We start from the raw sequence: 72,089 nt of genomic DNA on the forward strand, positions 1-72,089 counted from the left end.
ATTTTAGGGTAATTCCTCATTGCAAGTTGACTTCTTTGCCCTCAATTGTGGGTAATCCGTCCCAGCTATCCGTCTTCTCCATCTCAAGCCGTTTCAGCACGAATACTGATCAGTATAAGATCATGCTGGAACCCTTTTTCACCTGAACATTCCGAAACTTCCCTACTGGCTAGAACACTTAACCTGCACACTTTGAGCAACTGTTTTGCAGATATAATCAATTTTGCACATCATACAGACCAGTAACCAAGTAGTTGTGGCCAGTCGCAGGGGAATTCCTTATTCCGAGGTGTTGGGCTGTGCCTTAGATGTGGAGGAAGCACTGCCCAAGAATGAGAGGACAACAAACCCTACCCCATCTGCACCCCCGGCGAACTTTAGAGACAAAAGGAAGTGGGAGGGAAACCGAGCTCCTTTTGACAATAAGAGGCGCTTCTCCACTTTTCGGCAACCGCAGAATCATGGGCGCCAAATCGTGCCACAGCAGAGGGGAAACCCGCAGAGAACACCCTACTGTAATTGGTGCTCCAAGCATCATGTTGGAGAGTGCTGAGTTGGAGGCATCCGGTGTTACGCCTGCGGTGGAAACGGGCACATGTCTCGAGAGTGCCCAAACAACAACAAAGGTGGAGTGAAGAATGGGCAAGTACAGAGACCACCACAATAGCCTCAACCAATCCGACAAGTGGCCCCACATCAAGCAAGGGCATAGGCACTCAAAGGGAATCAAGGGCAGGAACCCTAAGCCAACAAGGGCAAGGAGAATTTGGCAGGTATGGGAAAGCTCCAACAACTGCCTATTATTGTGCTGTTTGATACGGGTGCTTCGCATTCTTTTATTTCCGTGTCATGTGTGAATGCCTTAGAACTTCCTACTGCTAAGCTTGAATCGAATTTGAATGTGTCTTCACCGGTTGGAGGATTGATTGACATTGTGAGAACTTGCTCGAACATAGAGTTTGTGTTATGAGAACTAGGAGTAGTGGCCCAACTTTTGCACGTTATACCTTTGGAAAATGTAGACATAATCTTGGGAATGGATTGGCTTACCGAGAACCACGCAACGATTCACTGTAAAGAGAGACAGATTTCTTTTCAAGCCCCGGGCAAAGAACCGACTATCTTGAACGGGATCTCCATGAATCGACGAACCTCCATAATCTCCGCTTTGCAAGCAACTACGATGATAAGAAAAGGGCGTCCGGTGTATCTTGTGTACTTAAATGGAGAGGAAAAGAAGGAGTTGAAAGTGGAAGACGTGGCAGTGGTGCGAGATTTTCCCGATGTGTTTCCTGAAGCTTTGCCAGGACCGCCGCCCGACAGACAAGTGGAGTTCGCCATTGACTTGGAACCAGACAGATGAGAAGATGACGTTTCTCTTTGGGCAATACCCTTTGTCACTGTCTAGCATTTACACTTGCAAATATACTAGCTCCCACTGAGTGACAAGGCTAGGCAGTATTGAATATCCAAATGAACCAACAATATATTATAGTTAAAGGGATTATGTTCAAGTTAATCTAAGACTGAGTCTTGCGACACTCTTAGACCCATGAACTTGTTATGTTCCTAGGAACGCTCCCACTACGACATAGTTCTTACAATCATAGGTGTTGAAGTTGATTTTATTAGTGCAAAAGTTTCTAATGGTATGATTCCTTGGTAATGTGGAAAATTCGATATCTCTCTCTGTTCTGAGAGTTATCACGTTGTTAGGCTTTTAGTTCCTCTCTTGATCTTCATACAAGAATTCTATCTTTGAATATTACAGAACTTATAATCTTACATCATTTGGGACAACCTTAAAACAGGCCTGATCAGTACTCAACTCCAATTACTTGGATACCTTTCCAACATGTGTTGGAACAACATTACACCTTGAGATGTGCTACTCTAGTCCACAACTCGTATTTTGTAGAAGGTACTGATGTTGGTAGTTTCTTTAAGGTGTATCTTGTTGTATCTAATGTTTATCCCATCAATGATAAGATTTTCATGAGTACAACTCATCACTTAATCAAACTTGTCTTAGAAAGACTTCGATTCCTTCTTACATAACTATCTCATTCTTTTAGAAGAATGCTTGGATTCGTCAATAGAGATTAGACTCCCACTACTGATCATAACACTTTGCTTGTCTCCTTATTGGTGTAAACCATTGAGACTTGCTAGTCTTTCTATGTTGCACTTCTGTAAGCGATCTGAATCGAATGATTCTCACTTACAGTGCATCAAACAGACATTCTCGACTTTCAAGCTATTTAACAAGTAAATTGTTAAAATCTTGATAGTCTAGATCAGTTTGAACAATAGCTAAGTATTTTCTTGGCCTTAATACTAAGAGCCATAAATACTTTATCATTCATTGTTTAAGAAGTTGATGTGTTGTTTAAACATCAACCTTGTTGCATTTATATTGTTTCAATATTGTGATGCCTTAAACATCAACCATAAAACAATAATTGAGCATTAATAACCCCCACTACAACAATAGCGTAATTGGATCAAGATCTCTTACTTAGAAGTTGCATTGTCATGTAAGTCATTGTCCTGCATTAAAAAAGAGGTCAATCCAACTTACAAAGCATCTTCACTCGCTTTTAAACAAACTTTGATGACAATTCAGGCTCTTCCATTTCCATATCTAGTCTTTTGTTCAAATGAACTAGGACATAGGAAAACTGCAGCCTTGATGAATTCGTCATCAATCATGCTACTTACCTCTAACATTAATATAACGACTAATGTTCTGAAGGTTTTCTACTTTTCAGTTAAACCTTCTTCTAGTCATTTCTTATTATTTTAGGCCATGACTTGAGTCAGAAAACTATTTGAGTGATCAAAAGATTCCTCAAAACATTCTGTCCCTCTAGGATATTCCAATCGAGTCATCTTGATAGATTCTATTGATATCCATCTTTCATCGTCACTAACCAAGACTTGTCGTGCTACTTAAAAGAAAATAGCTTGACCTTACTCCTCAAAGAACTTGTCAAGTACATGAAAAATGCATTCTCGAACAATCTTCGTGGAATTATGTCGAGGAGATGGAGGACATGATCAGTGAGTATAAACTCCAAGTTTTAGCGATGAGAATCTTATCCATTTACGTTTCCAGTCAACATAATTTTGGCATTCGAGTTTATTTCTTTAAGGATCGCAGACAAGATATTGAATGACATAATGAAGATTTGGCAAATAAACTTATTATCACATACTTATGCTTAATACATAATCGCAAATAACCACAAAACAATTATGTATCTTGCAACTGTAAAATTAAAATTTTGTACCGTCCAGAGGAAGTCAATAAGCATTAAAATCTTACAATTTTACTGGTCACAACACCGACGAATAGTCCAGAGACCACAGAGTGGCATGGCCGACTAATGTTGCCTAAGCAAGACCACCGAATTTAGCATTACAGAGTCTCATTTCTACAATACACTCCCATAACAATGTTCATGTGCTGCTAACAAGATCAAGCTATCTCATAAATCCTGTGTCAACTTCTGAATCTCGCAGTTTCTTAGGATTATTGTCCCCACAGAGCAGGTGACGATAATATTGGAAACCACATTCTAGTTCATACTATTTATTTTTGAGAAGTCCGCCCTCAAGAACTCGCTATATCTTAGGATTATTGTCCCCACAGAGCGGGTGGCGATAATATTAGAAAAAAAACTTCATAAATTGCAAACCAATTGATGGAGACCATATACAACGCACTTGATGTAATTATCGCTTAGATATTTTATATGGTTTTTGCATAATTATCACATAAGCAGATAAGGCAGATAATCCACTTATAAAGATAAATACCAAATAAACAGATAAATTCATTTAATGCATGACATTTAAACACATTAGATAATTAACACCAATTATTTAATCTAGTCAATGGAGATTCAATTAAATAATTAAGTTTTATCTTGGATAATGATTGTCCAAATTCATTTAGGATTTATCAAGATAGTGTTAACTATCTAAATCCATTTAGGATTATTCTAGATTTTATTTCGATAAAATCAAATCCTTCAATTCAAGATAACGTTGATATAGGATTATCATTATTTAAATCGTTCTAGGATATTACTAGATAGAAACGATTACATCACAATCCATACGATAAATAAAATCTAATCAACCAAGATTTATACAAATCTTAATTCTATTTAGAATAGACATCTAGAATATATCAAACATTACTTGGGATTTCTTCGATAAATTAATTTATCTAAATCCAGTTAAATAAGGATTTTCTTATATATTATCTTTATCCTAATCTATCTAGAATATAAATCCAAAAAATAAGGATAACTTGGATTAATGTTTATTCTAATCCATCTAGGATATGTCTCAATAGAATTAAATCTATTCAAATCCATAGGATAAGAATAAATCAATATTAATATTAATCATAATTCATCTACGATTTATTCTTGGAGTAAATCCATATAAATCAATAGATTTAGATAATATTATATTATAATTGTTCAAATCTATCTAAGATTTATCTAGGAACAAATCCATACAAATCTATAAGATAAGAATAAAATATTATATTTATCGTTATCCAAATCCATCTAGAATTTATCAATGAATAAATTCATATAAATTTATAGGATAAGAATAAAAAAATATTATCATTATCTAAATCCAACTGGGATTCATCTAGGAATAAATCCATATAAACCCATAAGATATAGATAAAAAAAATTAGATTATTATTTTTCAAATATAACTAGGATTTATCTAGGAATAAAATCCATATAAATCCATTAAATAAGGAAAGAATCTAATTAATCCATGATTTGATACCAAATCAAATCTTACATAATATATAAAATCCTCAAGATATATTCAAAACTTATTTCCATATTTATCTTGAATTATTTCCAAAATTGAATCCAAGAATTTGTAAACCCTAATCAAATTTGAAAAGCGAAGTTACGAGACGAGCCTATGCGACGTCCTAATTCAACGCCACTGCACTCCCACTGAGCCTGCAGCCACTGCTGCTCGTCTCCGTCGTTGTTACTGTCCGTCGACGACACAGCTGCTGTCCGGCGCTGCTGTCCGAAGACGAAGCAGTTGCTGCCGGATCTGCTGTCCGTCGCCAACTCTCTCGTCACCTTCACGGTGCTGCTGCGCCTCCGGCAGCCACAGGCGCTGCTCAAGGAAAACCACCGTCCTTGGCCACCGGACTGCGACGAAGATTCCTTGCGGCCGATTGTACCGTGCCTGGTCCGACGGCGATGACGAATAGCTGCAATGTGCGATTTGAACCACGCACAAACAAATTGAATTCGATTTGGGTGATCATCGCAATTCAATCCATGACAAGTAACATGCATTAATTGATTCTTGAGTAATAACCCATGCAATCATATAATAACGCTACGTAATCACAACATATATTATTGCAAAGATTACATGCATTAGGAGAATCAATTCACCCAAAACAATTGTCACGAAATCAAGCAACAATAGGAGTTCAAACTTCTTTGTTCTTACATTATGATAATTTAATCGAAAATTAACAACCACGCAACGAAGAAAAACCTGCATTCAAGCAATTCACATAACATGAAATTAATCCACATAATCAGAGCAAAAAATTAGCTCTGATACCAATTATTGGGATTTGGAGCCCCTTGCACAGCAGAAGACATGTACAAAACAAATAAATCAGACGTAAGATCTATTTGACAGATTATGAGATTAATCTATTCACATGTTAACATAGAATTGCATGCTATAACGCAAATAACTCATGCTCATAGAATGTAAATCCTAACCATGAATACTACGGTTTAGAGTTACCGATTTGATTCTCCAAAGAATCATCGAGTGCTCGCGCCTCTCCACGATGATCTTCAATACTAAACCACGGATCTTCTGACTGGTGTCCTGAACTGTATCTCGACATCAGGGTGGGCTGATCTTATCGAAATACTAGAACTCGAATAAAGAAGACACAAATTCGTCACGGAGGAAGATAGAGAATTTTCAGTGTGGAAAATCATCTTCTTGTCTCTCCTTTATTCTCCTATTTATAATAGTTCATATTGGGCCCAGTCAGGGATCTATGGAAGGTTTTGGATATGGGCTCCCCCAATTAGCTTTTTACTATTTAAATTGAACCCACAATTTAATACAAGCTTATATTGGAATATTACGAGCAGCCACTACAGACATAATATTGACCTCCCCATCCAAATCCGAAATTACAAGTAATCTGGGTTTCTATTTTGTTTATTATTTATTTATTTCCTACGCTTAAGATATAAATGTCCATTAATTAATTAAAGTCTGCTATGGACTTAATTAATTAACATCTTATTAATTCCAAGAGTGGACTTAACAAGAAACACTTATTTATTATTCATGGAATAATTAAATTCCAACTGGCCAGTTTCCGAATAATAAAACCTTGTTCAAGCTCCTCTTAAGGACATTATCAATCTGATAAGGCTCATTTCATGCATAGGTTTAGGGGTAAAATGTACGCTACTTGATCGGTTTTATCGCCCAAAATAAGTGTTAAATGTGCAGAAATGCCGCTTGACCAAGGCAACAAGGCCAAACTGATCAAGCTAGTACAATAGGTGAAAAAGGCCAGATATCGGGGGAAGTTGATCAAGGGGAGTAACCAAGCAGTTAAGGAGGGGACCACTGGATTTCAGAAGAAGGACACGCAAGGCTATGAGCTGGATGGTGCGCAACATTCTGTTAGCAAGGAGAACGTTCTAGAAGGGGACATGTGCTGATATATGAGACGCAAGGACGGAGCTGAGTCACGAATTTGTAACTGAAAAGCGTCATCGTTCTAGAAGAAGAGCACGTAGCAATCAATGAGTCGCTCACTCTCAGCATAAGCGAATATTCCCTGCCAAGATCGTTATCCAGCTGGAGGTTATGCCGAGTCTATAAATAGAGGATGTGCCACCACATGAAAAATATCTGATCCTTTACTTTCCTTCTTAGTTTAGCTTAGTTCTCTAGCTTAGTTCAGTTCTCTAGAATAGCTTAGCTTAGCTTAGCTTAGATAAAGTAATACTTAGTTAGAAAGGGCGATCGAAGGAGTGCTGCAGAATACTTGATATCTGTCGGCGTTTTCTTAAGTTTTCCGCCGAGGATCTCCTCGGTTTTACTTGCTTTCGTATTTTCCGAAGTGTTAGCTTAGTTTAGATTTCACGTTGTACTGTTCTAAGTTTAGTTTTAATCGAAGTTGTTTCGTTTTCATCATGGTGTTTACTGCTTACATAGTTAAATTTTCATTCTTGTCTGAAATTCACTTGACCCAGTAGTTAAATTTCCCTTGAGCAAGTAGATAGTTACTTTTCTGTCTAAGTTAAAATCAGTAGTTAAAAGCTCCCAAAGTTAAAGCGTGGCAGCAGCCAACCCCCCCTGTTCACTACTCATACACTCCATACACTAGCTTCTCTGTGGGATCGACCCCGAACTTGCCGCTTTAGTGTTAAAGTAGTGCAAAATTGGGAGTTATAAATTACTTTGGTAGGAATCGAGTGAGAGCGAGATTGCATTGATCAAGTGGCAACGACATTTGCTAACTGATCCAACCGGTTCGGTTATCTTCCATATAACTTGATCCATTCACGCAACCTCCTGTTCGAGGCCTTCCATAATCCTAGCACCGCTATATAATGATCACCACTACCCAATATACCTGGATCGTTGGGAGACGAAAAACACACACCTTTGGTAAGTCAAAATAGTAGATACTCAATATCGTATGCTCAATGCTAAAGTACATTGATTAAGAAATGGATATTTATCAAGACCTAGTCTTTCAGTAGATAGCAAAAAGATACGTCTTGCTGTTAGATCCATTCAGTGCTATACCACACCAACGTCATCTTATTTCAATAAGGCTTAGAAATAATCGGACTAACATTGCAACCTTTCGCGATAGGTAGCCAAAGCCTATCTAGGTTGTGAAATTCTTCTTTTTATTTTGCAAAGCATTGCATAGAACCGACTGTAGTTACCTTAAATTGGACACGGTCCACAACCAGTCTACTAAGCAAAAGACTTAGGCTTTGTTTACTTCTTATGCATTTAAATGTTTATAAAACATCTTATAAACACACAAGCAAACACAATGTAATAATATACTGATTCTATTCGTGCAAACTACTCAAATAATACTGAATCAGGTTAAAAGTGGATTGTAGAGTTTTTCGTATACAAGCAAGATTCTACTCGCGCGAACTCGCTCGAAACATGCTTTTCAGTATACTAAACCTAACAACTGTGAGATTAGGTTTTTTATTGTTTTTATCATGTTTTTCTTAGTTACATTTTTTATTTTTTTTGTTGTTTCTTTAAAAAAACCTGAGGTGAATTGTGTCATGAGCATAACATGGAGAACTTTAGAAACAAGCATGTGTAGGGACATATTAGACCAAGTTTCCAATGATATAATTCTCTTTTCATCTTTGATTAAGTATGACCTGATGCCTTAATTTGGTTGTTTGGTGAAAATGTGCATAATTAGTGAATCGACTGTTCGCCTTGAATCATGCTTATACCTTGTGAGATTTGAGCCTTAATCATTTCTTGTGTGATTTCTCTGCACGCATGTATATGTTTCTAGAACTTGCTTCTCGCTTGCCTAAGTTTACATAGTGTTAACGTTGATTAGGGACAATTCCTTGGATTAGTTGTTTAGAATTTTTATATCTTTTGTAAATGAAATGGAGAGATAAGTAGGAAATAATATAAAGTGGAAAAGTAGTGTGCTTAAATGAAGAAAAAAAGTGCATGTTGTGAAATAGAGAAATTCAAAGTGTGCTTGCTTTAGAAAGGATGCCTATAGTATAAAAAAATAAAAATAAATTAAAAGAAAGGAAGGTTGTGTATAAACGAAAGAAAATCAAAGGATTAGGAAAGTGAATTGAAGTGAAATAATTGTCAATATTGTCTTGGGTTTGAAAGAAAAGTGGAGTCTATTTTACTCTACTTGGGATTTTTATTCTTAGTCACTATTTAGCCAAAAAAAACTCTTCACATACCAAAGAGCCTATATTACAGCCAAAATAAAGATCTTTCGGACTCTTGATGCTTAATCACATCTAGTAGAGGAGGGATTAGACTTTGAGCAAATCTATGGTAAACTTTGCATGACATATGATTTTAGTGCTTTTACACTTTGAGAGTGAGAAATAAACACACTTCCAATCTTTGGAAGTTTAACCACGTGTGAGTGCATGATTCTGTTAGAGTTTGTATACAAGAAATCACCTTTCGAGTGATAGAATACTGTAAAAACTCTTATTTTATTTTCCAAGTAATAAAACAGATTATTTTTGTCATAATGTTATAATGTTTTAAATTTAATGGTTGATTTATTACATATTTAAATGTATAAGAAACTTAACAAAGTCTAAGTCTTTGTTTTAGTAGACCGGTTGTAAGCGTCGTCCACTTTAAGGTAATACAGCCAATTCTGAACAAAGAAAAAGATGAATTTCACAACCCAATAATCCTGAAATAAGATGACATTGGTGTGGTATAGCATTGAATGGATCTAATAGCATGACATGTCTTTATGCTATCTACTGAAAGACGAGGTCATTATAAATAACTATTTCTTAATCTACATACGTTAGCATTGAGCATACGGTATTGATTGTGCGCTACTTTGACTTATCAAATGGTGTGGGTTTTTCGCAACCCAATAATCCTGATATCTTGGGTAGTGGTGATTAATATTTAGTGGTGCTAGAATTGCTATTATGTTGAATCGTGTGCGAGCCGAGTCTCGTTTGATAATGTCCTCAAGATGAGCTCGAAACAAGGTTTTATTATTCGGAACCTAGCTAGTTGGAGTTTGATTACTCTATGAATAATAAATAAGGTTTTCTTACTGAGTCCACTCTTGAAATTAATAAGATGTTAATTAATTAAGTCCATAGCAGACACTAATTAATTAATGAACATTTATATCTTAAGTGCGGGAAATAAATATTTAAATAAAATGGAAACTCGGATTACTTGTAATTTCGGATTAGGATGGGCAGTGCAATATTGTTACTGTAGTGGCTGATAATGATATTCCAATATAAGCTTGGAGTTCAATTTAATTAGTAAGCTAATTGGGTGAGGCCACATCCAAACCTCCATAGATCCTTGACTGGGCCCAAATATGAACTTATTATTAATACGAGAATAAAGGAGAGACAGAAATAAAATTAATTTTAATTTGAAATTTTCGTCCCTCTCTAGTTGACGAATTTTTCTCCCTTTTCCTACTCCGTGAGGAACCTCTGTCTTCTTTATTTAAGTCTCAGTATCCTGATAAGATCAGCCCACATTGATATCGGAATACAGTTCGAGAAACAGTCAGAAGATCCGTGGTCGAGCATCGAAGATCGTCACGTGGAGAAGTAGCCAGCCATCAACGATTCTTTGGAGAATCAAGAAGGTATAACTTCTATTCCGTATAAAATCATGTTTTAGGTTTCAATTAATCAAAAGCATGTTTTAATTTAAGTTATGAGCATGATACATGTTATAATTAAGCATATTGGGCCCAGTTAATTCATCTTCTTTATTTCTTATATCTTGGATTAATGTTTATTCTAATCCATGTACAATCCATCCAGTTAAATAAGGATTTTCTTATATATTATCTTAATCACATTTCTTATTAGTGGTAAGGAGGTTTGTATTAAAATCCCACCAAAGTAGTAATTAATTTTTGTTGAGGTTTGCCTTAAAACTAACTAAGAAACATCTGTGGTTTAACAAAAACTTAGCATAAACTCTCTCCATTTTCCATCCTATTTATTCATGCATGAAGATACTAGTAGTATAAAGTTATGCATTGGCCATTGCTTGTCTGATACTCTAATTTAGAGGAGAAGAGGATAATAATATCTTCATGGTAGAGTTGAATGACTATAGCATTAGTTATTTCATTTCACGAGATATTTCAGTTTTTTAATGCATGAATCTCTTCGTTAGATTTAGATTTAGATTTAGATGGCCAAGAATTAAAAAGTCTCCTGCAATCTTTCGGATTCACGTGTTGCATTTCACTCGTGTTATTATGATTTAGTAACATTGAATGTTGTGTAGCTCTTGAGATATTTGAGTTTTTATATAACATTAGTTATTTGAATTGAATGTTGAATGACTATAACATTAGTTATTTCATTTCACGAGATATTTGAGTTTTTTTATGCATGCATCTCTTCGTTAGATTTAGACTTAAATAGCTAGGGAGTATTATATTGCTAACTCAATATTTAATTCCTAACTACAATTAAATAATAGTCATTAGATATTCAAATTAAGGGCGTAGATCATTAGTTCGGAATGTCAATACGATCAACAAAAAACGTCAATAAGGGTATTAAGGTCAATTTACAACAAATTAGTTGTAACTAACTTTTGAAAAATAACTTTAAAACGCATATAGCTTTCTCGATTTAAATTATTTTTTCGCACAACATATATCAAAGTAAAGATAATTTCATAAGGATTCTAAGAGATCTCACTTGCATATGTTCCGATGTCAAAATTTGAAAAAAATTTCAAAAATTTTCAATTTTTCGTACAGCAACAAATGCCAAAATGATATATAAAATATGTCAATGTAATACAATGTAGAATGTCAATATAAGCAATGTGTCAACATTCTCAAAGCATTGTGTTGAAAGACGAGGTCTCGATAAATAATCATTTCTTAATCAATATATTTAGCATTAAGCATACGTTATTGACTGTACATTACTTCGATTCCGTGTTATTGATATCTAGCGGTGCTAGGATTGCTATTATTTTGGAACGCGCGCCTGGTGAGTCTCGTTTGATAATGTCCTCAAGAGGAGCTCGAAACAAGGTTTAATATTCGGAACCAAACTAGTTGGAATTTAATTATTCTATGAATAATAAATAAGTGTTTCTTGCTAAGTCCACTTTTGGAATTAAAAAGATATTAGTTAATTAAGTCTATAGAAGACAATAATTAATTAATGGACATTTATATCTTAAGAATGGGAAATAACCTTTTAAAAGTGGAAATCTGGATTACTTGTAATTTCGGATTTGGATGGGTAATTCAATATCATTACTGTAGTGACTAATAATAATATTCGAATATAAGCTTGTATTAAATTGTGAGTTCAATTTATTAGAAGTGCTACTTGGGTGAGGCCACATTCAAACCTCCATACATCCCTAAGTGGGCCCAATATGTAACTTAATATAAATAGGAGAATAAAGAAGAGACAGAGACACTTTTTTCCATGCAATTTTCGTCCCCCTCTCTTCAAAGTAGGGGTGAGCATTCGGGTTTCAGTTCGGTTTTTTGCCCAAACCGAACCAAAACTGAAAAATCGAATTTAGTTCAAAACCCAAACAGAACCGAACCGAACCGAACCCGAAAAACTGAAAATCGAACTTCAAAAACCGAATAAACCGAAAAACCAATATATATATATATATATATATATATATATATATATATATATATATGTATATATATATATGTGTGTGTGTGTGTGTGTGTGTGTGTGTGTGTGTGTGTGTGTGTGTGTGTGTGTGTGTGTGTGTGTGTGTGTGTGTGTATATATGTAATTTATTTATTTTATATATACTAATAGAATGTAGGGGTGCGTTAAAATGCAAATTTTTTCTTAAATTGCTAACTCGTCAACGTAGTGTATTAAAAAATGCAACACGATCATATTAAAATGTCAACACATATTTGTGTTGTTATTTAAATATCAATGTCAACACAATGTATTAAAATATCAACTTAAGTTTATATTGACATTTTTGTATCATCATGTTGACATTTTTAATACACTGCATTGATGAGTTAGCAAGTTAGCAACTTAAGAAAAGTTAGCAACGGATCACACCCATAGAATATCTATATTTATAATATAAAACTAATAATATATATTATATAGTACAACATATTAAAAGAATATATAGATATATATATATATATATATATATATGGTCTTGTTAGGTTGAGATTTTTTAGCTTAATTGAGAATTGAGATGCATTTTCAGCCACTCATCCACAACATTTTCGAAATGTCAACTACAAGTAGATTATGTCAACTCGGGGGTATTATCGTCAATAGCCTGCTCACCAAATGTCAATAGCCTGCACATATAATGTCAACAACTTATAGTTGACATTATATGTGTATAGTTGACATGAATCGTATATGTTGTTGACATTATATATTGACTTGAATTGTATATGTAGTTGACATTATATGTGTGTATGTATATGACAAAAAAAATTCAAAAAAATTCAAAAAAAATAAAAAAAATTAAAATTAAAAAAAGTATTTATTGAATAAAATGTACCATGAAATTACTATTCTTCCCTTTCATAATTAATTAATCTAAAAATATTTTCCATGTGGCAAATTTTGGACCACTCATTTAATAATAATGAGTGGCTGATAATGCATCTCAATTCTCAATTAGGCTAAAAAATCTCAATTGATCACAACCGTATATATATATAGGGGTGCGTTATAATGCTAACTTTTTCTTAAATTGCTAACTTGCTAACTCATCAACGTAGTGTATTAAAAATGTCAACATGATTACATTAAAATGTCAACAAATATTTGTGTTGACATTTTAATAAACTGTGTTGACATTAATATTTTAATGTCAACACAATGTATTAAAATAGCAACGTAAATTTATGTTGACATTTCAGTATCATCGTGTTGACATTTTTAATACACTACGTTAATGAGTTAGCAAGTGAGCAATTTAAGAAAAGTTAGAACGGATCACAACCCAATATATATATATATGGGAACGTTATTCTCCTATTAATCCCTTAGATCCTTTATTCTTCTTAATATGGGCCGTTAGATCTCATTCATCAACGATCCAGATGATCTGCATTATTACACTATAATGGTGCATTATTAGTCGGTGTGCATTATTCAACTGAAAATCTGCATTATTACACTATAATGGTGCATTATTAGTCGGTGTGCATTATTCAACTGAAAATCTGCATTATTAAATGACACGTGGCACCAATCTAACGGTCGGATGACAAAATTGTGAGGCTGAGATTAAAAAGAACAAAGAACAAAAGATACAAAAAGGAAATGAATACATCCATATATATATATATATATATATATATATATATATATATATATATATATATATATATATATATATATATTAATATTATATGTAAAATATAGTAATTCGGTTTTTCAGTTTTTTAGTTTTTTTCGGCCCGAACCGAAGCGAAAAACTGAATTCTTTGCATTTTCAAAACCGAATCGAACCGAAAAACTGAAAAAAATCAAACCAAATTTCAAATTTTCGATTTGGTTCGGTTTGGATTTTCGGTTTCTGGGTTTTTTGCTCACCCCTACTCCGAAGGAGTCGAAAATTTCTCCTTTTTCCTGCTTTGTGTGGGAGTTTTGTCTTCTATATTTAAGTCCTACTCCCTTCGTCCGCCATTAGGAGTCTCATTTGAGTTCGACACGGGTTTTAAGAAATATAAAGAAAAGTGGGTGAAAAAAGATAGTAGAATATGGGGCCTATTTTTATATATTAGTTTTATAATAGAATGTGAGTGGAATGAGTTAGTGGAAAGTGAGGTGTACCTACCATTTATAGTAAAAGTGAATCGAGACTCCTAATGGCGGATGAACTAAAATGGTAAACCGGAACTCCTAATGTCGGAGAAGGAGTAGTATTTTGATAAGATCAGCCCACCCTGATATCGAAATACAGTTCGGGAACCAATCAGAAGATTTGTGGTCAAGTATTGAAGATCATCACGTGGAGAAGTAGCGTGCCATCTACGATTCTTTGGAGAATCAAGTGTTAGAGTTTGTATACTAGAAATCACCTTTTGAGTGATTGAATACTGTAAAAACTCTTATTTTATTTTCCAAGGAATAAAACAAATTATTTTTGTCATAATGTTGTTATGTTTTACATTTAATGGATGTTTATTGCATGTTTAAATGTATAAGTAACTTAACAAAGTCTAAGTCTTTGGTTTAGTAGACCGGTTGTGGGAATCGACCACTTTAAGGTAACACGGTCAGTTCTGAACAAAGAAAAATAAGAATTTCACAACTCAGATAGGCCCAGACTACCTATTGTGAAAGGTTGCAATGTCAGTCCGCATATTTCTAAGCCTTACTGAAATAAGATGACATTGGTGTGGTAGAGCACTGAATTAGATCTAACAACAAGACAAGCTTTTATGCTATCTACTGAAACACGAGGTCTTGATAATTATTTATTTGTTAATCAATGTACGTAAGTATTGAGCATACGGTATTGATTATGCACTACTTTGACTTACAAAATGGTGCGGGTTTTTCGCAACCCAATAATCCTGGTATATTGGGTAGTGGTGATTAATATCTAGCGGTGCTAGGATTTCAATTAATAAGATGTTAATTAATTAATTCTATAGCAGACATTAATTAATTAATGGATGTTTATCTTAAGCGCGGGAATTAAATGACAAACAATGGAAACCCGGATTACTTATAATTTCGAATTTGGATGTGCAGTGCAATATTACTTCTGTAGTGGTTGCTCGTAATATTCTAATATAAGCTTATATTAAATTGTGGGTTCAATTTAATTAGTAAAAATCTAATTGGGGGAGGTCATATCCAAAACCTTCCATAGATCCCTGTCTAGGAAGGACTCTTGGAAGAAGATTGGAGATTCAAGCTTCAATACCTCCGCTAATTGTAATCCGTATCATGAATTCCGTTGTTTCCCTTAGTTTTTGTTTGTTTTCTATCTTGAACATGAGTAGCTAAGCCTTTCATGTAGAATTCTTGGTGAAGATGCATTGATTCATAGTTTTAATCCAATTGATTTCGTTTTATCTTGTTCTTATAATTGTTTGAATTATTCTTGTGCTTTTCCCTATCAATTGCTTGATCACCAATTGGGAGTGTAGGGTTTCTTAGAGTAATCGGGAGATGAAATAATTAATCTTGAAAGAGGAATAATTCACACCTTTATTCAATAAAACTCGGGAGAGTTAAGATTCTGAGTGGGATCATTAATCTAATCAAACTGTTAGGAGTTAGGTCTAAGAATTAGAAGGGGACTTCAATTATTACACCTAATCTACGGATTTCTCACCTCGGGAAGGGGTTTAATCTACACTTGTGATTGATTCAACAATTCTGGAGACTTTAAATGGTAAATCGGTTTGAATTGGGTTAGGCTATGAGTTGTGCATCAGATCCTTGAATTCTGCATATTTCTCCATCATCTTACACAACTTGCTTAATTGCTTTCTTGTTTAAGTGTTCTATTTTAATCTCTGCATTTACATGTTTTTAGTAGTTGTTAGTTTTAAAACCAAAATTTCTGATCGTCTGGATAGTAGTTGAAATTAGTTCGTGGTATTTAGGTTGACACTTAATTGTCTCTGTGGGATACGATATACCCTTGCTTGCTATTTGCTACGATAACCCCGTACACTTGGGGGTATTAATTGGGTAAAATAAAGTTGAGTCAAGTTTTTGGCGCCGCTGTCGGGGACAATTTTGTGTTATATAGCTTGATATCGTGATAATAATCAAGATTACAACTTCATATTTTACTGCTTTATTTTTCTTTTAATTTTTCTTTTAATTTTTCGAGTTTCACATTTGTGTTTCGTGTTCAGGTGTATGCACACACGTTCTAAAGGCTTGCCTCTAGAACCTTTCGACTCTGAGATCGAAGCATCGAACCGGAAGAGGAACGCATATAGGCAGCTCACGCAGAAAATTCGCACTTCTTCACCTACCCGCGCAGGAGCATCTTCAGATCAGAGGGATCTTTCACCCATTCGATCACCAGTTCAGGATCATATTCAGTTTGATCCCGTTTTTCATAGTCTGATGGAGAACGAAGAGGGTAACAACGACCCACCACCCCCTCCTCCCACTAATGCTGAGCTTCTACGACAGCTGGAGGAGTTGCGCCAACAGGTCAATCGTGGACCACCTGTGCCAGTGCAAAATCAGTATGTATACCAAGGAGTAGCAAACCCAACTATCTATAACAACATCGCGGCCAACACTTTTAAGCTGAAAAGAGGACTGATCCAAATGGCGTAGAACATTGCTTTTAGGGGTAAATCCACAAATGACCCTAACAAGCATATCACCAAGTTCATTCAGATCTGCAACACAACGAAGTTGAATGGAGTGACAGATGAGCAGATTCGACTGAGGTTGTTTCCCTTCTCCCTAGAGGACTCAGCAAAGGACTGGTTGGAGAGTTTGGAGCCGGGTTCTATTAGAACATGGGATGCTATGGTGGAAAAGTTTTTGGAAAAGTTCTATCCCCCGAGTGAGGCTATTAAGAGGCATCATGAGATCATTGCCTTTCAGATGAACCCTGCAGAGAATATTAGAGAAGCATGGGGGAGGTTCAAAGCCTTGATGAAGCGGTGTCCCAACCATGGGTTAACCCCGACAGTGCAAGTCATTACATTCTTCAAAGGGTGTGTACCTGAAGCACAACGGGAGTTGAATTTGAGCTCAGGTGGAAATCTTCTCAAGAAAGGAGTGAATGAAGCTATGGAAGTGATTGAGGAGCTCGCTTATAATGATGAAGGATGGAGTAATGAGAGGAGTAAGGTGCATAGGGTGGCTTCCACTACAAATCATGATCCAATAAGCACCTTATCCGACAAGTTGGATGCTCTTACAATGAAATTTGACTGCATGGCGATGGGGCAGCCCTCTCAAGGACCCCAGAGAGGTGTGGAAAGCGTGTACTACGTGCAACAAGGGGGAAACAACAGGTACTATAATAACCAATGCCCTAACTATCAGGGTGGAGGTTATAATTGAAGGGGTTGGCAGCGGAAGCGTGCATGAAATCCGATCACATAAATTTGATCTATTTAGCAGATTATTTAGACAAATTCTATTCGCGTAAGTATCACATGTATCATGCTCATAACTTGAATTAAAACATGCTTTAGCATATAAAATCCCTAAAACATGCTCACTACGGAATTAGCCAATTTACCTCGTTGATTCAATCAAGAATCGATGATGGCTTGCTCCGTCTCCACGTGAAGATCTTCAGTACTCGACCTCTGATCTTCTGACTGGTGTTCCGGACTGTATACTGGTATTTGTGTGGGCAAATCTCACCAGAATACTAGGACTCGAATAATGAAGACAGAACTCAGCTCACAGAGGGAGCAATTTTTGAATTCTCTCTCTTTCTCTAGAGGGGGACGAAAATTCTAGCACTAATAATTATTTTTTCTGTCTCCTTTATTCTACTATTTATATTAAGTCACATATTGGGCCCAGTCAGGGATCTAAGGAAGAATTTGGACATGGTCGCACCCAATTAGCTTTTTACTATTAATATAAGCTTATATTGGAATATTACAAGCAGCCACTACAGAAGTAATATTGCACTGCCTTTCCAAATCCGAAATTACAAGTGTTCTGGGTTTCCATTTGTTTGTTTAATTCATTTCCCGCGCTTAAGATAGAAACATCCATTAATTAATTAATGTCTGCTATGGACTTAATTAATTAACATATTTTATTCTCCAAGAGTGAACTTAGCAAGAAACTCTTATTTATTATTCAGAGAGTAATTAAACTCCAACTAGCTAGGTTCCGAATAATAAAACCTTGTTTCGAGCTCCTCTTGTGTATGTTATCAAACGAGACTCTCCTCGCGCACGATTCAACATAATAGCAATCCTAGCACCGCTAGATAATGATCACCACTACCCAATATACCTGGATCGTTGGGTGACGAAAAACCCACACCTTTGGTAAGTCAAAGTAGTATATACTCAATATCATATGCTCAATTCTAATGTACATTGATTAAGAAATTAATTATCAAGACCTCGTCTTTCAGTAGATGGCATAAATACTCGTCTTGCTGTTAGATCCATTCAGTGCTATACCACACCAACGTCATCATATTTCAATAAGGCTTAGAAATAATCGGACTGACATTGCAAACTTTCACGATAGGTAGTCTAGGTCTATCTGGGTTGTGAAATTCTTATTTTTTCTTTGTTCAGAACTAACCGCGTACCTTAAATTGAGCGCAGCCCACAACCGGTCTACTAGAACAAAGACTTAGACTTATGTTATGTTCGCTTATACATTTAAATATGCAATAAACATCCATTAAATGTAAAACATAACAACATTATGATAAAAATAATCTGTAGCATTCATTGAAAAATAATTATTATTAGAGTTTTATAGTATTCAATCACTCAAAATGTGATTTCTAGTATACAAACCCTAACAATAATCAGTATGGGAACATGGGGCATCCCAACCTCTCTTATGGGAACCCCAATAATGCTCTGCAACTACCTCAGGGGTTCACTGTCACTGATGGAATAGTTAATGATCAAAAGAAGATGACCACAGAGGACATACTCAAGTCCTTCATGATTCAAACTAACAAGGTCATGGAACAGAACAACCAAAGGATGGAGAAAGTTGAATTAGACGTGCAAGGAATGGCCACTCATCTGAAGAATATTGACATACAGATCAGCCAGATTTCCCAAACTGTGAGTGCTAATATTCAACCGGGAAAGTTTCCTTCAAATACTATCATCAATCCCAAGGACTGCAAAGCTATAAATCTGAGGAGTGGAACAAGCTATGAGGGACCTCCAATGACATCCGAAAATGAGGATAGAGTAGCAGAAAAGAGAGTTGAAGAGAAGGAATTGGTCGAAGAAAATGAGACTGTGCAAATTTCTACTCCACCTAAGGAGAACATGACTATACATTCACCTACACCACCTACTGCTCATCGTCCAGCTGAAGTGAGGATCCCTTATCCTCAACGTGTTCAGAAGAAGAAGACAGATGCTCAGTTTTCAAGGTTCTTAGACATCTTTAGGAAGGTTAACTTGAATATCCCATTGGTGGAGGCACTTCAAGAAATGCCTACATATGCAAAGTTCCTAAAATATGTGCTCTCCAAGAAGAAGAGGTGGACTGACTATGAGACAGTGAACATATCTGAAAACTGTAGTGCCATAATTCAGAAAAAGCTATCGGCCAAGCTTAAAGATCCTGCAGTTTCAACATCTCATGCGTCATTGGTAATGACAGACAGACAAAGGCACTTTGTGATCTGGGGGCGAGCATAAATTTGATGCCATTATCGTTTTTCAGAAAGATGAAGATCGGCACTCTCAAGCCGACAACAATCACACTGCAGATGGCAGATAGAATCGTCACCTATCCTAAAGGAATTGTTGAGGATGTTCTTGTGATGGTACACGACTTCATATTTCCCATCGATTTTGTTGTGTTGGATATGGAAGAAGACGTGAATGTACCGCTTATCTTGGGGCGTCCATTCCTTGCAATGGGAAAAGCATTGATAGATATAGCAAAGGGAGAGCTCTCTCTTCATATGGGCAACAAACGCCACATCTTATCAATCTACAATGCTATGAAGAGTCGTGAGGAAGATGAACTTGTTATGAAGAAGGAGTGCAAAGTTGTGCATGTTGTAGAGGTCCAAAAGGCACAAGAAATTGAGTCCACATTTGAGGATTTTTCTTTGCCGCAGTGGATGTTTGGTTCATGTGGTGGATCAAGTTCTAAATAAGAGACTGCATTAAATCCTAGAGTGAAGGAGAAGAAAACAAAAGCTGAAAATTCACCCAAAGTGGAAACTAAAATTTCTGATGGAGCTCTGAAAAATACTTGGTGGAAGAAGAGATTGGCTAGATCATATGCTTCCAAGATTGACAGAAAGTCTAACACCACCAGTTATGGCGTGACATGATGCAGCTCATGGAGGACGTCGAGCCAATGACGATAACCAAAGGCACTGTAGGAGAGGTAACCCCTAGTAGGTAACTTTTAATTTTATCCTTTTAGTTTGTTTTTGGTGTGTTTTGTGTTGCTTGCATACCATATAAGTCTCCCTTCTCCACCAACTTTTCAAACTTATTCTTTGCATAGCTTTGAATAAGTTTGGGGGGATGATATGGTGGATAGGGACACTAATGAGGTACTTATCTTATTGCTTTATTTTTGCTTTAGATTGATTAGTTGTCTTTTGATGTTTTTTTATTTTGTTGTAGGATAGAATTGCTTTGTCTTGAATTGAAAAAAAAATTTGGTAGTAATTGGGGTAAAGACTAGTCGCCTATGATAAAAGAACCATCCATTTTGAGCTATCACTTGACCATTGACTTGAGAGTTTGAGTAATAGGGTGCATAAGCAACGAATTGCTTGTTTGCCTTGATTCATGCTATTTACCCAAGTGAGATTTTTTAGCCTTCAATTCTTTCATGTGTGTTTTATCATCAATTGTGCATATGTTTCTAGAACTTGCTCCTGGTCTTCTTTAGTCTACATAGTGACCTTAAAGATAGAGGAAGATGTTAGGCCATCATTGTTAGCCTCATTTTTACCTAAACACTAACCTTAATATATAACATCCTTGATAGCCAAGTTTGAGCCTTAAGCCTTTTCTTTTGTCAAGCTAATCAAGTGGGTTGGGAATCCTAGACTCTAAATTTATTGAGATATGAAAAAAAGAGTTGGGAGAGTATAATTGAAAAAAAATTGGTTGAGTTTGTACTTAAAAAAGCGTGAGCGGAAAAAAAGAGAAAAAGAAAAAGAAAAAAAAAGAAAGAAAAAAAATTGTATATAGAGAATAATTTGAGATCTTTGGAAGTTGGGAAGAAATTAGACAAAGTCTAGTTATTATCGAGAAATGTTTTGAGAATGGTTGAAGTTAAAAGTTGATTGTTGTGATTTCTTGGGATTTTACGTTTTGGGAATTTCAGTCACTTTAGCCAAATATTTCCTCACCTTACCAAATAGCCTATATTATAACCTAAATAAAAGACCTTTCGGACTCTTGATTTATTGTCACACGAGGTAGAGGAGAGGTTAGACATTGAGCAAGCTTATGGTAAACCATGCATTTTTGCTTAATTTGAGTGACTACTTGATATCTTATACACTTTTTAGTGAGGTGAATATACACACATATACACATCCTGAGTGAAGCATGAATCCAAGGTGATATACGAGTTAGTAGTAAAAGTGCATTCGACAGCTTAACTTGATGGAATTTGTATTGTGATATGTTTTTTTTATTCCGTATTCTTTGAGACAATGATGATGTCTAAAACCCCTTTAAATCCAAGTCTTCTTTTAGTTCTTTTTCTTCATTGCTCGAGGACTAGCAATTATGTAAATTTGGGGGAGTTGACATACTTGTATTTTACATGATTTTAGAAGGTGGTTTTGTATGAATTTGATCATATATCGTCTATCATTAGGCGTGTATATATCTACTTCTCTATTATGTTGGTATGTTGACCATTTTGTTAAGAATGTGTAGAAAAAGGTGCAAAATAGGTGGATATGCAGCAGCCTTGGTTTGAGACAATTTTACTGGAGATTTTGAAATCCAATCAACCCCCAATGTATATCATTCTCTTTGTCTTCGAAAGATCTTCGCGTGGGTATCTTAAACACCTCAATCGGAGCTCTGTAGAAGAAGTTATGGTCGTTTTACAAGCACTGCGCTGTCCAAAAAATCTCACGCGGCCAGGTGAATTTTTACCATTTATAATTCCACCCGGCCGGGTGACACTTTTATAACGTGAGGACTCCAGAGACTTCTACCCGACCGGGTGATTTCATGTTGAATAATTCCACCCGACCGGGTACGTTGTTTTGGCGTATTTTTATGCCAAAAACACGATTTTTGATGGGGATTAAAAGGAGAAAAAGCCTAGGGTTCATTCTATACTACTCTTTCCTAGCCGCAAAAACACACTCTCTCTCTAAGAAGGACTCTTGGAAGAAGATTGGAGATTCAAGCTTCAATTCCTCCGCCAATTGTAATCTGTATCATGAATTCTGTTGTTTCCCTTAGTTTTTGTTTGTTTTCTATCTTGAACATGAGTAGCTAAACCTTTCATGTAGAATTCTTGGTGAAGATTCATTGATTCATAGTTATAATCCAATTGATTTCGTTTTATCTTGCTCTTGTAATTGTTTGAATTATTCTTGTGCTTTTTCCTATCAATTACTTGATCACCAATTAGGAGTGTAGGGTTTCTTTTAGAGTGATCGGGAGATGAAATAATTAATACTGAAAGAGGAATAATTCACACCTTTATTCAATAAAACTCGTGAGAGTTGAGATTCTGAGTGGGATCATTAATCTAATCAAACTGTTAGAAGTTAGGTCTAAGAATTAGAAGGGGACTTCAATTATTACACCTAATCTATGGATTTCTCACCTCGGGAGGGGGTTTAATCTACAATTGTGATTGATTCAACAATTCTGGAGACTTTAAATGGTAAATCGGTTTTAATTGGGTTAGGCTATGAGTTGTGCATTGGATCCTTGAATTCTGCATATTTTTCTCGTCATCTTACACAACTTGCTTAATTTCTTTCTTGTTTAAGTGTTCTATTTTAATCTCTGCATTTACATGTTTTCAGTAGTTGTTAGTTTCAAAACCTAAATTTATGATCGTCTGGATAGTGGTTGAAATTAGTTCGTGGTACTTAGGTTGACACTTAATTGTCTCTGTGGGATACGATATACTCTTACTTGCTATTTGCTACGATAACCCCGTACACTTGCAGATATTAATTGGGTAAAATAAAGTTGAGTCGGCTGGGGTGGGCTTTTTTTAATTTCTTGGCCCGGCCCGGTGCTAAATAAATTATATTCAAAAAATAAAACGTACAACTTAGTATTAACATCTCATTTACACTCAATCTAAATTTAAATAATGTGTTTGAGTTCATTTACATACTTTATATAAATATAATTTTTCATCTTCGTTATTGTATTTAAAAGTAAGTGCATAACTAAAGGAAGAACCAATATTGTTAGTTTTGTTAGTAGATAATGGGATATGAGTTGATGTTGTATTTTTAGAATTATAAGTGTATGAACTAACTAACAAATTTAAGAAATTCTATAATTATTCATCAAATATTAATGTTTGAATAAGTTATTTCCTTAAACATAAACTTCAGAACCATCTTTTTTACGTCCTAGATAAAAAAATATAAGAAAAAAATTTGATGTAGTCAAGATTGAATGTTGCATTCATGATTTGGATGGAAACTTGTGTTGATATTAGACTATTACTGTTTGAGTCCATTCAGAGACATCCAAAAAATTGGAACGATACAGACAAAATTAACATGTCTCATGCACAAAATGACATGCATAAATAGTGAAATATACTATTATTAGTGATTAGTCACCTAATTACATTAAAAAAATAATTATAGAAGGTAGGCCTCTGATGGGCTTGGGCTGGGCTTAAGATGGTCCAGGGCCTGGGTTTACATGCTGGGGTTTGAATCCCCTTGCACAATGAAAGATTTGTACAAAACAAATAAATCAGACGTAGGATCTATTTGACGGATTATGGGATTAATCTATTCACATGTATTTTGTTTAAAAAAAATTAACTCTTATACGAAGGAGAAAATTACAAATAAACTCCTATACTATAGAAAGGAGGAAATTACAACTGATGTCAAGAGGGCTCGAACTCGGCACCTCATACAATAATGTCTAAGCTCCTTGCCTCTAGGACAAAGGCTAACACAGAATTGCATGCTAGAACACAAATAATTCATGCTTAAAGAGTGTAAATCCTAAAACATGATTCTACGGTTTAGAGTTACCGATTTGATTCTCCGAAGAATCGTCGATTGCTCGCACCTTCTCCACATGATGATATTCAATACTAGACCACGGATCTTCTAACTGGTTCCCGAATTGTATTTCGAAATCAGTGTGGGCTGATCATATCAAAATACTAGGACTCGAATAAAGAAGACAGAAATTTCTTACGGAGGAGGAGAGCTGAAAATTTTCATCTCCTACTGTCTCAGGGACAGAGGGACGAAAATTTTCTGAAAATAAAAGTGTATTTTCTGTCTCACTCATTCTCCTATTTATATTAAGCTACATATTGGGCCAGTCAGGAATCTGTGGAAGGTTTTGGATATGGCCTCCCTCAATTGGCTTTTTACTAATTAAATTGGACCCACAATTTAATATAAGCTTATATTGGAATATTATTATCAGCCACTACAGTAATAATATTGCACTTACTATCCAAATCCGAAATTACAAGTAATCCGGGTTTCCGTTATGTTTATTGTTTATTTCCCGTGCTTAAGATATAAATGTCCATTAATTACTTAATGTCTGCTATGGACTTAATTAATTAACATCTTATTTATTTCAAGAGTAGACTCAGCAAGAAACGCTTATTTATTATTCATGGAATAATTAAATTCCAACTGGACAGTTTTCCGAATAATAATACCTTGTTTCGAGCTTCTCTTGAGGACATTATCAAACTAGACTTACCGGGCGCGCGATTCAACATAATAGCAATCCTAGCTCCGCTAGATATTAATTACCACTACCCAAGATATCAGGATTATTGGGTTGTGAAAAACTCGCACCATTTGATAAGTCCTTATGTATAATCAATAATGTATGCTCAATGCTAACGTATGTTAATTAAGAAATGGTAGTTTATCAAGACCTAGTCTTTTAGTAGATAGCATAAAGACTTATCATGTTGTTAGATTCATTCAGTGCTATATCAGACCAATGTCATCTTATTCCAACAAGGTTTAAAAATAATCGGACTGACATTGCAACCTTTCGCGATAGGTAGCCAAAGCCTATCTAGGTTGTGAAATTCTTATTTTTCTTTTGCAAAGCATTGCATAGAACCTACTGTAGTTACCTTAAAGTGGACGTCGCTTACAACCAGTCTACTAAGCAAAAGACTTAGACTTTGTTTGCTTCTTATGCATTTAAATGTTTAAACAACACCCTTTGGGTGGTAGTGTCTTTTATGGCTAAAGGGTCTTGCCTACATCTCATGAAGATGTCATATTAATAAGGATTCAAAGAATCTGTCAATGGATCTATCCTGAAACAAACTTTGAAGGCTTTGGAGTACCTTCATCATCATGGTCATATTCATCATGATGTTAATGTTAATTGACTTTGCAAGTTTGCATCTAGGCAGATCACAAACACTGGACTTGTTCAACCGACAGTATGCATTGTGAAAATTACTCTGTATTCTGCTTATCATCTCTTTACAAGATGGAAATATATTGATGGATAGTGATGGTGAGGTGAAGTTTACTGATTTTGGTGTTTCAGCCTGCGTGTTTGACATTGGTGATTAGCAGAGTTCGAGGAATATCTTTGTAGGCACACCATGCTTGTGTGTCTCTTTGTCTCACACATACACACACATGTTGCGTTAAAGAGTTAAGGATTCAAGCTTGGCAGCATAGCTCCATGAATCAGGGAGACATGAAGTGAGATTATTGTGCTGAAGAGCGAGAGAGGATGAGAGAGAAAGACACTCTGGGATCGAACCAAGTTAGGAATTAAAGCTCGGACTAAAAATGATATTTTGGTCCAAAAAATCTTAAAAGTGCCAAACTCCTTCCAAAGATATTATATCAATGTCAGAACGTCTTGTGATATCTTTAAATGAACCACGGATAATATTAATGCAATGTCCAAGGACTAAAATATACTCCCTCGGCCCTCCGTCCCCCATTATGTGTCACAGTTTTCCATTTCGTTATGTCCCTTATTAATTGTCACAATTTATTACCTCACATTTCACTAACTTTTTCACACTCACATTTTATTACAATACTAATATATAAAAGTAGGACTCGCATTCATTAATTTTTTCAATCCACTTTCCATTACAGTTCTTATAACTCATGTTGGGTGAAGTGAGAACGTATTGGAGACGAAGAGAGTAATTTTTTATTAATAAAACTATGATATTTTATATTTGTAAACAAATAGTACTCCCTGTTGGGGTTTGCAGCGGAAGGACAAATAAATTAGAGAAATAGATCTATTTAGCATATTATTTAGACAAATTATATTTGCGCAATTATCACATATATCATGCTCATAACTTGAATTAAAACATGGTTTTGATTAATTGAAACCTAAAACTTGTTTTTCTACGGAGCAGAATAATACCTTCTTGATTATCCAAAGAATCGTAGATGACTTGCTACTTCTCCACGTGAAGATCAGGAGTACTAGCCCACAAATCATCGAACTGGTTCCAGAACTGTATTCCGAAATCAGTGTGGGCTGATCTTATCAGAACACTATGACTTAAATAAAGAAGACAGAAATTCCCCACGAAGTTCACCTTTATTGCTTTCCAAGAATTTCAGAAATCGTTCTCTAGTTCTCAACATACTAGCTAACTTTAGTTTTGAGAAAGACACTAGCTTGATGCCATGCATTCTATTCTTTTGCTACATTTTGTTTTACTTTTATGTTGATTAAATCGGAGCTGTAAATTAATCTTGGGAACAAGGTCGAGTTAAGGGATTTCTCCTTCTCCCAATCTTTTCTTTCTTGACTTGAGGGTTCGATCTCGACTAGTTATATCAAAGGAAATAATTGACAACGAATTATTTTATTGTTGTCAGGGTTCTCTCTTAGTTAGAGCATCCACAACCGAGCTCTTGCCAGCGGCACGATTGTGGGCCCGGGCGGTACTATTTATGTCTGCTCTCTGGCAAGAGCACAACACCCACAACTGTGCTCTTCCGCAAGGACGAGCACAATTAATATAATATTCAATTAAACATAAACATTTCCATAATACTAAAATTCATTAAAAAATAACAATAAATATTACAAAATACAAATAAAATAAAAAAGACATAATTAAAATCCTAAAAATTAAAAATTACATAATTAAAATACTAAAAATTAAAAATTACATAATTATTGGCTAATATTACCCGAGGAAGACTACTCATCCGGCGGCAACAACCCCAATTGTTTTTGGAGACCTTTTATCATGGTCTCGTGTGTTTCAAGTTGCGTGGGGGTCATAGATGACCTATCGGCCATATTGAGTTGGCTTAAGAGCATCCACAATGAGTTGTTCGGGGGTGGAGGTGGCACATAGGGAGCGGGAGCGGCTTCGGGAGTGGCTTCGGGAGTCTAGCCGCGACGACGGTTGGCCGCCGCCTTCTTCCTTCCTTGGGGGCGGCGTTGGGAACCGCTCGGTCCGGCGTCGGGGCTACCCAAGTTAGCTCCGGCGAGTTGGCTAGCCACTTCTTCCGAGCCGGAGTCGGATAGGGCTACCGACCTTGATCGTTTGGAGGAGCCGCTAGAGGAGGATGTTATGCCTCCCTTATACTTTGGGTGCGTCCGCGTCTCCTGCCAAACGTTAAGATATTTGAACGACTTACCGTTCATGGATTGGTAGGTGCTCAGCGCGGCGGTGATGATGTCGACCTCGCTTCGGCCGCTCCCGGCATTCCGGGACTCCTGGATGAAATAGCCGTTGAACTTGTCAATTTCTTCGTTGGCTCGGCCGATGCAGTTGCGCACCATACTCTCGTTGCGCTCGATCGTTCCGGGCGGCCGGTTTGCATTGTACCGGCTAGAGACGCGCCACCAAAAGTGATCGCCGGATTGGTTCGTTCCAACCACCGCATCTTCGGAGATTTCCAAGTACGCCTTGAACAATCTTTCCATCTCCGCCGGTGAGTACGGTGTGTGGACACCGGCGCGAGATGGAGGAATCGGCATCTGGGAAGGGGCGCGATGCCTAGGCTCCGGTGTCCACCCATAGCGCCCTTCGGAGGCACCTTGGTCGTCGATTGGGTATGGACGGTAGCCACCCGGAACGGCCGAATCTTGGGTTTGAGGAGGGGCCGAATATTCCGTTTCCGGACTAGGAAACGGTTGTGAACCGAACCATTCGGGGTTCCAACCGTGGGAGCCCGAAGGGTTATCGTCTTGGCCGGACATAGTGATGTTGTAGGGTATGACAGAATGAAGATGAAAATGGATATGAGAGAATGGAGATGAGAATGGATATTGGAGAATGATGATGAGAGTTGTGTAGTTTGATGTGAATTTTTGGGGTGAAATTGGGGGTATTTATAGATGAAAGTGTGTATTTTTGGGGTAAAAAAAATGAAAAAAAAAAATAAAAAGGTGTAAAAAACGGTTATAAACGGATATATTTTTTTGGGGAAGTGAAATTTTTTTTTATTTTTTATCAGTTTTTTTAATAAAAAATCGATTTTTTAAAAAAAATAAATTTTTTTTAAACACAACGGTCGAGCCGTTGACGAATGGGAGGCCGCCACGTGTGCGTCCGCTGGCACGGACGTACTCGATACATCGAGCAGCGCCGTGCCAGCGGCGCGAGCGCAGCGGCGGCGGATGGCGTCCGTGCCAGTGGCGCGGACGGCGGTGGCGACGGACGCCACCGCTGCGCATGCTCTTAGCTCGAACTTCACATTTTATTTTCACATAATTCGAAATTCAGTCATGAAGAATTATAATTATCCGAGCTTAACGATTGAAATTTAAACTAGCCCACGTAATTAATTATTAAGATTAAAACCAGAACAACAACTTCATTCTTTTGGTCCGTACCATACTTAAAACACGGGAGAAATGCGGCGAAGGCAGCTAAAGGGAGGAGGGGCCGAGCCGAATCAAGCCAGACGGGCTCGGGCTCGGGCTCGGGGGCACTCTCGAACTCCCTAATGTCCATGTACATGACCGCCACAATGACAGACACTTCCCGCATGGCGTCTCCCAATACCAAGCCTATCTTGCTGGAATTGAGTTTATGGCAAGACAACTTGGTATTCCGCCTCCAGGTGGCTTCAGTGCACCTCCACCGCCTTCGGAGGATGATTCGCCGGCGGAGTAGTTTTTTATTTTATATAAAATTGTATTTTAAATTATGTAATTTTTAGTTTTTTAAGATTTTAATTATGTGTTTTTTTTAATTTTTTAAATTTTAAGTTGTATTTTTATTTTATGTTGCAATTTTATTTTATTTAATGAAGTGTGTTTTTATTAATTGAATTTGATTGGAAATAAAAAAAAATGAAATTGAATAAATAGTAATTTATGAGACGATTAAGGGACGGATAAGAGATGGATGATTGCAGGTTTCGACCCTTAGTTAAGAGTTGGAGTAAAAAAGTACAGTATGACCCATTAATATTAATTTAAGGGACGGTTAAGGGACATGAAACGACCTCAAACTTTCTCTCTCTCAATAATTTCTTTCTCCCCAAACAAGGCAATTCAGCACCGCTTCACTCGGCGGCGCCGACACCACCAGTCACCGCCCTTGAAATTCTTTCCGGAGGTGAGCTCGACGAAGTCAGCTCCTTCCCCTTCGCCTACTCTCTCTCGGTTTCTCCTTTTCAGACACCCAAATCGAGGACCTCCGCCGTCGATTCGCGCTGTTTCTCCGCCACCGTGCTGCATCGCCGCTCGGCAGCAATCGGCCCTCTCGGCTTCAACTAAGTCTTAACTTTCGTTGCTATTCTTAAATTTCAGTTATTGAAATCGAGTCTATCGAGTCATTTCGTTGCCATTCGAATTATTCTTAAATTGTTGAATTTCTTGCTTGAAAAACAGCTTATGCAACTTATGCAAAATTTTTATGTGAACATGCCGAAGGAGAAGAGATTTTGAAGCAGGATGGACTGTACCTTTCTTGAGGCCGGGGAGTTGTTTGAAGAAACTCTCATCTCTATTCTCAGTTTTATTTGCGAGAGTGAACTACATGCGCTTTCATTTGTTTCACTCCAGACCCCTGATAAAAAATAATATCGCCACACATCTCTGGTGTTTAATATAATCATATATCAGATTTTTTTAGACTAAAAGACCCTTCAGCCCTATAAAGGGCATTATGGTCATATCCAATGGAAATCTGCTATGGTAGGCTGCTGCACTGCATGTACCTGCCTACTTATTGTTCACTGCAGAGTTTTGTTCATTAAACGCAGAAATATGTGATATACTATTCATTTAACCCTACCGTCCACACAGCTTTATTCATTAATCCATTTACATGTTATTTATATAGTATACTTTGAAGATGCTTTAAATCCCTTTATTCTTTATTAGGATTTCTAATTGTTTCTTTGCCGGTCCTTTTAGTAATGAGTTAATTACTTTAACAATATAAATTTATGAATTTTATTATTAAAAATATAACATATATTCTATAGAAATATTAAAAGAAAAAAGTGTGCGATGTTTAATAAAAATTTACTTATTTTCTTTAATATTATTTTTTTTATGTAATAAATGTTAGAAATAGTGGGAAGAAATTCTCAAGCCGTGTACAGGCGGTACTCTAACTATTACAATCGAAAAGAAACTTGTAACAAAAAGAGGAATGAAAATTACAACGGAAATAAAGCAAACCAAATTTATAAGTCGAGTCGAGGAAAGCCCTCTTTCCGCAAGACAAATTACGCCCCGGCTAGTGCTCACGGAATGGCGTATTGCCCCCAAAGATAAAACGACTTCCTCCTAGCGTGTAGAAGCACCTCAAACCCGCTAGGCACCGGCGAACTTGATAGAGTTCCGAGAATCGAGCTAGACAATGCTCCTAGATGCACACTATGATGTAGAGACCTTGAGAGAAAAGAGAGAATGTTTGTTGTTGGTGTTCCTTCCATCTACAAATCCATGCCTTATATAGGCTAGGAGTGACCATATGAGAGGTCTTGGCATTAGGGATCCCATAATGCATTTGGAGGTTACACCATATGAAAAGCCAAAGGCCTAGCCTTTTGTTAATTCCTTGAGATCTACTCCCTTGAGAATTGTGTTTATCGTTTGTCATTTGACAAACAAAACCAATTTAGACTTGGTAGTAGTAATTGAGATGCATGGGTTGTTGAATATACCAATGCACATATGGTTCAATATAATTGTGTACTTATTGGTGGAGACAATATTGTGCAAATTATTTGAACGTGTTGTTATAAACTACAATGATCACGAGGTGGTCGCAATGGTCTCCGATGTGAACCATGGTAACAATCCAAATGAATGGTTTGTTGATACATGTGCCACATGTCATGTGTGCTCTGAAAGAAGCGTTTTTTCTACCTACAAATCTGTTGGAGGTAGAAAAGTACGTATGGGAAACCAAGCCTATTCTAAGATGGTTGGTGTGGGTAATGTGTTCCTAAAATTAGTGTACTCTTCTAAGACAGGGTTATATCAATCGAAGTTGGAGAAAACATGAGCTTAAAAGCTGGGAGGAAAGAAACCTTCATATGCATACCTTAAAGTATGGGGGTGTTTAGCGAAGGTACAAGTGTCGCCTCCAAAACAAGTTAATGAAGCCGAAAATCAACTTTATTGTCGAATTAAGTGTGTTCGAAGTGATAGAGGTGGTGAGTATGTAGCGCCGTTTGCAGAATTATGTCATACAAGTGGTATAATTCACCAAACCACAGCTCCATATTCTCCCCAATCAAATGGTGTTGCTGAACGCAAAAATCGAACACTAAAAGAGATGATGAATGCTCTGTTGATTAATTCAGGATTACCCCAGAACATGTGGGGGGGCTGTGTTAACAGCGAATCATATCTTGAACAGAATTCCACTCAAAAAAAGGGATGTGACTCCTTATGAGTTGTGGAAAGGAAAGAAACCTTCATATGCATACCTTAAAGTGTGGGGGTGTTTAGCGAAGGTACAAGTGCCGCCTCCAAAACAAGTTACAATTGGTCCTAAAAAAGTGGATTGTATCTTTGTTGGATATAACAGCAACGCCTGTCGTTTTTTAGTTCATAAGTCAGCTATACCTGATGTAGCTGAAGGAACGATAATTGAATCAAGGAATGTTGTATTCTTTGAGAATGTGTTTCCTTGCAAGAAACAAGATGATCGTTCTAGTGATAGAATGGTGTATGAAGCCACTAGTTCTAATTCTCCAAAAAGGACGAGGTCAAATCCTGAGGATATAGAACCAAGACGTGGTAAAAGGGTTAAAGTTGCAAAGACATTTGGTCCCGACTTCATAACTTTTATGTTGGATGACGAACCAAAGTCAGTGGCGGAAGCTTTGTCTGGCCCAGATGCAGCGTGGTGGCATGAAGCTATCAACAGTGAAATTGAATCCATCATGAGAAATAACACTTGGGTATTAGTAGACTTGCCTGAAGGCCGTAAGGCTTTAGGGTGCAAGTGGATTCTGAAAAGGAAATATAAGTCCGATGGTACTATAGATAAGTACAAAGCTCGCCTAGTTGTCCAAGGCTTTAAGCATAAAAAATGACTTTTTTGATACCTATTCACCTGTTACGAGAATCACTTCCATTCGGGTGCTTCTTGCGATTGCTGCTTTGCACAATCTTGAGATTCACCAAATGGATGTGAAAACTGCGTTTCTGAATGGTGATCTGGAAGAAGAAATATATATGGAACAACCCGAAGGGTTTGTTGTGCCTGGGCAAGAGCGTAAAGTATGCAAACTGGTAAAATCATTATATGGGTTGAAGCAAGCGTCGTTACAATGGCACTTGAAGTTTGACAATGTGATGTTGTCAAACGGGTTCACTATCAATGAGTGTGATAAGTGTGTTTACATTAAGAACACAGATAACGGTTTTGTTATTGTGTGTCTTTATATAGATGATATGTTGATTATGGGCAGCAATAGTGTCATTATCAACGAAACCAAAAATATGTTGAAGAGAAATTTCGACATGAAAGATATGGGTTTAGCTGATGTAATTCTCGGAATTAAAATTAAAAGGAATCATGAGGGAATTGCTATGACACAATCTCATTATATTGAGAAAGTGCTAAAGAAATTTCACTCGTTCGATTGTGAGCCAGCTAAGACTCCATTGGAACCCAACGTGCATTTGAGTAAGCACACGGGTGAGCCTGTAGCTCAAGAAGAATATGCAAGGATCATAGGGAGTTTGATGTTTATCACAAACTGCACCCGACTAGATCTTGCGTGTACGGTGAATAAGCTGAGCCGATTTACGAGCAACCCAAGCAAGGAACATTGGAAAGCTCTGCGTAGGGTTTTGAGATACTTGAAGTATACTCTTAACTTTGAGCTGCAGTACACAAGATATCCCCAAATACTTGAAGGGTACTATGATGCAAATTGGATCTCTGATTCAAAAGACTCATTTTCGACAAGTGGGTATGTGTTCACTGTGAGGGGGTGGTGTTGTCTCGTGGAAATCAACGAAACAGACGTGTATTGCTCGTTCCACCATGGAATCTGAGTTTATCGCATTGGATAAAGCAGGGGAAGAAGCCGAGTGGCTCAGAAATTTCCTAGAATGTATTTCATGTTGGAAGAAGCCAGTGCCGACAGTAGTGATATACTGTGATAGCCAAGCAGCTATAGGCAGAGCACATAGTGGCTTATACAACGGTAAGTCTCGACATATTCGTCGGTGACATAATACCGTCAGACAATTAATCACAAGTGGTGTTATCACAGTTGACTATGTAAGGTCAGTTGATAACTTAGCGGATCCGTTAACAAAAGGTTTAAACCATGATCAAATGCATAAATTGCTAAAAGGAATGGGACTGAAAACCGCATCTTAAAAGATGATTATAGTGGTAACCCAACCATACGATTGGAGATCCCATGGGCTTGGTTCAATGGGAAAACGAAGCTATATGAATCTAGTTGTAACACTCGGAAGATTTTTAATCTTCGCTCATTCTTTAGAAAGCATTGAGTGTTGTAACTTGCATGTGGTAAGAGGCTAAGTTTTGACTTTTAATGATTCTTAGAAACCTCGAGGAGGTGGGTATTGCAGGATACCTGGAAAAGAATCACCTATGTAAGTGAATAAGTGTGGGCCGCTTCAACATGTGAATCACTTATGAATCCAAAGTGGTGTTCCATGGCCAGTAATGGACACAAACGTGAGAACTGATGAGTTTGTAAATAATATTGTGTCAATATTATTGTCTCGGTATACACCAAGGAGGAATGGTTCAAGGCATCACGTCCACCAGGCTGCCGGTATGCCCGATAGTGTTCACTATGGAAAGTTCAAAGCCCCAAGCTACTATTCCAAATGCAATATTATTTCTCGAGAATTGAGCAAAAGAGTCTGCATACATGCATTTGTGTCTGGTGTTGGTTTGAGCTTGCAGCGCTCTAACCAATGTGGGGGATTGTAGGAAAAACATGTGGGAAATTAGAAGGGTCTCAAAACCTTTCCTTTTCCTAAGTCTTTTGGCTTTTCAACCTCCAAGTGTTTATGAGGTGCCTTAATGCCGAGACCTCTCATGTGGCCACTCATATCCTATAAATAGGTGTGGATTTGAGAGATAGATATACAAACACCAATAATCATTCTCCCTTTTTCTAGTCTCAAGTATTCTAGTGTGCATCTTAGGAGCATTGTCTAGCTCGATTCTCGGAACTCCATCAAGTTCGCCTGTGCCTAGCGGGTTTGAGGTACTTATACACGCTAGGAGGAAGTCGTTTTATCTTTGGGGGCAATACGTCATTCCGTGAGCACTAGCCGGGGCGTAATTTGTCTTGCGGAAAGAGGGCTTTCCTCGACTCGACTTATAAATTTGGTTTGCTTTATTTCCGTTGTAATTTTCATTCCTCTTTTTGTTGCAAGTTTCCTTTTGATTGTAATAGTTAGAGTACCGCTTGTACACGGCTTGGGAATTTCTTCCCACTATTTCTAACAGTAAAAACACTTTTTATTCAACTATAAAAATAAGTTATAATTGAAATGACTAGCCAAACCATTGAATTTAAGGTGTTTTTACTAAATAAAATAAAATAAAATATATCATAAAAAAGAATAAAAATATTAACGAAACACACTTTTTTTTCTTGTAGTAGTAGTAATATTTTTCATGGAACAACTTTTATATTTTTAATAATAAAATCTATAAATTTAATTAATAAAATAACTAACTAAAAGGATTAGCAAAAATATTTTAATATACGGAGGAAAATATAACGAAGGAAATCGTATGAATTATACCGTACGCATCTTTATCTTTATGCATGTAAAATCAAAATGTATATCTATGAATTAAAGAATAAATTTGCGTCAGCGGTGGAGAATTAAATACTTAGTAGTGAATCTAATGGATTAACTGTTAGGAGTATAATACATTTTTTTGTGCTGGTTTATTATATTTATTTATAATATCTATTGATTAAATTGTGTATCAAATTCAAAGTCTTAACAAATTTTTTATGGCATTTTTTATGGCATCTATGAAAACAAATAAATCAACTCAAACAATTATACTATGATTTGACAAAAGCACAGCCATGTGCAGAGCTAATGTCTGCAAATATGCAGCCATGTGCAGAGTAAAAATGACTGAAATGCCATGCAAGGCATAAGAGTATTTTAGTCCGAAAAATGGCTACAAATATATGATATGTGATTATGTTAAACGCCAGAGATGTGTGGCGATATTATTTTTTGTCAGGGGTCTGGAGTGAAACAAATAGAAACGTCAGGTATAGTTTATGTAGTTCACTCTATTTGCGAATTAGTTGGAAAAATTGTGGGTGAGAGTTGCGACGTGTGACAAAAAGAACGGGGATGCGTGGAGTAGGGAAGAAAAGCCACGCCTAGGATGTGAAGGAATTGGTCTCATTTCTTACTTTGGTAAAACTGAATTGACTTTACAATTGGACTCCAAAAAGATACGGAGTATAAAATTTATTAACTTAAGAGCATCCACGTTGCTGCTTTTAAGGACGGACGGTGCTCGTGCTACTGGCGCAGCGGAGTGCTGTCCACCGTTGTGCTCTTGCTGCTGGCACGGTGCTACGTCTGTGCCGCTGAGCAACTAACGTGGCGGCACCGAATTGGCCAATGGCAAACTTATTGGCATTTTCATTTTTTCTTTTTTTTTTAAAAAAATCCTAATTAAATTAAAAAAATATTTTCCCACTTCCCAATAAATTATATCCGTTTTCTCCTCACTTTTAATTTATTTTTCATTTTTTCCCCCCAAAATTCACATTTTCATCTATAAATACCCCCACTTCCACACAAAAAATTTCACACCACATTACACAATTCTCATATAAATTCTCTCATCTTCTCTTATCAATTCTCAATCTTTCACTCTTACAAAAAAAAATGTCCAGCTCCGGCGATCACCCCTCCGACTCCTGCGGTTGGAACCTCGAATGGTTCGGCTCACAACCATTCCCTAGTCCGGAAACGCAATTCTCGGCCCCTCCTCAAACCCAAGGGTCTCAAGTTCCGGGTGGCTACCGGCCATACCCGGTGGACGATCAAGATGCCCCCGATGTGCGATACAGGTGGCCACCCGAACCCAGATTGGAAGGAAGTGGCGGCTCTCAAACTCCTCCTCTTCCTACTTCTACTCCTACTCCTACTCCTCGTGGTGTCCGCACCCCGTACACTCCGACAGAGATGGATCAATCATTCAAAGCCTATTTGATTATCTCCGAAGATCCGGAAGTTGGCACGAACCAAAGCGGGGATAGGTTTTGGTGACGCGTCTCTCGCCGGTACAATGAAAACCGTCCGACTGGAACCATCGAGCGCAATGAGAGTATGGTGCGCAATGCCATATTCAGAGCCAACGAAGAAATCCAAAAGTTCCAGGGTTTTTACCTCCAGGAAGAGCGGTCGGTGGGGAGAGGCAGGAGCGAGCTCGACATCATCAGTGCCGTCTTGGCGACCTACCAATCCCTAAATTACAAACCATTCAAGTACCTCAGCGCTTGGCAGGAGGTGCGTGTGCATCTGAAGTATAGGGGAGGATTATCATCCTCCTCCAGCTCTTCCAGCAAACGGTCGAGGTCGGTATCCCTATCCGACGTCAGCGAGGATGAGGTGGCTAGCCAGCTCGCCGGAGCTAACTTGGGTAGCCCCGACGCCAGCCCGAGCAGTTCCCGACGCCTGCCGCAAGGAAGGAAGAACGCGACGGCCAACTGCCGTCGCGCCGCGACTCCATATTTATGATTCCTCTTGATCGACTCAGTATGTAAAAATTTAAAAAAAAATCAAAATTTATTAAAAAAATTTATTTTCCCACTTCCCAATAAAATATATCTATTTTTACTCCACTTTTAATTTATTTTTCATTATTTTATCTCAAAATTCACATTTTCATCTATAAATACTCTCATTTCCACACAAAAGTTTTACGCCATACTACACAAAATACTTCTCTTATCAATTCTCTCTAAATTCTCTCATCAATTCTCATCTAAATTCTCACTCTTTCACTCTTGCATAAAATGTCCGGCTCTGACGATCACCCCTCCGACTCCCGCAGATGGAACCACGAATAGTTCGGCTCATCGCCATTCCCTAATAAGGATACGAATTTCTCGCCCCCTCCTCAAACCCAAGGTTCGCATATTCCGGGTGGCTACCGGCCTTACCCAGTGGACGAGCAAGATGCCGAGGGGAAATACGGGTGGGCTCCTGAAGCTGGCACGGGAGGGAGCGCCCCAAAGCCACCGGAAGGCGGTTCCGGCGCTCCTCCTCGTCCTCGTAGTCTCCTTGTGCGTACTCATGGCAGCACCGGAGGTGACACCAACGTCCGCACCCCGTACACTCCGGGGGAGATGCAGAAGTTATTCAAAGCCTACTTGGAAATTTCCGAAGATGCGTAAACCGGCACGAACCAAACCGGGGAAAGGTTTTGGTGGCGCTTTTCTCGCCGGTACAATGCCACCCGACCGGATGACACCATTGAGTGCAATGAGAGTATGATGCGCAATGCCATCGGAAGAGCCAACGATGAAATCCAAAAGTTCCAGGGGTATTACCTTCACGAACAGCGGTCGGCAGGGAGCGGCACGAGCGAGGTTGACATCATCACGACCGCCATGTCGACCTACCATTCAATTCAGTACAAACCATTCAAGTATCTCGACGCTTGGCAGTAGGTGCGTACTCATCCGAAGTATAAGGGAGGCGTTGCATCCTCCTCCAGCTCCTCCAGCAAACGGTCGAGGTCGGTATCCCTATCCAACGCCAGCGAGGATGAGGTGGCTGGCCAGCTTGTCGGGGCTCACTTGGGTAGCCCCGACGCCGACCCGAGCAGTTCCCAACGCCGGCCGCAAGAAAGGAAACAAGCGACGGGCAACTGCCGTCGCTTTGCGACCCCAGCCATACCGCGACCTCCCATTCCCTTTCTGTCGCCTCCACCCCCCACCAACTCGTTGTGGGTCCTTTTGGGTCAAATCACTATGGTCGATACGCCTCGAATGACTCCCGAGCAACTAGATTCAAATCACGCAACGATACGAGCTCTCCGAGCTCAATTAGGGATACCGCCATCGGGCTAGTCTTCTTTAAATTTCAACGGATGTATTTTTTAGAATATAATTATGTAATTTTTAATTTGTAGGATTTTAATTATGTACTCCCTATGTCCCTCTGTAGTAGAGACATTTCTTTTTGCCACGAGATTTAAGAAAAATTGTTTTAAATGAGTTAAGTAAAAGGAGAATAAAGTAGAAAGGAAAAAGGTAGAGAGATGAAGAAAGAGTAAAGTAAGAGAGAATAAAGTACTTTTTGCCAAAAGAGGAAATGACTCAGCGACAGTGGGACAACCCAAAAAGGAATACGACTCAGCTACAGAGGGACGAGTGGAGTAATTTTTTTTAGGATTTTAATTATGTAATTTTTATTTTTTAAAATTTTAATTATGTAATTTTTAATTTTTTAGTAGTTTTTGTATTAGTATTTCAAGTATTTTTAACGCATTTTAATCTTGTGAAAATGTTTTTATTTAAATTGAATAATGGAATGGTGAGACCCTTAAGCATGTTTTTACGCTAGAGCATGGATGTGGGTCTTGTGCTCTTGCAGAAGAGCAGTGAGTAAAAAAATAAATAAATGTGGGTCCGGGCCCATAACCATGATCTTAAAGAAGAGCATGGATGCGAGTGCTCTAAAACAACAATGACTCTCGTTCACTTGCCTCCTCATCCCACTTCATATTGGTGCAGATGCAATCAAATTTCATTAGTTATAGTATCATCGGGATCTGCGCAACCACAATGAGCCTAATGCTTCTTCACACCAACAGCACCTCCTGCAACATCTTGGCCGGCTCTTATAAACTCAACCACGACCCCGAATTCAACTGCCAAAGGTACATGCACCACGATTCCGACTACCTCAAGTATCGATGGAAACCCCTCAACAGAAAAATCCCAGCTTCAACAGACCGGAGTTTCTGACAAGGATGAGGGGAAAGACCCTCATGTTTGTGGGGGAGGAACAAGTGGCAATCGCTGATTTTCATTGCATGATTGCCAAGACATTCTTGTGACAATTTATTTAGATTGCATATATATGTTTATAAACTTCAAAACTATTCAACTGGTTCAAAGATACAGCTGTGGCAAATATGGATAATCCGCTCAGGAAAAGCAAAGGATAGTTCCATTTGGCCAGAATATACTGAATAGTTATCAAAATACAATGGCTCGAGGTCCATTTGATTCAAAGTTATATCACAATGGATGACAGTCTGGCATTAAAGAGAACAAAAGATTAGCCTTACCTTCTGGTTAAGAACAACATCAATTAGAATTACTGACAACTTTGGGTGTCAAGTAGAAGCATTATCCGATATGCATAGGATAGACACAAAACCAAGAACTTCAATTTTACTGCAACAGCAATATACAAAGGACAAAATTAAGAACCAGAACATGTAAGGAAATCAATAATCCTGCTATAAATTGCAGCTAACAAACCTTCAATTCCTTCGGCGTTTTGGTTTGTGGAGCTTCCATTGTTTCATTAACTGTGCAATTCCCTCTTTGAGCATAGCCCTCCTCTGTTCACTGGTATTCCACAACTCTGGTACTGGATACCTACCGCTTGGATTGTACTCATTCAATTCATTCAGAGCCTTCGTCACTACATTGTAGACTTCTTCCCCAAGTTCATTTTTTAGCTCTTTCAGCTTGTCGTCATTTTCGTCAAGTACCTCCTAACAATTGAGCAAAAATTGAGTCATAGAATGATATGGAAAAGTCAGCTTTCTTGAAGAACAAAAAAATATAAACAATTTGTATGTTGAGATCTGTTATATTGGATACATAATTTTACTTTATTTAAGAATTGGGGGAGTATCACACCTCAGTTGGAGTTCACAATAATGTTCTATTCTAACAATTCCGAAGAGAAAACAGAATATTAAAATTCTGCTAAGATGCGTGTGTGCGCATATAGTGAGATTTGTTTCATAATCAATCAATCAATTACACATGATACTATACTAAAAAAGATTTTGAGATCTGTACAATATACGTTTAGTTCAAACTTCTCTACGACCCAGATGTAAAGCTTGTCCACTTAAGTTCAGGCTTGATATCATGAGAGATCTCATCAAGCAGTAAAAAAAAGGAGAGCACAAATTAGTGATGCAACATTGCTTAAAAAAAAGCATACCTTGGGCTTTCCTCCTTCCACTTTTACTTTATATGGATGCCAATTTGAATCTCTAAGGTGATCTTCCCACAAGGAAACAACTTCCAGTGCTTTTTCTGCATCTGCATTGCCATATTTCACCTTCACGAGATTGATAAATGGTTTCTCATCCAGATCCCCCATCCTCTTCACACATATGTTGGCACGGCCACCTTTTATACCCTATACATGATTAAGTTAAACATCAAATGCCAGTTAGATTCAAGATATATACTTCACCCCAACCACTATAATTGAAGCAACAAAAGCTTGTTTATTTTGCATTTGTCATGATGCTGCAACAATTTAACATCAATGTTTACTGATTCAAGTATAAGAAATTGTTTGCAACCTTGGAGTTAGACATATGTGCATGGTCCACAGGAAATATCATTAGAAGAGAATATCTGTTGACATTTTCCCATGGTAATAATTCTTCCCCCATGTTCCAAAACATGTTTACGTACTTGAAAGTAAGAAAAAGGAAGAACTGTCAAGAAAGGACAGCCCAAATGGCCAGGAACTATAACACTAAGAGACTCAATACACAATCACCAAAGTGTTTTATCGATAATCCAAATTTGAACTTTAAATCTAGCTCCTTAAACATAATCATGGTTAGATTTGTAAAGCTAGAACAAGCAGTTGGTAGTATCCAATTACAGCGGCCAAAAGAATGAAGTCTGGTATTAGGAATACGTTGTCTTACACGACAACAAAAAGAATGCTACCTCCTTCCATAAAAAATAATCTTGGGAGTGGACGACACGGGTTTTAATGCAAATTTGGTAAAGTAAAAGATATCAAAAGAAAAAGTAGTTGAAGTATTGTTAGTGGAAAATGAGACCCACATCATTAGAAAAAGAAACTTGTCATAGATAGAGACTAATTTTGGTGGACATACCAAAATGGAAAAATGTGACTATTTTTCGCAAACGGAGGTAGTACTATTTTCATAGCAAATTAAAAGTGCATGCTCGAAGAGAAAAAGGAAAGGAATCTGAGTTGCCTAATTTTTTTATGACTACATTTCATATTCTGGGTAATATTTAATATATGCACGTTTGATAACTCTGACAATACAAATAATAAATCTGCTGATTATTAGTGAACACTAAAGCCAAGTTTAGTCACTTAGAAGGATACTGCTATCCGTTTGAAGTCTATATTACAGAATCTATGTGACAGGATAAAATATCCTGATACGATGCACTGCAGAGAGCAATTAGTGGTTAATCAGCTTAACAAAAATTACACGAAGAGAGTGGGTAACTAGTACTATAATCAAACAGAACCAAAAACTTACAGCAATCAGCTCCTTACGAGCTTCTTGAACCTCTTCATTGGTCCTTCTCTCCTTGATTATAAGATTTGAATTTAGAGATTCCACACCATCAAGTTCTTCTTCTTTATCTCTAAGCTCCTCTTCAATTGACTCCAACTTCTTCTTAGCTTCCATATCTCCTTCTTCAGCCATAAGTTTCATAACCCCAATAGCTCCCTTTATGTGCTCAATCTGCAACTCTAATGCTTGCTTCTGATCAAGTTTTGCCTCAAGTTCTAAGATCTTTTTGTGAAGGACTTCTTTCTCTCTCTGGTAAAAAGTGATCAAATTTTACAAACTACATTAAACGTCAGAAGAGATTGCATGTGTTACGGAAGAATAGAACAAATAACGTACCTTCTGTTCTTCAGCAAGTTTCAGTATATTCTCGTCAGCCTTCTGGTGTTGCAAGATAGCCATATCATTCTGCAGAAAATCACCTGTCATTTTTAATTCCAAATACTTTATTTTCCAAATACTGATTCCCAAACATGAATTCTAGGCCATTTGTTGGGTTAGAACTCAATATTTGAATTTCAAATCTGTTTCCATTATTATACGACATGTCTGCACAGAACTGAGAAAGGAGTCTATAAAATAATGTAGCACCTCTTTATTTTGGTCATCCAGCTTCCTCTTCTCACTCTCATTCAGAGCCTGACGTTGATATAGTTCTTTCTCCCTTAGCTTGAGCTCTTTTTTCCGATCGTCCAGTTCTTCTTTACTTCTCTTCTGCTCCTTATAAATTTTCCTGAGTTCATGCGATGCAGCATCCTGCATTTTCTTCATTTCTTGAAAACAATGATAGAAATAAATTGTTAGAATATGTACTTATATTGATTGTAGATGTGGGAATCTTTCACAGCTAGAAGAATATGCAATGAAGTACTTGACTGGAGAGAATTCAGTAACATATAGTACCTTCGTTGTAGTTATGAGCCATATTTTCCTTTTGCGCCACAATATTATTCATAAGTAAATCAGTCTTGCTAATAATCTTCTGTATCTCTTCACATTCTTTACTCTTCGACTTCAATTGATTAGTCAATGTACACATCAAGGAAGTGTCTTTCCTATGATGTTCTTTTTGGATATCGGATATGGTCTTGAGATCTGCATGATTCTGAAGATGTTTACCAATAAGTCCCCCTCCCAGATACTCCCTTTCACGGGCAAGCCAGCCGTACAACTTAACTCCCTTCTGTCTTTTGGAATACCAATCTCTCTTTCCATGGTTATCCACTTCAAAGGCCTTCTCAAAAGCCATAGCATTTTTTAACCCTTCCCAATCTTTGCTGAACTCAACAATCGCAAATCCCGAGTGGCCCTGGAAACCCCACAAAGGGTGAACCTTCACAGGATTGTATCCTTGGATAACCCACTCATCCTTGAGCTTTCGGCCACTTTCACCCACATATCTTCCATCTTTTTTCTCAATTGGAAGGTTTGCAACAACAGCCATCCAAGGCCAAACGATAGGCTCGTCATCACCTCTGTCAGCAGACTGCCTTATAGCGGTACGAGATCGGGACAGCAAGTTCTCTTCAGATTTTAATGATCTATATTTGGCAATGCCGCCCACATCTGCTGATTCAGTATTTATTTCTCCAGCCTCAGTGACTAGTTCATCTACTTCACCAACTAAATTTCCTCTCGGTGCTACTATTTCTCCCACTTCTGTCACCATTTCCCCAGGGTCAATATTGCCAGCAGCAGTATGAGTTAACATGTCACTATCAACAGGTTTATCTACATTCGGAATAATTCTCTCTACAGAACATAAACTGTCATTTGGGGCTCCCTGTGGTAACCTAGATTCTCCAGAATATTTCCCATATTTTCTGTTATCATCATGACGACTCTTTGAAATATGAGGACTTCTCTTCACAGATTGTGATTTACTTCCTACCTCATCTCCATAACGATCCAAGTACTTAAGCAATCCTAAGTGTCGAGCTTTGTCCCCGAAGGTCGCACTTTTTGATTCTTTTGCAATTCTAGATGCATGTTGTTCAAGCTCTAACAGATTATAATCACTTCTCCTATAATTCTCACAAAAAGGGCATCGAAGATACTTCCCAGAGCCAGCAATTTTGAGTTTTCCATCCCTCAACTCTTTATAGTACTTATACTTTAAATCTTCCAGCTCTGAGCACCTACTTTCCCTCTTTTTTCTTCTGTCATACATCGTCAACCTGCAATCCTTGATGAACAAGATAAGGGAAGAAAAAGAATGATGAAGCTGATACTTAAATATGTAAAAACATTTTATCTAATATTGTCTAGGCATAGATGTAAGTATTGGATAATAAAATGAGAAAGCTCTTGCTTTAAGTAAGTAAAAAATCCTTATAATAATCAAGCCAAGTGCTTACAAACAAAAAAACGAGTTATGCATCCTAATTCACTACAACTAACCAAAGCACAGTTGGTAGAATAATGTCATGATTACCATTGTTTTTATTTTTCAGGGATATTTTAATAAATACTGGCTGTGCGATTGACAATACACAGATGCTAGCATATCAGACACAACTTATTCAGGAAAGACTGGCTACAAACTCGATGGCGATTTACCCTTTTAAAAATAGAAGCAGTCAAAGTAATACGAGCTAAACCACAGGTTCAACTGAAAATAGTAGAAGACATTACACAAATAATAGATTAATTATTATATCAATTCATATAATGGCAACATAACATCTCATTTACTACCCAGAATTCCAGAAATCGCCATAGAAATATGGGCATATACATCAAAACCTAATAAGATATGAGGATATAAACTAATTTTTCATGCTCGGTTAATAGGAACAAAAAATTGAAAAACATAGCACTAAATGTGTTTCTCCTCACATAAAGGTTGGAGAAAACAGATGAATAGCTAGTTAAGTTTGGACCAATTTTCATTTCCCGTCAACTTCCGAAGTTTAGCTCTGTTTGCATCGCTAATGCGCACAAATAAACAACGCAGAGTTGCAGATGGTTACAAACATAAATAAAATAATGAAAAAACAAACATAAATAAAATAATGAAACAACAATCACTAGAATAAATAAATCACTGCAATAAACAAACCATGCATTGATTCAACACATATCCATCTTAATCTTAATCACGCGGAACCTTGAACAAGTATAAAGAGGAGACATCACTGATCTAGGGTTTAAATTTCGAGAAGGTGACGGAAAGTTGTCTAGGGTTTTTAACAAAGCAAAATCAGAAGAGTTAACTCAATATATGCGTGATAGCGGGAGCATTCCTTTGGAAATGACACAATAATATGCAAAATCTTCTCCGCAGCTGATACCTTTGGAAAAGAGCAAATACTTATGAGAACTGCAAGCTATGAATATCGGTGGAAGGATTTTGCTGAAAATGAAACTGCGAAGTCGGATGAAAATAAAGCACAAGTTTTGTTTTTCGTACTAGTTTTGGAAGCGTGAGGCAGTAATTTTGCAGAAGGGTAGCCTACTATTTGCATTTTGCACCCCTTTAACTATACCTAATTTCTACATCCTACCCCAAAATTGTTAGTTTGTTCTATTGGACTAAAATTTATTCATATTTACACCCAAAGGCCGTAGACGGGAATTAAGTTTTAATATGTGGACATGAGTTTTAATTTATACTCTAGCGAGATTTAGAAAGAAAAAGTAGTTATTGTTAATGGAGAAAAGATCTCATCTCATTAGAGAGAAAATAGTTTCTACCATTAGAAAGTGTATATTTTTGTAGGACGAATTAAATAGGAAAAAGTGCATATTCTTATAGAACTGATAGAGTACTTGTCAAATATCAGAGAAGAGAAGGTAAGTGATTGAGGCATAATTGATACTTGATTAATGTAGATTAGAATAGAATATATTATGTAATATACTCCCTAGAATAGAATGATTTCCTCCTATAATTAGTGATCCTCCTCTCCTATATAAGAGGGAGGAATTGTACACAATAGAACACACAAAAAAATAATAGAACAAAGTACCTTTCTCTATACATTCTTTACACACAATGTCTAGCAACCAATCTTGCCCTACCTCTCTTGATTACCATTGTTAAGATGGTATCAGAGCAGGTTTGAGACTTAGAACAGATTCATCACCGTCCTGGGCATACCTTTTCCGACCTTTTCTAAAAAAAACCTGCAAAACCACCAAAATGTCATAATCTGACGAAGAAAAATCCCAACTAACCAAAATGAATTCTTCTACATAACTCGCTTCACAGTTTGCAGAGTTTCTGAAATGGCAAAGTAGCCAACAACTAAAGCCAACTAACCAACAACCAAGCCAAATCTCTCCCCAACCAGAATCGTTTGGGGAAGTTCACCTTCAAACCAAGCTAAATGGTGATAATTACTTCTTCTGGTCGAATCTGATGGAGCGGGCTATCGGAGGAAAGGGCTTAGCATCTCACATCGTTGGAGTTCCCGACCCCCTTCAACCGACAGCCCAGATTACCATCGATGGAAGCAGCGGGACCACTGCTGCATCAATTGGATCATAAACAATATTGAAATCAACTTGGTGAGCGAGGTGTCTCAATATGCAACAGCCCGAGATCTATGGAAGGGGCTGGTGATTACATACGGAAGTGGTGCCGATCCATTCCAAGTCAGTGACTTACACCGACAGGCGTATGGTATGAAGCAAGGGAATCTGACAGTAGAGGCGCTCTGGGTAAAATTCCAGGACCTCTAGATCTCAATTGATGCAAGGGATCCGAATCCCATGGACACCTCTAGCAGAATAGAGAAATACAACAAAAACACACAGAGGCATAGGTTGTATCAATTTTTGTGGGCATTAGATGAAAAATACGATACAATCAAGAGATAATTACTGAACAAAGATCTATTATCCACCGTGAGGGAAGTGTATGGAATTGTGAGATGGGAGTCAGCTAACTCAAAGGTCATGAAGACGACCAATGACCCCAAGGATTCTGGAGTCGGAATCGGTCTTGGAGTATTCGATCGAGGGCGTTCAACAGCCAATCCACCGTTCTGCTTTCCGACCAACCGAAGGGGAAAGGAAGACAAGAGCAAGCTCTCATGTAGTCACTGTGGCGGAAAGAAGCATACCCGAGAAACATGCTTCCATATCCATGGCTACCCAGAATGGTGGGAGGAGATAAAGAAAGAGCTAGGAGCTAGAGCAAATCGCGGCGGAGGAAGAGCTTCAACATCAGAAGCAGTGGTGATCGGAGACCGAGCTGCCTACACTGAAAATTCGGCGGGCAACTTCGTGCTCCAGTCGCCGGAAACCATGGCGTTGAGAGAAGCAGGGAGGAAGAGAAGACGGTCGCCACAGTCACGATGGCGAGGGTTAGCAGCGGAGGAAAGGAGACGGCGTGGGCTGGAAGTGAGGCGGCTAGGGTTTGGTGTGAAGGTAAAGGGGGGTTCTTGAATTTGAACCCCTCATTTTTCCAGAATCACACTATTTACCCCATTCCTCTAATATTACTACTTGCACCCCCAAAAGTTTTGATAAACTGCTTTTTGACCCCAGAACTGATAATGATTTCACTAATAAGCCCCTAGAATGTGGAAACTTTCAAATACACCCCACTGTGACTTGTCATAATTCGTTCCACGCCTTAGCAAATTCATCTACATCAGAATTAGGTGAAAAAAATAGTCATTGATTTTTTACTGTGGGGCAACTGATACGATGTCCTACGATGCATCAGATTTTCTACAAATTTCAAATTCTAGGAAAACTTTTGTCCAAACAGCCAGTGGGAATTTAGCACCAGTTCATGGGGCGGGCACCATTAATATATTTCCGACCTTGCAACTCTTAAATTGTCTTTTCGTTCATTCCCTATCCCACAAATTATTATATGTGAGTCACGCAACCAAGGAACTTAACTGCAAGTTACTAATTGTATTGACATTGTCATGTCAAGTCACACAACCAAGGAACTTAACTTAACTGCCTATTACAAGATACCCAGACGGGGGCGATAGTTGGGCGTGGCACTGAATGACTCGGACTGTACTATGTGGATGAGGTGGCCTAACAGAGTACTGCGTTGCTATCTCACAGACTAACTAAAAAACAAGCATATGTTCCGATGTCAAAATTTGAAAAAAAAAATCGAACAAGCATATGTTTTTTCGCACTACATATATCAAATTAAAGATAATTTCATAAGGATTCTAACGAGATCTCACTTGCATATGTTCCGATGTCAAATTTTGAAAAAAAATCGAAAAATTTCATAAATTTCGTTAACAGCTTTATATCAATACAAGACACATAATATGTCAATACAATGCTTGCACAATGTCAATATTAAATTGTATTGACATTGTCATGTCTTTGTGTTGATGTATTTAATACACTGTATTGACATTGTGTTTCTAAATCCTAAATTTGATAGTTACTATTATCTTTTTAATATTAAAAATGAAAAACGAAATTACACATGGCAAATTGTAGACCACAAGATTTCTAAAATCCTATGGTCTTAAATTAGTTGTAGCTAGCAATTAAATACTGATTTAGCAATTGATCACTCCCCTATGTACACATATATTTAAATTATTTGTTATTTTGTTCGACTTTAAAAATTAAATCGAATAAAAAAATATGCAATCAAATTTAGAGAAACTAATATTTTATTTGAAATATGAAATAAGTGATCATGAATATAAAAAAAATCAAAAAATAATTTAAATGAACAATTAGATGCAAAATACATCTATAAAAAGAGGTATCATAAAAAATATTAATTTAGTTATTATAATTTTGTTAGTTATCATTTAATTTAATTTTATGTAATTCAATACTCCCCGACCCTTGAAAATTTATCTCGTATTTTCATTTTCATTCATCCCTAAAAATTTGTCACATTTCACTTTTATCATTTTTTGTAGTGTACCACATTCCACTAATTCATTCTCACTCACATTTTATTAAAACTAATATATAAAAGTAGGACTCACACGTCACTTACTATTTCAATAACTTTTTATCACATTTCTTAAAACTCGTGTCAGATCAAATGGTGATAAATCATTAAGGACGGAGGGATTAATTGTTTCGGTAAGTTTTGTAGTAGGAGTATATTATATGGAGCATAATTTAAGTGAATTCAGTTAAATTTATCGATAAATTAATTAAATGAATCTTGTTAATTAAGTGCTATAAATATTTAAATAAAATAAATTATTAATCTCAATTTCCAACTCATGTCATGTACTCCTATAAATTAATAAATTATAATTTTTAAAAGAGTTAGAGCATCTCTAACAGAGATAGGCCAGCCATAGTCTAGTCATAGTCTAGCCACAAACTCCACCTGCCATATCATCAGCACTAAAAACTACTCATGCCACATCATCAGGACAAGCAACTGGATAAGCAATAGGTCAGCCATATCATAGCCACAATAAACAAAAACATAAAACACAAATAATTAACAATCACACAAAATACGGAATTAAATTTACGACACAGATACGGGAAAATTCAATAATAATATAAAAATTTTAAAAAGTACATTAATTAAAAAAAGTACATTAATTAAAAAAATTACATTAATTTTAAAAAAAAAACTCCTCCTCCACACACGAGCCCCTCCGCCTCCGCCTCACTCCTCGCCGTCGTCGCCGCCGCCGTTGTAACCGCTATCCGGGACCCCCAAATCTGCGGCATCTGAGCCCACATCTAAGCCCCCTAACTGTGCCACGACGGCATTCAAATCGGCCCGCATACTCACGAGCATTGAGTGAAGAAAACTCTTCTCCTCGGGGTCAGCTGTCGTCTTCCAGTCAGCTAAGATCTTGTACATCTGAGTCCGCGTTTGTTAACGCGCGAAGAAGGCGAGCTCGACTGTCGACCTGCCAACAGGGGGGATGCCGACTGGACCTCCTGGGACCCCTGGCGAGCCCGTTGCGCCCGCCTTTGACCAACTGAGCGAGTGCGGCGAGTAAACGCTGGAAGGGACGGGAATTCCTGAACATCCTCGGGGAGGTCGTGGGAACCGCCGCTGCTCCCGCCGCTATAATCACCGGTATAGTTCAGTCGCTGCTTCTTCGGCCAGCCAGCATCGACACCTGCCCGAAACTTCTCGGAGTCCATCAGCACCTCATAGCAGTTCCAGTAGGTGAACTCCTTATAAAGCCCGGGCACGGTGAAGTCTTTCTCCGCTATCCTCCTGCAGTCCTCGTCAGTTTGGCCACTGGTCTGCATGCGGAGGGCGTTGGTGTACAAGCCCAAAAATCGGGAGACCGCAGCCCTGATTCGGTCCCACCCCTTCCGGCACTCCTCCCCGCTGCGTGGCCTCCCCTCCGGGCAAAATGCCTTGTAGGCTGCTGCTATTTTAGCCCACAAGTTGACGATCATCTGATTCTTCGAGGCGAGGGGATCATCGCAAACACTCACCCACGCCTTGGACAACACGACATTCTCCGCATCCGTCCACTTCCTCCGTGTCGGGCTCTCATCATCAGCCGGCTGCGACGACTCGCTGACCACCCTCTTGCCCTTGCCCTTGCCCTTCTTCTTCTTTGGCGCGCCCCGACCCCATCCTGCTCCCCCCGTTTAAACGGGAGTGTCCGCATCCCCGAGATATATCCCCAACTCCTCTAAGGAGAAAGTATCACACCTAGTGAACTGCGTCTCCGATGGGGTCGATGTGTGCGAAGAAGCAGTCAAAAAATCAAATCGTGGGCGATAGACGTTGTCCCCCCCGGCGTCCCCTGCATCTCCGGCTGCCACCCCGACATCATCTGCATCCCGGGTACCCCCTGCCCGCCCGGCATCGCCGGTCCGCCCTACATCCCCTGCCATCCCGGCATACTATCCCCGGATGCCATCCCGGGCATCATCTGCTGCCAAGGGTACATGTTGTAGTACCCGGCCATCGGACCCCATCCACTTCCCACGAGTACCGTGGGAGTTTGAGACCTGCTCGTCACTGGAGTAGACTCGTTGTTGTGCTACATTTCGCGTTGTTGCGCTTGCATAGAAATTAAGATAGAGAGAAAACTCGTTAAAACAAGTGGTGCGAATGAAAATAACGTGCAAATCGCGTATATATAGTGTTTCGAAAATTAAATAAATAAAAATAAAAATCGGTTGGCCGATCGCTCATCGATCAGGAGCCTGCAATGGCGGCCAGCCGATCGGCTAGCGCATCGGCCAGCGTCCGGGAATCGGCGTGCGCTCACCGTTTTTCTCGCTGATTTGGCGCTCGCCTGCTGCAATGGTTTGGCGAGCGGACCGGTCAGCGCCGGAAATCGGCTATCCGGTCCGCTCGCCGCCATTGTGGATGCTCTTATGAGTTAATGAACCAAATCAGTATATATAATTTTTACCATATCAAAATCAATCAATTTTAAGAATAGCCTAATTAATTACTCCCTTATGTAAATCTAATTGTAGAAAGAGAGGCTCCTCATTCTCTCTACTATGGAGCCGCCATCGCCCCTTCTGCATAGCCGCGTCACACCGCTTCCTCCTCATTTCCGACATCTCTCGCTCTGGATCTCTCTCTTTCACTTGGCTAGCCACGCCACTGCCTTCCTCTCCTTTTCTCAACTCTCTTTCAGCATCTCCCTTTCGGCTTTTTTACTATTTCTTGTTCTCACCTCTCTTTCTCATCTCTCTCTCGGTTTCACGCCACCACAGCTGCATGCGGCTGCTGCTGCTGTCATCCTCTGTTTTGTACGCACCACCTGCTTCTTCCAAACAAATTTTTTGGTAGTGAAATTTTCAGAAACATGTAGATCCGAAGATTCTATACATTTTTAGCTAGTTTTATACGGAAAAGTTCGTCCTGAGTGGTCGTCCGATTCCGGGCCTAATCAAGGATGTGCATTCGGTTGAAACAACAACCACTCCCTCCATATTCATTTTTGGAATAAGTGAGTCATTTCTTTTTTACCAAAAAATCTCATCTCTTATTTTATTCTTCACATACTTTATTCTCTTTTTACTTTTCTATTTTTTCCTCTCTCATAGTACTTTAGGCCATCTACAACGCCGTCACTATACCGTCCCTTAAATTACTATTTGCGGGTCCCACTGTACTTTTTTTACTCCATCCCTTAACTAAGGGACAGAACCTGCAACCCTCCGTCCCTTAATCGTCCCTTAAATTACTATTCATTTAATTTCATTTTTTATTTTTATTTCCAACCAAATTCAATTAAAAAAACACACTTCATTAAAAATAAAATAAAATTACAACATAAAATTGGAAAAAAATAAAAAAAACATAATTAAAAATCCTAAAAAAATTAAAAATACATAATTTAATTTTCTCAGCCAAAGTTTGCCCAAATGTGCTCCATTAGATCATCTTGGAGTTGGGCGTGGGCGGAAGAGTCACGTGTCCTTGCCCGAATAGACAACCGTTCTTGTATAGACGAATGCACTCCACTTCGAGACGGACTACTTGCGGTTGAGCTTCCGGGGGCTTCAGGGTCAAACCAATTTCCCGCCCCGGGTCCTTCGTCTTGGACAATCATGTTGTGCAAGATTATGCACTTATACATGATGTCGACCATGCTCTCTATGAACTACGTACGAGCCGGAGCTTTGATAATGTTGAAGCGCGCTTGGAGAACCCCGAACGCCCGCTCCACATCATTCCGAGCAGCCTCCTGCTTCTGCGCAAAAAACGCCTGCTTTGCGTTCACAGGCCGCCTAGCGCACGTCTTCACGAAGGTTGGCCACTTTGGGTAGATGCTGTCGGCAAGATAGTACCCCATTTTATAGCGCTGGCTGTTAGCGGTAAAGTTGATGGCCGACGCTTTACCATCCAAAACTTCGACGAAGAGGTTGGATTGGTGGAGCACGTTTATGTCGTTGTTCGAGCCGGGGACCCCAAAGTACGCATGCCAGATCCATAGCCGGTAGTCGGCGACGGCCTCGAGTATAATTGTGGGGTGGGTGCCTTTGTGGCCACTCGTTTACGACCCCCTCCACGCCACCGGGCAATTCTTCCATTGCCAGCTGCCAAGCATCCCGGGGAATCCGTGCACTTCTTCGTGAAGGCGGAGCAGGAACTGACAATCTGTCGTGCTTGGCTTCCGGAGAAATTCGTCGGTGAAAGCTGCCCGGACGCCTTTGCAGAATTGGAGCAAGCACATTCTCCCAGTGCTGTCTCCAATGTGGAGGTATTTGTCGAACATATCCGTCGTTTGTCCAGTCGCAAGCTGACGGATTGCTACAGTACATTTCTGCAGCTTCGTGTGGCTGGAACGGCAGACGGCGTCGAACCTTTCTTGGAAGAACTCTTCCCGGGCGCCAATGTATTTGCGATGTGGAGAAATAGCGGTCGCCGCATGCGGAAACGGCGACGGAAGTAGGTATCTCCCCACACCGGGTTATCGCAGAAGTAGTCGCGGACTAACCTTGCGGCGGCTTCCTCCCGGTTACGATGGATGTAAGTCCGGTAGCGTCTTTGGGGCGGCGCGGCTTCCTCCGCCTCCCGGCGTCGATCTTCTTCAAGTGATTCTTCCATTATTCGACGCATTTACTCATACGAATCCATGATATCGATTAAATTTAGGGGAAGAATAAAAGAGAGATGATTTGAGATGTTTTCCTACTTTTTCCTGACTCATATTTCCGTCTCTCTACTTTAACTCTTTAAATATTAATTCTTTAAATCTCGTGCCTAAAAGAAATGGATGGAGTATTAATTTGAAGCATTCTTATCAACATGAGTATTAAAACATGAACAGATTGTATAAAAATGAACACAACATTCAGGGAATTAGTTCACATGGTGCTATCCAAGGGTTGAAACTTGTTTGAGAAGCTAACATTTTATTGAAATATAGTTTGTCTAATAGCTTCTGCCTTTAATTCAACCAATACCTATCCTCCCTTCCAAAATGGCATTATTGTAAATTCTTAGACACCTATCCATTTATGTTGTATAGATTTTAGGAATTCTTGTATGTTTTGAGTGTGCCTTCTTTAATTAAATTCATTTATTTATTTAACTTCTAATAAATTCATCCCAAAGTAGCGAAAACACTCCTCGTAATTTCACTTACAATTTAGCAGGGATTATTGAGCAGTATGGCTCGTTATGCAAAGCAGGCAACAAAGTTGCGGATGGGAATGTGTAATAACATGGAGAATGTATGTGATTAGAGGATTTGTGTGGGGAAAGAAGGAAGATTGATTGAGCAAAGTTGCGTGGGACAAGGTTATTCAACCAAAAGAGGGCTACCCAAGTTACACTTGGTGAATAAAGCTTTGTTGGGGGCTCTGATGCTTTATGGGGAAAAATACAAAATCGATCCTCGGTTGGGATTTGATCCAATAGCTTCCAATATTTGTACTCCACTTTGGCGGCTTGTGTGTAGCACTTAGCCGAGGTTGTGTTGAGGCCAATTCCAGATTATTTGTTACATAAGCATGTGGTTTTTTCGTGGAAGATTCAAGATGGGCATGGGACGAGGAGCACCTGAGCGGCTTTGGCACTATCGCCACCATCTAGCAGTTAAACCTTCATTTTATATAGTAGTATTACTATTCCTTTTTTTGTTTCTACTTAAACGATCAATCTGTCCTTCAAATGATGTATTGTATCACAACATGTCTATGCTTTTTTAGGTTATTTGATTTAAATAATTTGAGAATTAAAGGCTAAAACTGGTCCTAAATATAGGCTCATTTTATGATTTTGGCCATATACTTTATCTTTTGAATTTCTGCATCTCGAACATTTCAACTCGGATCACAATTGGTCCTACACTAACAATTTCGTCAATTTTTAAATAGTTTTAACCCGATTTTGACCGATTTTTAAACGGTTTAAACCCGAATGGGACTGTTAAAACCATCAAAATCGGGTTAAAACCTTTTTAAAATTGACGGATTTGTTAGTGTAGGACCAATTGTGATCCGAGTTGAAATGTTCAGGATGCAAAAATTCTAAAGATAAAGTATATGACCAAAATCGTAAAATGAACATATGTTCAGGACCAGTTTTGACCCTTACTCTAATTTGATTTTTCTTATATAGTTGGCAGATCATGAGTTTACGGTGTTTTGCATTCTACTAATACTTATCAGGAATGGATAAATGAGGTCAATTTTCCAAATGTTGTGGTATGGTTTGTAGTTTCTAAGGTGTAGCAAGAGTGTAGAGCTCAGCATTTGAAAGAAAAGATGGGAGAGAAATATGAAAAAACAGATATGTGTGCTATGCATCTTACTCTTTAGTCCTGTGTATGTACAATAAAATTGTTAAGACTATTAGAGCATCCACGTCTTCCGCAAGAGCATGGATATGAGCCTAGACCCACATTTATTCATTTTTTACTCTCTCCTCTTCCGCAAGAGCTAAACACTCACATCCATGTTCTTTCGCAGGAGCATGCTCAAGGGTCTCACCATTCTATTATTCAATTTAAATATTTAATTACTAAAAATATTTCCACAATATTAAAATGCATTAAAATACCCGAAATACTATTACAAATTATTAAAAAATAAAAAATTACATAATTAAATTCATAATAAAAAAATATTTGAAGTATGAATGAGAGATAATTTGATAGGATGGATGATGAATGTGGGTATTTATAGATGATTTTGGGATAAAAATTTAAAAAAAAAATAAAAAAATTGAAAAAACGGCTATATATTTTGGAATCCGAATTTTTTTTTTCCCGGATTATTTTTTGATTTTTTATTATTTTTAAATTTTTTTTTAACGGAATAAAAATGAGCCAATCAGGAGGCGCCACGTAGGCGTGCTCTTCGGTAAGAGCACAGTGGCGAGCAGGGTACTCGCCGCACCGACGGCACGGCGGGTGCTCTTAGTCAAGAGCACCGGTGCGGATAATGTTAGTCAAAAGTAAAAAAAGAGTGCAATTTTTGCAGTGATATTTTTCTTTTGTAAAAGTGAAACTGGTATGGTAACTCTTAAGATATTATCAATTTCAATGTGTGGACCGAATATGATACAGTGTAATGCGCCTTAGGCTTGCATACTAGAGAATAAAATAAAAAGAGAATGATTGAATGAAGATAAGACAGTTGAGGAGAGCTTGTGGTTGAAACAAGACAAGTAGTTATTCTTGCATACTCATATATTCTCATTTTAGCAAAGCAAAGCAAAGCGAAGAAAGAAAAATGGCTTGTTTGAACATGTTCGTTTCTCCCACAGCATTATTAGTCACCCCTCAAAGAAGAGTAAGAAGTGCAGCAACAGCAGCAAAATCCTCAGGTGGAGGCAGTGAGGAGAAGGGCATTTTGGACTTTATCCTCGGCAGCTTGACGAAGGAGGATCAGTTCTATGAGACTGATCCAATCTTGAAGAAGGTGGAGGACGGGAAGAGCAGCGGCACCAACGGCGGCCGGAAGAACTCGGTGGTTGTGCCGCCAGCCAAGAACAAGGATGGTGGGTTTGGCGGCCTTGGAGGACTCTTTGCTAAGAAAGATTGATAAGCATAATGGAATTACTTAACTTTTATTTCTTTCATACAACATTTATGTTTTCAATTTTTGCCATGATGTTCTCTATTGTAATACGATTCTTAATTCAATCACATATATTCATTCTATTATGTCAAGCTTTCAAACCAGACACCCATTTTTTTTTTATTATATGTGGCAATGGCACGCGAAATGTTAACTTCCACACATTCAAATCCATACACTAGAAAAGCTCCCCAATGAAAAGAGTTATTTATTCCTTTTTCGAAAAAGAAGACAATTAGTGTGTGGTTTGACGAATTGGGGTTAAACCCAGTCCTAGCTAATATTTTTCACCCATATGAAAATAAGAGATTGAGCTGTGAAATTTGGAGAAGTAATTGGCTAGAAAGGGTTAATTTAGAGATTAACAGATTAAGAGAAATTGCAATTGAAGCCTAACCAACCGTACCCCAAAAATCATTTTTAGTGTAAAATTCTTCTTTTAACCATGCATCAAACCCAAACATATTTTTGGTGTTTTGTGCGAAACAACACCAAATTTAGTGTACACAGTACCCCACCAATTCTGGGTATCTAATTTTTTTTTAAATACATCAAACTTGTCCTTTATTTTATAACTAGTATCAACCCCGTGCGTTGCATGGCCTATTGAATTTTCTCATACAAAATTAAAAATTTAAATTAAATAAATTATGATAAAAAATAAAATTATATAGAGTTTTTAAATCACTAATACCAATGACATTAATTACGACATTTTGTTATGTTATTAATAATTTTTGGTAATGTTGAAATATCAAAATAATATTCCATATTGTCTTGTAGATTTTTTTAATGATGTTGAAATTTTAATTTAATACTTATGTTGGAATTAATTACATTGTTCATCAATCCATTTAATTATTAATCATATAACATTCAATAATTTCACTAATATAAAATCGATTAACAATAGCAAATTAGTCAAGTCCATTAATAAAAAATAATAGATCAAAATGCAACCAAGAAAAGAAAATTTCAATAAAAAATAGAATCCAAAATCATTTATGCTCATGCAGCTCTGCCCCTTCTCCCATCGGCCCCCATCTATCTCCAATAGCTTTCATCTTCTCCGCTCATCGTTTCCAACACTTTCATCGTCCTGCGTCAACACCATCTTCTTAGTCAGGCTAGTTTGCTCCCATATGTAGATAAGAACTTCAAACATAGTCAACTATTTTCATTCGTGAATAATGCGAACACAACTTTCGATTGCACTTTCGAGAAATATTTTCATTCGTGAATAATGCGAACACAACTTAGCATTTGTACTATAAAATTTCATAAAATACTTACCAATTTCAAAACCAAATTTGGCAAGGTGAATGCATCCATGATATCAACCTTTGATTGATAAAGTTATGGTAGATTGTAAATCACTAATAGAGAAATTCTATTTCCATGGTTTCAACTATCCTCTCTGGTAAGAACATAACAACAAACGTCAGTAACATAATAATCACATTTAAAGAATGTGTAAAATGGAGAAATATAAAAAGATATTATTGATGAGCAAGAATCATACTGAAAACAAATTCGTTTGGTAGAAAATTCAGTGATGTAATAGATTATAGGTAATGGTAATGAGAAAGTGAGTAATAAGCTAGTGAATGACACACATAATAGGCAAAAAAAAATATAGAGAAGTTATAGTGTGTTAAAAATTTACATTAAATTATTATTAATACAATCCCTAATAATGTGTATTAATGTGGAGGTTACAAAATTACAAATCTTCTAATTCGGGTAACCCAATTCCATGGCAAATCAATGTGTAGTGCTTATTATTGAAATATTGAGATTAAATTACAATTATTAAAAATTTGTAACGGCCAAAAATTTATAAACCTGAAGAAAACTTCCAAGCCACATTTATCACTCTAATTAGTGTAACCGCTTATCCTATGGATGAAATATAATTAGATGAATTGATTCAAATAATTTTTATAATTGGTGATTAAATTTGTAAAAGCCATATTTATAAATTGAATTAATTTTTTGATTGGCCAACCAAAATATCTAAAGTTTATGAAACAATCCAAAACTTATGAATATTTGCAATTAAGGGCAAAACTCGCCTTTTATATATGTATAGATTGACGTGAATATGCATGATTATAATATAAAAAATATGCTCCTTTCTAAGGATGTGCAACAAGTACTTGATAAAAAAAATATGCTTCTTTCTAAGGATGTGCAAGAAGTACTTGATAAATTCTTCACTGGAATATTTCTTTGGTTTGGTAGTACTGGAATGCTTCCATAGTTCCATATATGTTTAATTTTCGAGTCTTGAATTTTAGCTATTTTATACTCCCTTCGGCCCATAAAAATATGGGCATTTGAAATTACACGGAAATTAATGCACAATTGGTAAAGTAAGAGACATGATGAGAATGATAGTTAAAGTAGTGTTAGTGGATAGTATGACCCACATTATTATTGGTGTTTTAATGGTGGTAAATAAATTGATATATATGGGTAATAAATTGGGATACCTTACCATAAATGGAAATGCTCATATTTTTATGGGCCAGACGAAAATAAAAAGCAAAGATAATTTTTATAGGACAATGGGAGTACATAAATATATTAATAATAATTTTATTGTATAAATATTTAATTTATATAAATTATTGATAAAGTGTTGTGGTTAATATGTAATTTATATAATTATGTAGGTGTAATTAAAAAAGTATAAAAAGTAGGTGAATATATAGAATATTTTTTTGGATTTGAGTTTGGAGTAAATAATTGGAGTAAAATCACATTTTGGTGTGATGCATAATAAAAAATGGGTTTAAATTTGGTATAAATAGTTGGAGAAGACCAACCGGAAAAAAAATTCGTCGCACGTAGTCATGCAAGTATTGAACTCCAATTTTCCAATCCCTTTGATTAGGAACTGTAAAGCTTAATATGGCCTTCAATCCAGGAGTATGCTCAAAACCGCACAATCGAACTTATATATTTTCAAAAACACAATCCAACAATGTTCCAATAACACCAAGAATCATGAGAAAGAGACTCGAGAGAGGAGAAAACTCTAAGAAACAAAGATATGAGCCCAAATTTAATTGGTGAAGAGCCTAAGAATCAAGAAAACTAGGAGCCAAACAGATTTTAATCGGCGACATTAAGAGATTAGATTTTGAGGAGAATGCAGATTGAAGAAGAGACTGTGACAAATAAGAAAAGAGATATCTACAGAAACAGATTTCAGAGATTCACGGAATTTACATGAAAGACGTAACGATGCCCATCTCGGAGAGAGACTCGGTGAAATAGACATGTCTGTGATTTAGAACACAGATTAACAGATTTCAGATTTAGAGTTATCATTTCAGCTATTTAGAGAGATTTAGATGAGAGATTCATAGATTCACACACAGATTTATTTAGAATAAAACACATATTTAGAGATACCGATTTAAATCGGTGAATAGAGACATAGATTGAGAAACAATGCAAATTTCAGATTCAAACAAAGAAAACTATTCAAACATCGGAATTGAATATTTAGAGAGATTTGAAGTGAGAAAAATGAAAACCTGGAGCACATCTATAGCAATGGTGAGAAGCCGGAATCCTGTGAGCAGAACAAAGACAAACTATCCAGGTACATTCATCAGAAAATTTTCACAATTCAAGGTTAGAAACTGAACTCTACAAAAAAGAACAAACCCTAACACTATGAGGAAGAGATAAAAAAAAATCAAAGAATATCAGATAGAAGATAGAGGCAAAATGAGGCGCATCGATTTGCGCTCTAATACCATGTTGAATTTTGAGAATAAAAAATGTAGAGAAAATATGAATTCAGAGTCAACAAGATATTGAGATATTCAGAGATTAGAATCATATGAATTTAACCGACAAAACAGAACAAAACCTAGAAGAATAGAACTAGATCGAAAAGTATTAAAAAATGAAAGAAGATGGGATAAAAGAGATAGAGGCAAACAGAGGCGGCTCTCTGATACCATGTGAAATTTGGAGAATTAATTGGGCAGAAACCGCCATTGAGGGAGATTCAGAGAAACTGCAATTGAAACCTAAGCATCTCCAGTGGTCGGCGAGCGGGTGGCTCGCCGATTTTTGGCGCTCACCGAACGGCTCGCCGAACTATTGCAGCCGGCGAGCGCCAAATCGGCGAGAATTTCGGCGAGGCTACGCCGATTCTCTCGCCGCTATTGCAGCCTCCCGATCGGCGAGGAACCGACGAGCGATTTTTTTTTTAATTTTCAAAACACTATATATATCCGATTTGCAAGACATTTTCATTCGCACAACTTGTTTTAACGAGTACTCTCTCCATCTTAATTTCTGTACAAGATCAACAACAACGCGAAATGAGTAACGCGAGTGGTAGTAGTAGTGGTAGTGGTGGGGATGCTGAGGAGTACGAACAGCGTTTGAACGAACATTTGAATGCCTATACGTCCCGAGAGATAGACCGGCTGCTACAACGGGCCTAGCAGCCGGCGGTACCTCAACCTCGACCCGTTGTCCACCGCCGAGCAGTGATTGACCGGGATCACGTAGCTGCACATCAGCGGCAATACGAAGACTACTTCGCATCGGAGCCGCGGTTTAACGCCAACCTTTTCAGGCAGCGTTTTAGGATGAGCAGGGCCCTGTTTATGCGTATTGTAGACGCTTTGGAGCGTCGATATCTGTGTTTTCACTTCAGGCACGATGCGGCTGGCAGACCCGGCCACACACCTATTCAAAAGTGCACTGCGGCAATCAGACAGCTGGCCTACGGAGGCGCGGCAGACATGTGGGACGAGTACCTCCACATCGGCGAGACGACTGCCCTTGAATGTATGAAGTATTTTTATCAGGGTGTGGTTGAAATATTCGGTGAGCAGTACCTTCGAAGCCCAACCCCCGAAGACTGCCAGGAGCTGATGCAGATGCACGGGGAGAAGCATGGGTTCCCGGGTATGTTAGGCAGCATAGATTGTATGCATTGGGAGTGAAAAAACTGCCCTGCTGCCTGGAAAAGGTTCTACACGACCGGCTACAAGGGAAAGAATCCCACGATGATCCTCGAGGCCGTAGCTGATTACCGGCTGTGGATTTGGCATGTGTATTTTGAGGTAGTCGGTTCGAACAACTACCTCAACGTCCTCAACTAGTCGCCCCTTTTCAACGAGCAGTGCCAGAGCATCGGTCCGGCCATCAGTTTTGTTGCCAACGGCAACCAACATGATATGGGCTACTACTTGGCGGATGGGATATACCCTAGGTGGCCCGTCTTTGTAAAGACGATCCGATGCGCATCACATGTAACACCCCTTACTCGGTTAGTTTTAACCAAATAAGTAACGTTACATGTAACACCCCTTACTCGGTTAGTTTTAACCAAATAAGTGACGTTACCTTTCGGTACGATCGATAAACAAAACCTGCCTATTTTTTTTATTAAATCATTTTGCAAACACTCATCATACAACACTATCATAAAAGTAACTAAACCAGGATAACGTAACTATTTACTACTATACATAACAAAATATTGATAACTTACTTCGATAATTATTTACATCCCTATTAGCAAAAGAAGGTTATAACCTTACATTTTTAACCCAACTATTTACAAACAAAAGAGCCTAAGCATGCCACGTGTAAACTCCAACTTTACCAGCAAAAAGGGAGGTGGTGACTTGACACGTGCTGCTGCCAACTAGCGAGTTCACTCGCTTCTATACTCTGCAAGAGGGAGAAGAAAAGGGGGGGTGAGCTTCGAAAAGCCCGTAGTGTAATCGCATCCCAGAATAAAACCTCTAAAACTTCAATCTATATTACTATCACAAGTAAACACTTTATTATCTGGAATGTCGTACCACACATATTCAATTTATATCGGCATCAGTATACCAGTTCAAAATCATATCACCAAATATTATCATTCATATAAGTTTGAATCATTCAAGATCACATATATCACTTGCAAATAATCAACACCTTCATCCTGTACAACCACACTATCATATTTGTCACGTAATACTTTCAATAATAACTATCTACCATCTATCAATCAAACCAATAACATGATACAACATATAATACGATTTGCTGTCACTTTCTTTCATCAACATAATTATAGTATAAGAAACATAACTACTTAAAGAGTTCAAAGCACCAAAAGTATTATTTCTAAATCAAAAACCACATTCAGCCCCCAAAGTTATGCTTAGTGATGAACACGGCTACACGGACACTATCTGTAGCCCGGTGAGGGCGTCTATCATGTAAGTCTGTATCGGACACTGTAATCTTTCATATGGCCTACGCAAGGCAACTGTCATATATTACCCATATAGGGTACATTTCAACTATTGCTATATCATATAGACCATCGCTTCGGTTATCTAGAAGACGAGTGATCAACATGTGTGTAGTACTACTGTCCTATGGCATGCCAATTATACCATGTGATTCACTCAAGCAATGGGGCATAACGCAACTATTTCACATCAACTTTCACATTATTCAGCACATATAACCATTTAAATCACTTTGCATCTCATAAGAAATGCCAAACAACAATTTCAAATCTCACCTTTCAATATCACCGTTTCTGTCACTTCACCTTGAAGTATATGTCAAGTCTGGTTGTATTTCAATCGATTCAGCCTGGATAACATGAGAAGGATCTGATCTATATCTTCTCAACATTGAAACATGGAACACATTATGTATCTTTTCTAGATCAGGTGGTAATGCGAGTCGATATGCTACTGGACCAACACGTTCTAAAATCTCATAAGGGCCAATAAACCTCGGACTCAACTTTCCTTTCTTGCCAAATCTAAGCACTTTCTTCCAAGGAGACACTTTTAAAAACACTTTGTCACCAACAAAAAACTCAATGTGTTTCCTCTTCAAATCGGCATAAGATTTCTGTCTGTCAGACGCTTCCTTCAATCGACTTCTTATCAATCGGACCTTTTCTTCCGTCTCTTGTATAATTTCAGGACCCACAATCTTACTCTCACACAGTTCTGTCCAGCAGAGTGGTGTTCGACATTTACGGCCATAGAGTGCTTCATACGGAGCCATCTGAATACTGGATTGGTAACTGTTGTTATATGCAAATTCTACCAACGGTAAGTATTTCTACCAGCTACCTTCAAAGTTGATGACGCAACTTCTCAACATATCTTCTAGAATCTGTATTACTCGTTCCGATTGACCATCTGTCTGTGGATGAAAAGATGTACTAAGGTGTAGTCGAGAACCCAAGGCTTCTTGAAATTTATTCCAAAATCTCGAAGTGAATCGTGGATCCTTGTCAGATATTATCGAGCTAGGTACTCCATGTAATCTCACAATTTCACAAATATACAACTCAGCCAACTTTTCTAGTGAATAATCAATTCTTACCGCAAGAAAATGAGCTGATTTGGTCAACCGATCAACAATTACCCAAACTGAATCTTTCTTCCGAGGTGATAAGGGCAATCCCATAACGAAATTCATCGTGATTCGATTTCACTTCCATTCCGGTATAGTGATTGATTGTAATTAACTGGACGGAACTTGATGTTCAGCTTTGACTTGTTGACATGTTAAGCACCTTGCCACATATTTTGTAATATCTCTCTTCATACCATGCCACCAATAGAATTCCCTCAAGTCACGATACATTTTATTACCTCCCGGATGCATAGAATATAAACTGTTGTGCGCTTCTTGGAGTATATCGTTCTTCAACTCTTTGTCATCTGGCACATACAATCTTCCTTTGAAATATAAGTATCCATCGGGACTTTGATCGAATCCATGTGTCTTACCTTGAGAGATCTGGTCAAACTTAATCTTTACTTTATCATCATTCTTTTGAGAATCTTTGACTCGCTGAATCAGTGTCGATCTCACTCTTAGTTCTGCCACAAGATTTCCATCATCTGATATTTCCAGCCGTGCATTCATCGCTCTCAAAGCTGCAATTGATTTTCTGCTGAGTGCGTATGCCACAACATTTGCTCTACCTGAATGATAATCAATCACACAATCATAATCTTTAAGAAACTCTACCCATCTTCTCTGCCTCAAATTAAGTTCTTTTTGTGTAAGTAGCTACTTAAGACTCTTGTGATCTATGTAGATATAACATCTTTCACCGTATAAGTAGTGTCTCCAAATCTTCACGGCAAATACAACGGCTGCCAACTCTAGATCATGTGTGGGATAATTTCTCTCATGTGTTTTCAATTGTCTGGAAGCATAAGCAACTACCTTACCTTCTTGCATCAGTACACAGCCTAACCCATTATACGATGCATCACTAAATACAATGTACTCCTTTCCCGATTCAGGTTGAATTAGCACAGGTGCTTCTGTCAAAATCGTCTTTAGTCTTTCAAAACTTACCTGACATTCATCACTCCAGTTAAATGACACCTTCTTCTGAAGTAGATTAGTTATTGGCTTTGCTATAACAGAAAATCCCTTCACAAACCTGCAATAATAACCCGCTAAGCCCAGAAAACTGCGAACTTCTGAAACATTTTTCGGAGGTTTCCACTGTACCACTGCTTCAATCTTCTTCGGATCCACTCGAATTACCTCTCCGGATATAACATGACCCAGAAAAGCTACTTCCATCAGCCAGAACTCACACTTGCTGAGCTTTGCGTAAAACTGTTTATCTCTCAATACTTGCAAGACTGTTCTCAGATGTCGTTCATGATCATCCCTAGTTTTAGAATACACAAGTAAGTCATCAATAAACACAATTACAAACTGATCAAGGTATGGTTGAAAAACCCGATTCATCAAATCCATAAAAGCAGTTGGGGCATTCGTCAACCCAAAAGGCATAACTTTGAATTCATAATGGCCATAACGAGTTCTGAAAGTTGTTTTAAACACATCATCATCTTTCACCTTCAATTGGTAATAACCTGATCGCAGATCAATCTTCGAAAATATGCTTGCTCCCTTCAGTTGATCAAATAAATCATCAATTCTAGGCAAAGGATATTTATTTTTAACAGTTACCTTATTCAACTGTCGATAATCAATACATAGCTGAATGATCCATCATTCTTTTTCACAAACAACACTGGCGCTCCCCAAGGTGATACACTCGGCCGTATAAACCCTAGATCAAGTAATTCTTGAAGCTGAGCTTTCAACTCTTTCAATTCTGTCAGAGCCATTCTATAAGGAGTCATTGATATCGGTGTGGTGCCTGGTATAACCTCAATAGCAAATTCAACCTCGCATTCTGGTGGCAAACCTGGTAACTCTTCAGGAAACACATCAGGATATTCTGACACTATAGGTATATCAGTTAACTTCGGATCCTCTGCTCGTGTATCTAGAATATAGGCTAAATATGCCTCACAACCTTTCCTCACCAGCTTACGAGCCGTAGTAGCAGAAATCACATTATCAACGTAGTCTGATCTCTCACCAACCACTATCACCTCATGGTCATCTAGTGTGTACAATATTATTCACTTCTTACCGCAATCAACTAGAGCACGATGAACATACAACCAATCCATTCCCAAAATAATGTCAAATTCGTGAAACGGTAACTCCATCAGGTTGGCTAAAAAGAGGCATCCTTGAGCACTTAGAGGACAATTTCTATAAACTCGATTCACTACCACACTCATACCCAGGGGATTTGACACTAAGATATCATATTTAGTCTTTTCTAAGGGTAAACTATGTTCTTCTATGAGTTTATCACAAATATATGAATGAGTAGAACCGGGATCAATCAAAGCAATAACAGGCATATCATATAATGTAAAAGTACCCAGTATAACATCAGGAGCATCAGAATCCTCGCGAGTCTGCATAGCATAAGCACGTGAAGGAGCTCTCGGTGCTGGCCTCTGTATGGGCTCAGATGCTGACCTATGTCCTCGTGCTGCTCCAAACCCTCTTCCAGTTCCACGACCTTGTTGCACCCCTGGCGCCGACCTAGTCTCAGAAGATACTTGTCCCCTCGGGCACTCTCTGTAGTAATGATCCTTAGATCCATATAAGAAGCACGTCCCTAGCAGTTTTCGACATTCACCATGGTGAGATCTTCCACAATGTTGGCACATCGGTACTCTGTCTGATCCTCCAGTACTAGCCATTGAAGTTGCTTGTTGCCTTGGCCTAAACTCTGACATTTGACTTGGTCTTTGGCCTTGGAATCGACTAGGCGCTGAACTCCTGTTACCTCTAAAGTCTCTGAATCTTTTCCCCGAGAATCGAGAAGGCGAGTCAGATGATTCTGCAGGTCGTTTCTCTTGATTCATAGAGCCCTCTTCAACTTTCTCAGTAACTTTAAGTTGTTCAAGAGTCCGGGCAGCGTGTGATAACTTTGTCAAATCTGATGTCTCCAATCCAACTAGCCCAGCCTGGATAATACTCCTCAAACCCCTCCTGAACTTCCGACACATATCCACATCTGAATAATTTATCTCTGGTGCATATCGCGAAAGACGTCGGAACTCAATCTCGTACTGTTGAACAGTCCTTCTACCTACCCTAAACTAACTGTAGAAATTTTTTTCGTCGGTCTTCTATGTACTGCTCCCCAACATAGCATTCACGAAATTTATTCAGAAAGAAATCCCACGTCAACATGTCTGGAAGAGTAGCACGAGCCACACTGGCCCACCACCTGTGAGCCTCTTCTTTCAAAAGTGCAGTAGCACCCTGTAACTTTTCATCTGATGTACAAGTCATGCAGCCGAATATTCGCTCTAACTGTTCCAACCAGTACTCGGCCTTGGTTGGATTATCATCTAGTTTACCTCTGAATTCTTCCTCGTGATATTCATGCATCTGTTTAAGGATGGAAGATTGACTTGGTGGCACATTCCTAGCAATCTGTTGCATTGCAGTTGCCATAGTGCGTAATATATCATCTTGCCCCGCCATAGGAGCAGCAACATTGGCCAAAGGAACCTCCTCAGACTCAGAATCAGAAGAAATATACAAAGGACTAGAGGCTTCTTCACCTGACATCTCGATTCTGATTAAAATGGCTGCTGTGTCAAGTCAAAGACATTTCAAACCTATGTGGCATGCTTCTATACATATTAAAGACTCAACTAAAGCACGAGAATCCCCTAAATCTGGGCTCTGATACCAAACATGCAACACCCCTTACTCGGTTAGTTTTAACCAAATAAGTGACGTTAAATGTAACAACCCTTACTCGGTTAGTTTTAACCAAATAAGTGACGTTACCTTTCGGTACGATCGATAAACAAAACCTGCCTATTTTTTTTTATTAAATCATTTTGCAAACACTCATCATACAACACTATCATAAAAGTAACTAAACCAGGATAACATAACTATTTACTACTATACATAACAAAATATTGATAACTTACTTCGATAATTATTTACATCCCTATTAGCAAAAGAAGGTTATAACCTTACATTTGTAACCCAACTATTTACAAACAAAAGAGCCTAAGCATGCCACGTGTAAACTCCAACTTTACCAGCAAAAATGGAGGTGGTGACTTGACACGTGCTGCTGCCAACTAGCGAGTTCACTCGCTTCTATACTCTGCAAGAGGGAGAAGAAAAGGGGGGGTGAGCTTCGAAAAGCTCGTAGTGTAATCGCATTCCAGAATAAAACCTCTAAAACTTCAATCTATATTACTATCACAAGTAAACACTTTATTACCTGGAATGTCGTACCACACATATTCAATTTATATCGGCATCAGTATACCAATTCAAAATCATATCACCAAATATTATCATTCATATAAGTTTGAATCATTCAAGATCACATATATCACTTGCAAATAATCAACACCTTCATCCTGTACAACCACACTATCATATTTGTCACGTAATACTTTCAATAATAACTATCTACCATCTATCAATCAAACCAATAACTTGATACAACATATAATACGATTTGCTGTCACTTTCTTTCATCAACATAATTATACTATAAGAAACATAACTACTTAAAGAATCTAAAGCACCAAAAGTATTATTTCTAAATCAAAAACCACATTCAGCCCTCAAAGTTATGCTTATTGATGAACACGGGTACACAGACACTATCTGTAGCCCGATGAGGGTGTCTATCATGTAAGTTCGTATCGGACACTGTAATCTTTCATATGGCCTACCCAAGGCAACTGTCATATATTACCCATATAGGGCACATTTCAACTATCGCTATATCATATAGACCATCGCTTCGGTTATCCAGAAGACGAGTGATCAACATGTGTGCAGTACTGCTGTCCTAAGGCATGCCAGCTATACCATGTGATTCACTCAAGCAATGGGGCATAACGCAACTATTTCACATCAACTTTCACATTATTCAACACATATAACCATTTAAATCACTTTGCATCTCATAAGAAATGCCAAACAACAATTTCAAATCTCACCTTTCAATATCACCGTTTCTGTCACTTCACCTTGAAGTAATTCTGTCACTTCACCTTGAAGTATACACAATCCACACAATCATTTTAAAGTTCTATGCCATAAGCATATTAATCACACAAACAAGTAGTAATATTTATCGAAGTTAAAGGAATTAAATTCTAGAACACGCGTACACTACCTGTAAACGTAAAAAAAAAACTCTATTACTTGCTTAGTCAACCATGGAGGTGCCCTTTTCCCTTATCGCTTGTGCTTGCACTCAGTTCACCTAATTTTTAAACAAACACAAATACAAATTATAAATAAACACTTAAAGCACAAATATGGAAGCCAAAATATCACATCTATCTATCTCCCTTTTAGCATAAAAACCTCTATTCTCAACTTTTAAAGCTTTAGAAAGTATTGACTGCATTATATCATCTTCATAAAATAAACTGACTTAACTCAGAGATAACTAGGGGTCGAGCCCTACACCAAAATAAACCTCTGGGTATCTATTTTAATTACAAAAAAGGTTTTCCTCAAAACTCCAAGGGATTAGGGAGTTATGAACGTTTTACTACAGCCTGCCAGTTTGTGACAGATTCTGGCGACTGTTTAGCATGAATTTTTAAAAATAGCAAACGTTGATGAAATGCTCTGAAATTTTACAGACATCTTCCCAAGACCTTCTAGTATGCATAAAAAGTTTTAGAACATAAATTCTAGCATGTTAAGGTGGCCGAAAATGACCAGTACAGCAGCATCAGAACAGCCCATAAACAAGCTATTTCTCCAACAAAAGAAATCCAAAAAAAAATCAGATTTTTCCTATCACTTTCATGCTTAACTATCATATCATACTTCCAATTGCATAATCCAAAAGCCAAATTACACCAAAGCATCAAAACAACAAAATCCCCAATTCTATGAACCCTAATTTTCGACCAAACAAAAAGAATCACATCAAACTAACATCACTACTATACTCAGAAACATGATTGAGGAGGTTATGGAGGAATCTAACCTCTAATTTCAACTATTTTCCAAAGATAAGTGGAGGTGGGTTTGCAACCTAAGCTCCAAATTGAGGGGAAGAAGGGAGAATTGAAAGCTTGGATTGATGGAGTGTATTACAGGTTTCACGGTGGAGTGGTTGGAGGAGTCGCGGTGGCTGATCGGAGGGAGTAGAGAGCTGTTGAAAATCTTTACAGAGATAGAGAGAGTAGCGTGGAGAGAGAGATGACGAAAGAGAGAGGGGATGGATGAGGATCAATTTTCTTTTTTTATCTCTATTTTCTTTTTCTTATTTTTTTATCCCTAATTTCCTTCCATAAGACACGTTTTCCTCCCTAACTTACTCATCACTTTCAAATCTTTTCCTTTCCCTTTTTCTTTTTCTAATTCTCTCATTAATTCTATATTCCTATCTCTCTTTCTTTTTTTATCCCTAATAAAACATATATAAAACTACTAAATAAAAATCTAATTACTAACTCTAAACTTCTAAAAGATTAGGATATTACATCAGATGAGAGGAAGGCCTACCTTGCGGCAGGACAGGAGTCGGCGCGCAAGGACGTGGAGCGCGCATTTGGTGTGCTCTAGTCTCGATGGGCGGCAGTTAGGGGTCCAACGCATTTGTGGCATGTCGACTGCATTGCTGATATAATGTACGCCTGTATTATCATGCACAACATGATTGTCGAAGATGAAGGTGTACAACTGACTAGTCGGGCCAACGACAATAATGAAGCCGGTCCAAGCCACGGCGCGGCCCCCCCAACGTACGAAGCGGGGTACCTCACAATGAAGCCGGCCGCCTCCAGGCACATGCCGACATGCGCCAAGTGGATGCTCATATTCGACTCCAAAAGGATTTAATTGAAGAGTTGTGGGCGCGGAGGACTGCACGACGATAGGTTTTTTTTTAATTATGTAATTTTGTTAAATTATGTAATTTTTTTATTATGTAATTTTGTTAAATTATGTACCTTTTTTTAATTTAAATAAATTATCAAATTTTCCCGTATATGTGGCGTGAATTTAATTCTGTATTTTGTGTGATTGTTAATTATTTATTTTTAGTGCTGATGATGTGGCAAGGTTGTGGCTGGGCTATTGCTTGTCCAGTTGCTTGTCCAGCTGATGTGGCAAGAGGAATTTAGTGCTGCTGATGTGGCATGGCTGGGCTATGGCTGGGCTATTGCTTGTCCGCCGACCACTGTGGATGCTCTAACAGGGAAGAAACGGTAAGAGTCTGTTTACTGCCTAAAACATCTTTTGAATGCACATCTATGTAATAAACTCTTTATCCATTTTTGACCATATTTATGAGAATGAATATTTATTACAATGTGTTTTGCTTATGTATTTATGAATTATGATTAATATTCAAATACATAGGATATGCAAAAGGAATCTAAAATTTGTACATAGTAGACAAGTTGTGAGCGGCATTCACAGTAGGTAACTTGTCGGTTCTTGTAGAAGGAAAAATATTTCACAATCTAGATAGACTTTGACCACCTATCGTTAAAGGTT

The 72,089-nt window shown here is 37.9% G+C and overlaps 1 protein-coding gene, 2 long non-coding RNA genes and 1 other non-coding gene across 5 annotated transcripts; 2 read left to right on the forward strand and 2 right to left on the reverse strand.

The window, feature by feature from the left end:
• The first annotated feature begins 24,185 nt into the window (after positions 1-24,185).
• LOC121758521 lies at positions 24,186-24,286 on the forward strand. Its single transcript, XR_006041497.1, has one exon. It is a non-coding gene; the product is annotated as a U6 spliceosomal RNA (small nuclear RNA).
• A 5,680-nt stretch (positions 24,287-29,966) lies between these two features.
• On the forward strand, positions 29,967-30,944 carry LOC121803098. The gene is made up of 2 exons (XR_006050913.1): positions 29,967-30,418; positions 30,533-30,944. It is a non-coding gene; the product is annotated as an uncharacterized LOC121803098 (long non-coding RNA).
• A 9,362-nt stretch (positions 30,945-40,306) lies between these two features.
• On the reverse strand, positions 40,307-46,156 carry LOC121745776 (protein INVOLVED IN DE NOVO 2-like). 2 transcript variants are annotated; one of them, XM_042139731.1, is made up of 8 exons: positions 46,007-46,156; positions 43,617-44,898; positions 43,305-43,486; positions 43,053-43,121; positions 42,678-42,965; positions 41,354-41,554; positions 40,654-40,892; positions 40,307-40,566 (listed from the first exon to the last, which is right to left on the reverse strand). In XM_042139731.1, the coding sequence occupies exons 2-7, from the start codon at positions 44,881-44,883 to the stop codon at positions 40,656-40,658; spliced, it is 2,244 nt and encodes a 747-aa protein (XP_041995665.1). In that variant the 5' UTR covers positions 44,884-44,898; positions 46,007-46,156; the 3' UTR covers positions 40,307-40,566; positions 40,654-40,655. The 2 variants fall into 2 exon arrangements, with proteins under 2 accessions (XP_041995665.1, XP_041995670.1); XM_042139736.1 differs by having other exon boundaries at positions 43,617-44,890; positions 46,007-46,135.
• Positions 46,157-68,480: 22,324 nt separating this feature from the next.
• On the reverse strand, positions 68,481-70,827 carry LOC121800325. The gene is made up of 4 exons (XR_006050478.1): positions 70,573-70,827; positions 69,742-69,831; positions 69,563-69,616; positions 68,481-68,709 (listed from the first exon to the last, which is right to left on the reverse strand). It is a non-coding gene; the product is annotated as an uncharacterized LOC121800325 (long non-coding RNA).
• Positions 70,828-72,089: the final 1,262 nt, after the last annotated feature.

Source organism: Salvia splendens, chromosome 1, assembly GCF_004379255.2.
Source record: "Salvia splendens isolate huo1 chromosome 1, SspV2, whole genome shotgun sequence".
Lineage (NCBI taxonomy): Eukaryota > Viridiplantae > Streptophyta > Magnoliopsida > Lamiales > Lamiaceae > Salvia > Salvia splendens.

Bases quoted from the DNA above. Each gene is read 5' to 3' on its own strand.
- LOC121745776 (XM_042139731.1), bottom strand. From the start codon at position 44,883: ATGTATGACAGAAGAAAAAAGAGGGAAAGTAGGTGCTCAGAGCTGGAA. The intron at 43,487-43,616 runs GTACTATATGTT...ATTGTTTTCAAG, and splicing joins GGCTCATAACTACAACGAAG to AAATGAAGAAAATGCAGGAT. The intron at 41,555-42,677 runs GTAAGTTTTTGG...AATCATGTATAG, and splicing joins CTCGTAAGGAGCTGATTGCT to GGTATAAAAGGTGGCCGTGC.